At 36.1% G+C, this 72089-nt stretch overlaps 1 long non-coding RNA gene across 1 annotated transcript; it reads right to left on the minus strand.

Annotated features, from left to right (window-relative positions):
• Positions 1-29664: 29664 nt before the first annotated feature.
• LOC114646430 (uncharacterized) lies at positions 29665-34439 on the minus strand. The gene is made up of 3 exons (XR_003715338.2): positions 32724-34439; positions 32416-32602; positions 29665-30925 (listed from the first exon to the last, which is right to left on the minus strand). It is a non-coding gene; the product is annotated as an uncharacterized LOC114646430 (long non-coding RNA).
• Positions 34440-72089: the final 37650 nt, after the last annotated feature.

The following is a 72089-nucleotide window of genomic DNA, read 5'->3' on the forward strand; positions in this document are numbered from 1 at the left end:
ATAAAAAGAGAAATAAATTTGTGCCTAAAAAAGAGAATACTGAAATGTTGCATTTTATCGGTTCTATGCTATGGCAGTGAAACCTGAGTTTTGGACAGGGAAACAATATGCTAGATAAATGCTTTCAAGCAATGGTGTTGTTGACAGATACTGAAAAGAAGCTTGACACAGAAAGTAACTAATGAAGATGTCTTAAGGAGAACGAAAGCTATATAGTCTGCGGCAGATGACTGGGAACCTTGCCCCACCAGGACGCCTGGAGAAGGGAAGGACCGGGAGAGAGGCAATATCTTCCCCGGGATGCAAGAGGGCATCCCCTCTGGATTGTATCTTTTTTGAGGTTACAGCTAGGCCATTGCGTTTCAGAATTTCTTGAATGTTTCTACTGCATGTTTTAGAAATGGACTTGACTTTAATCAGTCATGCAGCCCATCAAGGTTTACATACTGGAGTGCATCTGATCTGTTGTTTTCCTTCTTCTATTATGTTGGATTTTCCATTATGAACAAAAAGTATAAAATTCATAGACATACTAGTGGGAGCTGTAAAAGGACATGGGCTTTCAAATAGACTTATTCTTCCAACTCTGTGTTGTAGTCTGCCTGGAGGAAACATTCTAAGAATGCCTTCTTGAACCTGACCCTGGTATATCCTTTTTTTTAACAACCTACTAGTTATACCACTCAGTGTACTATTGAGTGTCCCCATGAGTTGTTTGTGACACGAAGTGTTTAATGATAATCCTGCCTCACCCTTTTTACACAATGCCAAAAATTGTTCTCGTTTTTTGTAAACCTAACTGAGGATGTCTATAAAGAAAGCTACAGCAGTATGTTTGCATTTATTAACCTGTAAAAAATGTCAGATAGCCAAACCGTTAGCTCCTTTGACGGACCAGGCTCATTCTGAGAATCACAATTCACAGTCAGGTTCTGTTGGGAGACTCATACTAAAAGTTAGCAGTTGGTTGCAGAGGTGCTCATTCCATTATGTTCTCCGGATGCTCTAATGCTGTGCAGAAATTTAGAGTGTGAAGTGTTATGGACAGCTGCAAAGCAAAAGCCCACGGTTGAGCAGGTCGGCATCTGTCCAAAAGGTTTACATATTACCCAAGATGACAGTATATCTATAAAGAAATAGTAACCTGCTGTTGAGCACATTTCTTTTATTCCAGTGTTGTACTATGAGTACAGTTTTTGGGGGATGCTATAGCCTTTTCCATTACCCCTACCATTACAAATTACTGAAGAAGTTCTTTTCTCTTTCTCAATTATGGTATGTCTCTATTTCATGGCATCTCAAAGGTCCTTAACATGCTCACTGAGTAACTGGCAGCCAGCCATATATATTGCCAATATGTATACAGTAAGAGCCAAAGAGTAAACCAAGGAAGCATGTCCGCTTACTAGCTAGCACCTTATGCAGTTAAGCAGTAAAAAGAGAAACAGCTACAAAAAGTGATGGCAAAATATGTTTTCTTTGTTCTAACACATCCTTGGGGAGTACACAAAAACAAAATCTAAACTTATTCATATCCTTTTCCAGCATTGCTAATATCTGATCAAATTTCAGTAGATGTACTAATTGTTTTTTTGTACTATTCTACTATTGTATTCAGCCATCAGCTAGGAAGCCAGACAACAGTTGGCTACCCACTAACACTTTGTAGGGGATCACCGAGGGCCTGTGAAGCCTAGCCAGCCCCCACAAGCAACAAATTGTTGAACAGGTTCAGCGTTTGTTGACTTTTTACAAAATTAAAATGCCTGAATGGGTCTCTAAAGGTTCAGTCCCTGCTGGCAGGGTGGCTCACAACGGTGCCAAAGCTTAGTTTTAATCTGGACTGTACTAAATCTCTCGGGCAATAAGCAGGGTTTAATTCAAGAAACCAGTGGAGCTACACTTCATTCGTGTTTGGAATGTGCTTTTTATTAGAATTTATTTCTCAGCTCCTGAGTTTTATCTCAGGAAAATATAAAATGACTAGACACATTACATAATAAATAAACACGTAGTCAGTGGCAAGGTGAAATGCAAAGATGTGACAGAGATAAGCATAAGGAGTGTTATGTTTTACCATAACAGTTTTGATTTTTAGGACTCATTATTAACAGCAATTTAAAAATTACATAAATACCAAGAAAAAATATGATTGCTTAAATTACTTTATCCAAAAAAGATTTTTTTAATCCCATTTTTTTCACAATAGGTCAAGCAATGCTGAGGACAAGTCTGGTAGCTTCATGCACAAGGCCAAGTCCAACCCTGAAAGATTGCCCATTCAATGTATAACAACAATTATTTTCAAATTTATTTAAAGACATTAGTTTGCCTATGCCGCACATCAGTAAGATGTGGAAGATGACTGCTGTTACTTGAGAGACCCGCCATGAGCTCACTGCGAACTTTCACACAGAGCCGTGATGCAGCGTCGCTAACCCTGAGTGCTTATAATTAAAAAAATACAAAACCAGTCAGTGCCCAGCCCGCTTCCCAGAGCACAGAGCAGGTAGAGATTTTAAAGCAAGCCCATTATTTTGTACTAATATATCATTTTTGGGAAGCCTTTACATTTATTGGGGTCATTCTGTATTGTTCAACTTGCATTTTGCTCTTTGGTTCTTTTCCCAACTGCCATGCAAACTGGTACATTTTTTTTTGCAGAGTACATCGGCTACTACTGAATGCTAATAACTAGTTGGGAGTCTGAAAGAAAAATAATTTCATGCATAAAGTCAATGAAAAGATAAAGTAGGCTCAAAGACATGACATAAATAGTGACCAGATATGCAAATAACCTCAGAGATAAGTCAGGTGCAAAACAGAAGAAAGAGAAACGATAGCTCACAATATTTAATTAATGCAGAATGAAAGAAATTAGAAGTAAAACAGCTATTACTAAATTATAACCTGTTATACGTTAGGTTTTGATATATGTAAAAATACTTCTGTGATTATAGATACAGTACTTGCAAAGAGTTTATAATTACTGTGATAGCTGAAAACATTGCATTTGGGTGAATTTTATGTATTTAAATTTTGAAAATAGAATAATTCATTCAGTCCCTAATTGTATAGCATCTTTCAAACTGAGCAGTACCCCAACATCCCACCTAAAATAGTAAAGTTCAAGATAAGCTACGTTACATCCTTGTACTAAAACTACCAATTGTGTTCCCCAGTTGTGAAAATCATACTGACAGGTAGAGGTTTAAACAAAACAAAATATGTGGAGAAACGCCCATTTTGAGAGTGCTGTGTGTAAGTAAGAAAGACACAAACAAAGATGATGAGTTGGGGCAGCGATGGTGAACTCCAAATAATTGAAAAAGGTTTTTGGAAAAATACAGTAACAGCTGTCGTATTGAGAGGTAATTCCAAATGTATGTCTGTGCGAGGCTGGGTGCCATCTTGGTGGTTGCCCATTTAAGCTTATTAAGAAACATAACAAATTTGACAAACGAGAGGAGATCATTCAGTCAAACCATCCTGTTTCTTTAGCTAATAGCTAAGCTATCCCAACATCTCATTCAAGTTCTTCTTAAAAGCTGTCATGATTCTGCTGTAACTGCATGTTTCAGTAGTTTGTTTCAGTGTCCCACAAATCTTTGCATGAAGAAGTGCTTCCTGACTTCAGTTTTGAACACACTTCCCCTTAATTTCCACTATTGTCCTCAAGTATTTCATTCACCCTAAAGATGACAAAATGTTGCTGGATCTACTTTATCAATGGTGTTGTTGGCAGGAAGTGGTGGGTTCGGGTTGCCAGAACTGGAAGTGATATTAGTGATCTTCTCATCATAGTTCTTCTGGACTGGAGGCAAAAGGAAATGAGAAGCATTAGGTGACAAAGTCAACCCTAAGCTCAGGGTAGGCTTACCGCTAGACGAGCCCTGAAGTTGTCTCCCAGGTACACATGTGTGACATGTGAAATAACAACATATCCCCCTTAAACCCATTTAATCCAATTCTGGGTGCCATTGGGCCATTGCCAATCAGGCACCACCAACCCCATATATTAGCAGTCCATTGTATCTCAAGAAATAACAGTTGCTGTCATTCTCAAACCCACTTGATACAAGGTAGGCTCATAGGGGTTGCAGCCTATGTTGGCAACACTAGGCTCAAGGAGACAGCCCTGAACAGGGCACCAGATCAATGCAAGGTCAACTCACACACACACACAAACACCTGCATGATGCAGGGCACATACTGGAGAACTCTGAGGGAGGAAAACTCAGACAGACACAAGGAGAACTATCAGTCTCCACACAGACAAGTGTAGGATACCCAGAACACTAGATCCATGAAAGAACAGGGCTTCCATTCCACTTAATATTTAATAACATTTTAAGTAAATCTCCATCATGAAAGGAGACCCTGTGAAGTGGCCCAATCCTGTCTTGCCTGCAGCTAAAGGCTCAAATGTTTTTCCATTGCTGATAAGCTGCACTGTGCATCTGCCAGATGGAAACTTTCCATCTTAAAATTATTTAACATGTGTTACATGTGTCATAGAGTTTTAAGCCCACAGAGACTACCAGTTTGTGCAACTTTCTCTTGTCTGCCACTAAGTGCCCGGCCCACTCACACATGTAGCCAGCAATAGTTTATGACTAAATTATCAATGTGGCATGATGTGGAATTAACCAAAGTACATGAATTAATAGCAAGCAGCTATGGATTAAAAGAATGATAGATGGCAATTCATAATTTTGAATTTGTGCTGTTTAAAGGTCAGAGATGGTGGGAGATGAGTCTGGGTGGTGATCTGAAAAAAAAAAAAAAGATATGAATTACATACAATGGAAAAAAAATTATGACTGGCAAAACTATTCACTAGAGGAATGATGCCAACTGAGCTGCATTATAGAGACAATCAGGAGACAAATTTATATTGTGTCTGTGTTCAACATGGAAAGAAAGAAAATTATCAATATTTACTCCTTACAGTCATTAAAGACATCTCCGTAAACACATAACACGTGTATTGAAGGAATTCAGTAGCTGTTGAGTTGTATCCGATGCTGCTTAAAAGAAATAATGGGAAATACGGTCACATCACCATTATCAACTACCTTCTTCAACAAGGAGAAATTTACTATCAAAGTGAAGCCTCTGTTGTAGTTAAGCTGTAACTGGAATCTCAAGTAGCTTAGGGTCAATGGTCAATGACATCTGACCTTCAGAAGTTAATTCCAGAAGAACAATAAGCACTGACCTGCTGAGCTCTCATCCTATTAGATTTTGATACCAAATTAATTGTTTGTTTTCAGACAGGGTGCTTGCTTGACCTTCTTTACAAGTTACTTAATAACAAGAACAGTTAACCTCAAAATTTACAATTTAATCTCTGATGACAGTGAGATGTAAGCCTCCATACTTGTGTTCCTGTAGATGTGCCCGTAACCTTAACAAATAGCAGGCAGTTACAATGAAATCATTGGTCAATATTAGAGAAGTTCAATGGGCCATAAAAAGAACGTCCCTTTCTAAAAGGTTTTTCTGTTTTTTAATTTAGTGACAACCTGTATGGAAATTTAATAGCAGCACTGGTCTGGAATGCTGGAGGAGGATATCCTCATCCCATGGAGAGTGATGGTCATGTCATGAAGAAATAATTAAGAAGTGCATTTTTCTTTAAAACCGTGTTTCTTTTCTTGTTGGTTTCCCTGTGTAGTGAAGAGATATACCTGACCAAATCAGATATCTCTTTTATGTCTTGACACTGAATAATGTTCAGCTATTCTTAAAAGAGAAACTTTGACAAAGAAGAGAGTGAAGCTCTTCCATGCATTCTCCAAAAACTAGAATGATTGATTATCAAAAAGAGCTAAAAACATTGCTTTGTAAAGACAAAAGGTGCCGAGCAGTGTGCTGCTGCCTCACAGACCTAAAATCTTGAGTTCAGATTTGTGGCCATCCTCAGAGCGTGTCCTCCAAAGGTTCCCTCCGATTGCTTCACTTCCTTTCTAATCCCCAGGCATGTAGAAAAGTATGAAGAGTCAGGGATTATGGAAAAACGTGCTCTGCACCCTATCCAGAGTTGATTCCTGCCTTCATGTGAGTTTGGATTTATTATTGAGATCAAATTATTTTTAGAAATTTTAAGTCAAGAGACAGTAGTGAGAAGACCATTTCTGACTATACAGGTAACTAAAAATCATCTGTCGTTTTTATTTTGTGACCTCAAGCATATCATAAAGTGATTCTTACTTTTTTATAATAATTAAATCACTGCATTTTTGCTTTTTGTCAGCGTCCTTTCTTAAAAACTGACCATAAATAAAAAGTACAAAAATGGTTTAGGTTATAATGATACCTTGTTTTTCCACATCTAGAATTGTGTTAATGTTTGGAATTTTCTTGTTTTAATGGCGATGTCATTTTGGATGGCTTTTCTTCATTGTATCTCCTCCATGTTGTGGAGTCATCAGATGGCCATTGTCATGTTGTTTGTGATGCTATGCCTACTGCCTTCCACGTGACCCATGTCATCGTGATCTGTCAATGAAAAATGCCCAGCATCATGTATCCGGGCATTGGATTAATTTCAGAACAAACCTTAGTGACAGAGAAAAAGAAACAACCTAGTGTGGGGACCTTTGTGATGTTTATTTAAAGTTTTGTTTAGCATTTTGCATTTGACAGTCAGTTTTTGTTCTGTTCTGTTGGTGTCCCGACAACAAATTTGCCCACTCATTTCATGCTCTTATTTTCCTGGATTCTTTCTACAAATGTTAAATTTCCATTCTTGATCATGTGCCTTTTCCTAGTGGTCATAACAAAGAAAGTCTTATTATTTAGGTTCTCTGATAAAACAACTTTGGTTGCACACAATAATTTCCATTTCAAATAGCACTTATGCCAAATAAAGAGCAGTTGAAGGAGGCTTGGTCTTGCATCCTGTCGAAGGATACAAACAGGACATAAAGACATTCATTTAGGACATGCTAGGACATTCAAACAATTTCAAACCTTGCAACAATTGATAAATGCCTAAACATTAAGGTTCAACCTAGCTGCATGTTGTTAAATCATGATAAGTAATTTGGAGGTGTATGTGCTAGTGGTTGTAAGAGCAGTGCGTTGATTTTTTATTTGTAGCAGAGTTCTTTTTGTCAAATGTATCAGTGACGTGTTATTTTTTGTGATGCTGGTATACTGAAATGACAGTAATAGATTTTAAGACATCAGAATCATCATTTGTATCACAAATTGCATAATGACTCCTACTGGAATGATTATAAAGCACAAAGTTGCTGACTCAGTTCCCATTATTGGTTCATTCTACATTTTTAACATGTAAAATATATTTCTAAACTATTGTGCCATAAATGTGTGTAAATTACCTTAAAACAGTATTACCAATAGAATGGAGCTATATAAAATGTGTTGTTCTGTTTAACAAGTACCAGTTGGACACGTGACTTTAACAGAAGTTTCCTTGATATTTTTATTTATTACCTGCTATTTGAAAGCACCACAGCTCCAAATGAAGATGTTCAGAGTTTCTACACATCATCCACAGAAAAGAAATATAGCAGACCACAGGTGGTTGGAAATGTTGGGTAAAATCTAATACACTTAATTGCTTGACTATAGCAACAAACATTTGTGTATTCTCAGGAAATCCATGCTCTGCTGTTTGATTCATAAGTGGATTTCATTCTGTGTTTCTTCTAAAAACATAGTGCAACTCAAGGGCCACTTCAGGTTATGCCAGCCCATTGACCGAGTTCTACAATGTACTTTTCCCAAAGTGCTTGTTTTTTCCCCATCTTGCGTAAGTAGTTTTCCTGTGAAATTTTAAAATACATTTGGATTCTGTTTTCTCAGTGCCAGCTCAAACTTTAATAATGTGCACAATGATAATATTCTGCACTGGCTTGTTTCTTGGTATCTGAAATGCCATGGGATTGATATTACACAGAATATATTCAATGGTAATATATGAGTTTGTTTTATTAGTTATGGATAAAAAGGACACATAAAATGTTGTTTCCAATTGTGCAAAGGTTGGTTGGGAGCATGCACTGATATAGCACATTGCTGCACCCACCACATGACAAAGATATTCATTAAATTGACAATGTAAAAGTGACAATGACAATAAAGATCTATCTATCTATCTATCTAAATACAAGAATGTGTTTGGCAACATTGCAGCAGTTTAAAATCCAGTTACAATTGTATTAAGCTAATGGTTGTTACCCAGAACCTATTGTGATTACGCATGAATTAAACTAAACTGAATACGCTTAGCAATTAGTAAGCATGGATTTTCAAACCACATCCTCAAAGACATGAAATTTGTGTTGATTGGTGATTCCATATTGGCCCTTTATGTATGTCAGTGGGCCCAGCAATGCACTGGTGCTCTGTCCAGGCCTGTGTTTTGCTCAGTATTCCTTGGGTGCTCTTGGTCCCCTATAATTCTGAATTACATTGATTTGAGAATGCATATGTTATAAATTAGGACATTGATTGATTTACTTTTTCTGTAATTCATTGGAGCTTTTTTGTATATAAAACTAAGTCTACTAATCAAAGTGCTTCATAATGTAATAAACTTAAGGACTGCTGACCGATAACTGTATGGCTGTGTACAGCTCTAACACCACCATTAAGTTTGCTAATGACACAACAGTGGTGGGTCTCATCGGCAATCGGGATAAGTCAGCTTAGAGAATGGAGATATGATGATTGGCAGAGTGGTGCAAATGCAACAATTTGTCTCTTAACATGGGCAAGACCAAAGAAATGACTGTCGACTTCAGAAAGGCCCATGCTGTCCACACCCCACTGCATTTCAGACCACCAAATTCCTTGATATGCACCTGGCAGCTGACCTTACATGGTTAGTTATTACACCTCAATATCCAAAAAGGTGCAGCAGCATCTTCACTTTCTTCAGGGACTGAGGAAGGGAGGTTTCTTGTGCCCATTTTCAACATATTCTACCGGGATACCATCAACCATCATCATTCTGACCAGCTGCATCACTGTCTGGTTTACGAACTGCAGTGTCTTTGACCACAAGATCATAATGGATAGTAGACACAGCACAAAATATCATTGGGACCTCTCAGCCATATAAAGTGTTGCATCCACAAAGCCTATAGCATTATGAAGGACCACTCCCACCCCTCCCATTTCCATCTGGTAGAAGGTACCGTAGCATTCAAACTAGGTCTCTCAGGTTCTGAAACAGCTTCTAACCCTTGGCTGTCTGGACTCTGAACTCTGTGCTGCCCACCTACCCCCAGATCTGCTTCTATAAGTATACTTGTTACTGCTGTTGTTTTTAATTATTAGTTGTTATAATTAATTTCAGATAATTACTATCCATTCACTTACCTACTATTTATTTATTCATCTTCTTATAGTATAGTTTGTTACTTGTCTTGCACTTATGTATATACTGCACCGTGGTCCTGGCAAATATTATTATTTCACACCCACTGTATGCTGGATGGTATGACAATAAAGTCACTTGACTTGACTTGACTTGAACAAATGTTTTGTTAAACTCTGATAAGCATCAGCTAAAGGAAAAAAAAACTTTACAGTAACAGAGAATTTAAAAAAAATCACTCCATCAGCATTACACTGGGATGGAGGACCTATGGTTTTGGTCACATTTTAGACTCTCCTTCCACAGCATGTTTCCTCTTAGGCTTGACCACTTTTACTGGTTGTCTAGAAACACCAATTATGTGATGGGTGGGTAAAGCTATTAAAGGCTGATTAAATTCTTGTATGTCTTCTTGGCTCTAGCACTTTGTTTTAGTGCCATTGTGATAGCCATATGTGTTATTTTGAGGAGTTTTTTATTTAGTGTTTTTGTACTTTCCTATATAGTTTTTTTGATCTTTAGCTGTCATTTTGGATTTGCCTTTTTTGCATACATTTTCAAAGTTTTATTGCTTTGATTGATCCGGGTTAGTGACTCTGAACAAATACAATTTGTCTTTTTACCACCTTACTTTGCTGTTTTAATATTCACCTGATCACCATTCACAACCTCACAATTGCATACATTGCCAGCCATTCTTAAGGGCATGCTGTCTTATTGTTTATGCCTCACAAGCTGTGTGTGGCTGGAGGCTATCTATAAGGCCCAATTAGATAGAATTTTGCTGACACATTCTTCTACTATATTTAATTGTCAAAGAAGTGAAAATTGAAATTGAATTTATTTATATATTAATTGCAGCAGTTTTTTAAGTTTAACAATGATTATATATGTTTCTAAATAATTAATACCATATCAAAAATACCCCAAAACTGTCAGAGTGGGTTTAGTTTGCCACTTCATTGACTGTCTTGCATACACAATTTATTTTTATCTATTGAGTGCTCTGTAAAAATTGGTTTATTTTTAAGTGTTGTGTTTCTGACATGGTATGTTCCCTGGACTCAGTTTATGTTTCTTTTTAATAATTATTTATTTTGTCTTAATAGTCCATTGTGTATGGATTACTATATTTTCATGTCCACAATTATGTTCCCTTATGTCCCTTGTATTATGTGGGTGGTGCCCCAGGAGGCGGGGCCATCCTTATGTCATTACTCCTGAGTTGTTGTTTATTGTGGAGTCTTGTGAGTGCTGCCTTTTCTGTTTGTATTTATTGGATACATTTGACATTCTTGCCCTTTTTTCATACATTATTCTTCTGGAAGGCATATTGGGACTTACTTGCTGTGGAATGCATTATCAGTAAAATCATTTTGGCTTTTTTTTTTGGCCCTTTTGAGCATTTTGTTATATTTTCTAATTTTTGTGCATAGACCTTTTTTAATTAAAAAATTTCTATTGCCATTTTGTTCACAAACTGGGGTTATTGATGGTTATCCTTCTTCTTTTGGGGCTTTTTGGGGAATTGTTTGTTGTTTTGCCAGCTCCCCATTATTTAGGGGTGCTCTGGCTGAAGCCAGCAGATAGCCTATGGGGACTGGCTGAGTTTAGGTAAGCCTCTTCTGGGCAGCTTAGTTAAAGTGCTGACCTGTTTCTCAGCTTATTTTTGGAGGCCTCACACTCATTCTATCTTGTTAAAAACCCCATCTCGTGACATTAGGCTATTTCTGTCAACATTCTGTTTTTAAGTAAATGGAACAGTTAGTCAGAAGAATGAGATTTAGTTTCACTGGAGACTGCTAAAAATGAGTGATAAACACATTTACATGAATGTCAATGCCTTAGTACATCTGATTTAAAAGGTATTCATTCATGACATAGGCTTAACATTATACAATATAAGAGCTACAGTAAATCTACAAGTCAAATGTCTATGAAAAAATATCTGTGCTTATATACATTGTCATATTTTCAACAAATGAGGGAAACTGAAACTTTCTACTGATGGCCTTGGTGGCCACAAGGTGATCTTGACACATCTGGCTTCTTATCCTCAGGAACATTTTTCAGCAATTCCTCAAAAATTTTCTGATATTCCAGGGCCAGTCAAAAGACTTTCCTGTATGTGTTGGGTCTTCCTGTAGATCTCACATGGCTAGTAGTAGCAGTAATATTGTCTTATGTACATAGTATAGTGAAATTCTTACTTGGATGTCTAACCAGCATTCAATTCTCTGAGGTGCCATGATAAACAGGAATGTATTAAAATTTATAGCTACATGTTAAGTAATATAAAACCAAATCACTGCTGTCTCGCGAATGATTCTTGTTTTAAATCTTGTATTGTCCATGTAGAGTTTATATCGCTCAGATTTGCTTCAGTTTTCTTTAAGTATTTCATTTTTCTCCAAAATCATATACATTAGTGTCTTTATTGGTAATTACATTCATGGTGGCTCCAAAATCCGTACTAACCCCTACTTTCTCTTCTGTTCTTTTTCCAGTTTTCTGTGGTGGCGATCTGCGCCACCACCACCTAATCAAAGCACAGTGATGTCCCTACATTGATGGATTAAAGACCAGAAGTCCATGTGACCATCATCATCAAGTTCTTCCATGAGAACCCTGAATACAATGAGGACTGATTGATGTCATTTATGTTAGGTAGAATGCCTAGAGGGGGCTGTGCGGTCTCATGGCCTGGAACCCCTGCAGATTTTATTTTTTCTCCAGCCGTCTGGAGTTTTTTTTTGTTTTTTCTGTCCTCCCTGGCCACTGGACCTTACTTTTATTCTATGTTAATTAGTGTTCTCTTATTTTATTTCTTATTTTGTATTTTTGTTTCATTCTTCATCATGTAAAGCACTTTGATCTACATTATTTGTATGAAAATGTGCTATATAAATAAATGTTGTTGTTTAGGTAAATTGGCACTTTCATAGTGATTCACTGTGTCTATGTACTCATATTTAATTTTTTTCTTTGTCTAGTTGCCAATGCTGAAACATTTTTAAAACTTCTACAAAACCACAATGGGACATTCAAAAAATAGATGGATGAAATAAGAAGGTCATTCTGTTACCTTAGAATACTTATGTGTTGGTGAGGAAGTGGAGCTGAAAGCAGTGTTGACACTAGCAGTTTTCCTCTTTTATGGATTTAGCCCAAAAAAGATCATTCCTACCTGAACACATATTGAAATGACTACATCAGTATATGAATTGGGGTGCAAAGACTGTTGATTTAGAAATTAGTAAAATTGTGACAAATCAGCTGGAATGGGAAGGTGTCACAAAAATCAACAGTTGGCAAGTAATCTGTTCCATTACACACACCAGGGTGGGAAAAATGTTAATGTAGTTTAATAGAAAATATTAACATATGTTTCAAATTACTGCATTTGTAATTTTTCCCCTCCTGTTAAAAACTGCAATGACATACATGAAGAATTAAAAATACTATGTTGAAGGCAAGTAAATTCTACTTGACTATTTCTGATAGCTATATACTGTGTTTGTTGTGTTACATGGTTCTCTGCAGATGAGAACTCTACTGTTAGTTCTCCAAGCCTTACATCAAGTGACAATTAAAATTTAGTCAAATAAAAAATAAATAATATTTCCTTACTTTTAACATTTATTCAATTGCTAACCAGTAGCAAAGGAAAAAATGGTGGTAATGTTATGTTTTTATAGTTCAGATTAAGAAAATACCTCAGAAAGGCCTGGCTTTAAGCTCACTGTCCTAGTGTAGTACTTCCTAGCCTGTTCTTCATTATTGTTATGGACACTTGCACAAGAAAGTTGTCATAGGAATTAGGGACAATAGGAAAAAGACCAGGAGATGAAAGACTTTGGTAAATTGGATTAAGCAAAAAATTACAGTCTTACAGCTGGAAGGGATCCATTACCCAAGAACGCAGAAAGGAATAATTGTCAAAGACAGAAATGCTAAACAAGAATTGTTCATTAGAATATTAGAACATTACAAAACCTGTGATAAGAACAGACCATTCAGCCCAGCTACTCGTCCCTCAACCACGTCATTCACCTAGGTTGTCCAAAAAAATATCTAGATTTTAAGGCCCTTAAAGTCCCACTCTCCACCGCATTCCTTGGTAATTTATTCCATGTGTCTATGGTTCTTTGCATGAAGAAAATCTTAACTTCTGTGTAAACTCTATCCTTAACAAGTTTCCAACTGTATGCCTATTGTTCCTGTTGCAAAATTTACTTTCAATTAAATTGGTAACCACTGTACTAAATCCTTTGGTAACACTGAAGTTTAGGTGCTGCAAAAAATTAATCTGTTATTCATTTATCATTATGTAACCAGACCTTAATATACACTTTAATGGGTCTTCATAACACTTACAAAGCCATCAGTAAAGTGTTTATTGATCCCTGCAATGTGACTGATTAACAAAGCTTTCACTTTGGAGTGGTCTGAGGAGGCCTAACTAGGACAGATTTCTCTTGACATTCTATATTTAGTAGAAGACCTGTATATCCTTCATATTAAAATGTAATTTTATAATCATGTCAATATGGCACATTACACAGAGATGAATAACTGATCTACTAATGCTTAATAAGTGTTAAGGAGACCAAGAGAAGCATTTGTTAAAATCTTGTTACATAAAATTAAATGAGTAATAGATGCATTTTTTGCAGTATGTAAACTAAAGTGTTACCAATCCTTTCATAATTTTAAATCATGTCTCATCTTCACCTCCATTTGCTTAAACTGAAAAGGTTCAACTCCTTCAATCTCTCCTCATATTTCATAACTGCCAGTCCCAAAATCAGCCTAGCTGCTCTTCTCTGGGCTATCTCTAGTACTGCTATGTCTTTTTTTGTAAAATGGAAGCCAAACTGTACACAGTACTTGAGGTGAGGCCTCACTAGTGCATTATAAAGCTTAAGCATAACATCCCTTGACGTATACTCTACAAATTGTGCTATACAACCAAATACCAACCTATTAGCTTTTTTGATCACTTCTCAACACTGTCTGGATGTAGAAAATGGCTCCCAGATCCTTGTCTTAAGGGTCATTTCAAATTTTAGACCTCCAATTGTGTATTCAAATCTAACATTTTTACTTCCTACATGTAATATTTTACATTTACTTACATTAAATCTGATGTACCACAGATCTATCTTCTATCTATCTATCTATCTATCTGCCCATGCCTGTAAGCTATCAAAATCCATTTGTAACAATTTAACTAATTCAACATTATCTGCCCTTACACCAAGTTTGGTATCATTGGAATACTTAACAAGCTTGTTGTTTATTTTCTTATCCAGATCATTTATGTATGTTAAAAAGAACACCAACAAACCATGCCTTTAATTTCAACTGTTTATTCAGAAAACATTTCAAAGGTGCTAATACTAGCTTGTATGTATTTTCTTTAAATAACATTACACAATTTTTTATTTGCAAATGCAAAAGCTTGGATGGAAGAAGCTGTGTGCCACCATCTTATATAGGTGGGACATGGTGAAACAAATTGTCACATGACTAGAACTGCACCTAGCAACTATGACCAGCATGACTACAGCTATCCAAAGATAGTCACAAAAAAAAAAAACACAAAATGTCATTGCCAGAAAATGATAAACAATCACAAAAACAAATTTTAATGGTCCAAAATGAAAACATGTTAAGAGAAATATGGCGTGTCTAAAGATTATTATGAGTATCACAAGACCAGGAGATGCTGTTATGATTAAGTCAGGGTTCCTCCATCTTTATATATAATCTTCATTTGGATCTTGATCTTTGTTTGTCCGCGAATTCACTGCCTTGTGTGGTGTTCCTGCTGTGTTCAGTAGAGGGCAGTAGTGATGGAGGAGGAGAGGAAGTGAGGGGGAGGATCATTGGATGACGTTGGAGTGTGGTGATTAAAGAGGATTGAACTAAAGGAGACTATGTGCTGTTTGTACTGGCTGAATACACAACACCTTGGTTGTTACTTTTGTTTACAAACACTGTCGATACCGCTCTTTGTGTTTAGATCTGGCGTCGACACCACTCTTTGTGTTTAGATCTGGCGTCGACACCGTGCTTTGTGTTTAGATCTGGCGTCGACACCTGCTTCGTTGTCGAGACTGTGGTTTTTTTGTGTTTCTATTGACCGTCATTGGCAGCACTTCGTCCAAATTGAATGTTCACCCACTTCTTCGAGTCAGCAGTCAGAGTATATAAGTCGGACACACTTCTGTGATTTTCCATCAGTCGGCGTTTGGAGTTCAAGAAAGAAGCATTGGTTCTTCCTTACTCTTTGGATTGCCACAAAGCAACCTGTGAAATTGGAGAAACGTTGAGAAGAGATTGTGAGAGGAAATGACAGCGTCATGAAAACAAGACGGACTGTGAACAGACAGAAGCAGAAATGCTCCTCCACCACCACATAATTACTATACGGATAGTGATTCCGAGTAGGCTGTTCCTATCAAATCAATGTCCAAGGGTTTTGTTTTGTAATTTTGTTTCCCTTATAAAAAATCATAATGCTGTGCGACGAAGGGCCCAGTTCACGACTGGCAGCCGCGTTTAAACAGGGAGTCTTTCACAGACAACTTTAACACGCGCAACATAGTTGGGCGCACATGGCTAGTTGGCTTATAATTTATTATCCTTTTTCTGTCTTTCTCGTTCTTTTTCATTGCCATTCATTGTATTTCATTATTTTTATAATATTTTCTCTTCACATATTATTTGTTTTAATTATGCATTAGATGTTATTTTTATTCTGTTTTGTTGTTATGTAGAATCCGTGTGTGTTGCTGTTCTCATGTGCCCTGTGTATTTGGTGGGTGGTTCTGCAGGAGGCAAAGTGACCTGTCAGTCTCCATTGAGGAACTGCCCCAGCCCTTTAAAGGTTTATGGGAAATGCAGTCCACAAAAAGAAAAGGCTCTCTGGTCACATATCTGTATATAAAACAAACACAGTGGCCGTTATTTTAGGGTTGCAGTGGACTGAAGAAGTAAAGCCAGACATAGCAGTAAAATGTTCAGACGTACTATAACATTGATGAGTGTTATGTCTGGAAGCTATAAAAGCAGAAATGAATTAATTACCAGGATTAATCAACCATTATTCAGAATAAAATATTAAGCAATATATTTAAGTCTCATATGGGTTGTGGCACATAAGTGTGTGGAAATAAATGAGGTGGCAGATTTTTTTAATTAAAGTAGACTCTTAAAAACAGAAATCTGAAATAGAACTTCCATTCGGAATAAGAGAATCAAGAGGGTTAGTGAAATCCAGAATTAGGAAAATTTGACAAGAAGTGTGGGATAAAGAATATAAAGGGAGGAATCTTTCAAACTCAGAACATTGTTGGGTTAGCAAGGGTGAAGGGGAAAATAGGAGAGAACACATCATTTTCACAAGATTGAGAGTAGGGCAAACCATGTTTAACCATTCATTATAGATAATAGGTAAACATACAATACAATAGAACACAATACAATACAATTTATTTTTGTATAGCCCAAAATCACACAAGAAGTGCCGCAATGGGCTTTAACAGGCCCTGCCTCTTGTCAGACCCCCAGCCTTGACTCTCTAAGAAGACAGGGAAAAACTCCCAAAAAAAACCTTGTAGGGAAAAATGGGAGAAACCTTGGGAAAGGCAGTTCAAAGAGAGACCCCTTTCCAGGTAGGTTGGGCATGCAGTGGGTGTCAAAAAGAACGGGGTCAATACAATACAATACAATACACAGAACAGAACAAATCCTCAATACAGAATAAAAGTAAAAATTTTAGAAGTAGAATTTAACAGTAAATGATATCACATAAGAAGATTTGGATATATTTAGAGTCCTGGAGACTTCATCTATCAAGCTGCCTCCCCCATTTGGCCATTCCATGGCTGAAACAGCGCTGGGCCAGCCAATCCGATGAAAGGCCCCTCCTTCCCATGATTCATGCGATCCTCCATCAGGGATGACTTTACCTTAGGCAGGCAAAACTACTTGGCAGGTGGGCCGTGGCACCAAGTGCCACATTTGAGTACTGAGAAGAGAAACAGAATAGGTGAGGGTTAGTATCCAATTATAACTATCATGTTACTTATGTTTTACTGATAATGACTAACAACAGAGATGCAGTCTGTACAGTTAATCAGCAGCTCTAGTCAGGATATGCTAAACTGAAGTAGTGAGTCTTCAGCCGGGATTTAAAAGCTGAGACCGAAGGGGCATCTCTTATAGTAGCAGGCAGACCATTCCACAGTTTAGGGGCCCTGTAACTAAAAGCTCGACCTCCCATTGTTATTTTATTAATTCTTGGAATCATTAGCAGACCGGCATCTTGAGATCTTAATGTGCGCTCTGGTTTGTAAGTCATGATAAGTTCCGACAAGTAAGCCGGACCTCGGCCATTTAATGCTTTATATGTTAAAAGGAGGATTTTGAAATCTGCCCTAAACTTAACCAGGAGCTAGTGTAAGGATTTAAGAACTGGAGTTATGTGTTCATATTTTCTTGTTCTTGTAATAATTCTTGCAGCCGCATTTTGGATTAACTGGAGGCTGTATAAAGAACAGTTTGAACATCCAGTGAACACCGCATTGCAGTAGTCAATCCTACTAGAGATAAATGCATGAATTAGTTTCTCAGAATCCTGTTTATTTAGAAAGCGCCTTAATTTCCTAACATTTTTAAGATGTAAGAAACATGATTTGGACAACTTTGTGATATGCGCTTTAAATGACATGCTAGAGTTAAAGATAACTCCTAGATTGCGGGCTGATTCAGTATAATTAATGGGGATTCCCTGTTTGATGGTTTCCATTTTGTTACAATATCTAAACATAATTTAGGATTGTATAGATTTTGTAGCAAAATGGAAACCGTCAAACAGGCTTAAAAGGAACAGTGGAAACAAACATACAAGATACTTTGAATTCAAAGAGAATAACAAATTTCACACTGGGTAACTTATTAAGGTATTAACTTATGGATACCCAAATTCATAAATGTGTATTACAATATTTAGATTTGATGGGGCTGTTTAATCAAATAACATGGACAGAGAAGGTTTTTTTCCCACAAACATTTCACACACTCCTGTACAGGTGATGGCGATAATGCACCTTAAAGTGGTCTGCCAACTGTCATAATAATAAAAAAGAAGAAGAAGAAGTCCCTTGTGGTTCATTTGAATATGCTCTGGTGAAGGTGGTGGTTTGTGCTCTTGTTTTTGTTCTGTTTCTCTGTCTTTTACTTCTCTGCTTTGGATTTTTGTGTTCTTTTTATTGGATTTGTGTATTTGATGCTTTGTTTGTTATAACTACCTTTTAGGCAAATCGTTTTGGTTATTTTTATTATTTTTGAGTATTTTGTTGTTTTTCTTTCAAGTCAGGAAATTAATCTTTATTTTATAAAGATTCTTTCTTTGCCATTTTCGTACAAGCCAGGGGTGGATGGTTACCCCCTCCCGTGTGGGGCATTCTGATAATTTTTGAGCATTTTGAACTTAAGATGGTAAAGAACTGGAGTTGACTGAAGCAAATCTAGTTGGTTGGCACCACGCTGCCCTTGAGAGTACCTTTCCTGGGTAAGCTTGTCGCATTCAGGCCTAATATGTGGCACATTTTTTGTGGTCTCTCATTACTTTTTTCATTTTGTGCTGCAATATTATAATAGATGCTTCTTTAGAGAAAATTGTAGTTAGCAATAGCAAAGAGTTAAAACCAGGAGATTGAAATCAAACAGGAAACCATGAATTCACAGGGCAAAATGTAAATCAGAACTTGAAGTCAAAAAGAAGTCAGAAACCAGAAAACAAACCTTGTGCTAGGGCCTACTTGAAATAATACACTCTCACTAGCAAGAACCAAAATACAGGCAATCCACCAATAGATAATGTACTGTAAAGCCATTATATCTTTATAGGTATAAACAATGATGTCAACAGCGTGATAATCAGCATCATGTGATGAATCTTTGCCATGTTGTGTGAACAAGATGGTAATTGAAATCAATTTTGTCAAAACAAGTTAAAACAATAACGAAAAACTGAAATCCTTGAGCATTAAAGCCATGAAGTAGACAATACCACACATGTAAATAGTGTTTAGTTCTGCAGAAAAACTGCAATCTAAGATGTTAAAGTCTCAGGTTCATTACAGTGATGATCCTCCACTTATGGACAGATGGTAAGTACACATTGCAGGAAGGATTATATGGAGATCCATTTCTACTCTCTTCCATCCACTTGTGTGTCTGTGGGTCCATCCACTTGCTATGTTATATGCCATTTGGTATGGGATTTGTAAAAGCAGCACTAATATTTGTGATGTGCCTTATTTTGAAAAGTAAACTACAGTGCAATACAAAATACATTGCAATGGATGGTGTACTGCAAATGTTAACACTGAATACACTGAGGTCTATGTTGACTATTTAGATTTCAACACATCTTGGACAGGTAGCACAGCTAGTGGTACATAAACGAGCTATGTGGCAACGGGGAGTTTTATTTAATGGTGCACCTATGGCACCTACGCTATGGCAATGTCGGAGTTACAAAGGAAAGAAATGGCTTGCTTCCTCCTCTGATTTCTGGCTTCTCCTTTACGTATGCTTTCTTGCTTTTGGTCCACATAAGTTGTGACGATCAATGAATATAAACACTGAAGTTATAATATCTGTTTATGAATAAATTCAAACGCAACTTGTTGTTTGAAATTTGATTTATTATTAAGAAGCTTACCCTGGGGCGGCACGGTGGCGCAGTGGTAGCGCTGCTGCCTCGCAGTTAGGAGACCTGGGTTCGCTTCCCGGGTCCTCCCTGCGTGGAGTTTGCATGTTCTCCCCGTGTCTGCGTGGGTTTCTTCCGGGCGCTCCAGTTTCCTCCCACAGTCCAAAGACATGCAGGTTAGGTGGATTGGCGATTCTAAATTGGCCCTAGTGTGTGCTTGGTGTGTGGGTGTGTTTGTGTGTGTCCTGCGGTGGGTTGGCACCCTGCCTGGGATTGGTTCCTGCCTTGTGCCCTGTGTTGGCTGGGATTGGCTCCAGCAGACCCCCGAGACCCTGTGTTCGGATTCAGCAGGTTGGAAAATGGATGGATGGATGGATGTTGCAGTGCCAACCTATGACAAAAGCCCAATAACTGTATGGCACACCACCAATGAACCTATCTTGCATGTCTTTGGCTTGTGGGAGGAAATCAACATTCCTGCAGAATAAGCTATGTAGACATGGTGAGAACATTCACACTGCAGATAGACAGGAGGGCCACTGGACGTGTGAGGCAGTAGATATAACTACTGAGCCACTCACACAAAAATAAACAAACAAGTATGATTTTTCCACCTCCATCCTGTATGTTGTGTATTACACCACCACATTCTTTTCAAAGTCTGCTTTTCAAGTTTGGGTTCTTTCTTCAAAATGTCAAAGATACTCATCCATTTATCCACTCTTCTGACTTGCTTTTCCTGTTTAGTGTCAAAAATCCCATATACCAACAGAATACTTGTGGTGGGCATTAACCTAGCCCTCCCAACAACACGAAATTCCTCAAATCTGTGTGCATCATGAAAAGAGCATTGTGGTCAGTAGAAATCATGAGGTGATGACAAGGTTGTCAACACCTCACAAGTGAGAAGTCTGCAATGCAAACAACGTAAAGCTGACTTCACTAGTACCAAACAACTGCTTATCGCATTAAGGGGTATAAAACATGAATGCTTTTGAGAACGATTTGGAGGGGCAGTGCAGGTTTGAGAGTACTGTGAAAACCTGTTTGAAAAACTAAATCTGACAAAGACCCTCTTCTTTATGATAGTGAGAAGTATTTATGTAGAAGTGTATTGGATTACTTGTCAGCCTTCTCTGAACTTGTAAAGCCGATCTCACCAGTTTGTAATTGGGGCATTTTAAACTTTGTGAAATTTATGACAGCATGTATTTTGAATAGGTTCCTGTTTCCCATATATATTCCAATAGGGTCATAACATTTTTTTTTTCATTTGTTTTAAACATGATCTTAATATGCTTGATGTTGTTAAGAAAGACCGAAGCTCCCTGCAGCCCTAGACTGGAATACGTGGATGTTAGAGGAAAGATGAAGTCTGATGGCAGAAACTGATCATGGCTGGGATACCAGACTAAATTGTTTTAATATGAAACAATTTCAGAATTAACATGCATTTATCCACTCAAATAATTGCCAAACCTGCCCAAGAAATTGGGTGGGTACTGCATTGTGCTTTATGGCTGGCTGATTCCCCACATTATTTCAAAAGCTGTACGACTTTTTGGAAGGAAGATAAATAAATATGTATAGGGACAGAACCTTATGTTCTCATAGCATAACATTCTCAGACCTGCTTAATCTAATTCAGTGTCACAATAACTGGAGAATATCCCAGCAGCACTGAGTGCAAGTCAGGAAACAGCCCAGGACAAGGCCAAGTTACACCCATGCAGGGTCCAGTTTGCCATTGCCAATTAAGCTGACGTGCACATCTTTGAGGATGTGGTTGGAAAACCCAAATATACGACAAAAACCCATGAAGATGCAAGGAGAACGTGCCAACTCCACACACAAGGCCACGATGTTCCCCTAAGCACCACCCTTCTGCTCATATGCTATTCTCATTTTATGTTTATTTTATAAGGAATGAAAAACACTAATTTATCATTTTAAAATTATACTGGAAATTAAGAAAAGTTACACCTTACCCTTTGTGTCTGTTCCCAAACTGTAACACATTTGGACGCAGTTCTAATATGTGGTATATCACGGACTAGGCCATGCGTAAAGATGTGGGTCATGGAGAAGAGGAAAGAATTCAGAGAAGAGAGAAGCTATAACTGCCCAATATTTTTCATAATCACAAGTAGACATGTCTATTTTTATTTTTCTTTCATATCCCAAATCTGTGCGGAGTAGACTGATTTGCGATTTTAAATTGGTTATGTTAAGTGAATGTGTATCTGTGTGTGAGTCTGCTCTCTGATGAACTGGTGTCCCAGTTAGGGTGGGATTCTGCCCTTTACTCGATACTACCAGCACAGACTTTGGCCCCCCATGACTGTAAAACTGGATTGAGTAACTGGATGGACAGATAATATTTGAATCTAAATTACTACCTGAACTGAGTACAAGTCACATGTGAACTCTTTGTGTGTCCGACTTTGTCTTTTGACCTTTTCTGTTATAACCGACCAAGGACCTCCACAGATTTATTCTGTCCAGGGAGGCTGCTAAGTGGAAGTTAAGTTTTCTTCTCCTGTGATGTTAACTGGACATACTGTAATTCAACAATTAATTAAGGAACTGATGCTGTTAGCTTCGATTTCTGTTATTGAGTTTCATATTACATGATGTTCCTGCCTGTTTAAACAAATATGTGTCTTCATGTATGAGCACTCTGTAATTTAGTTATTTGTAAGGTTTGTACCTGTCAATTTGTTACAGCTCTCTGCGCCTTCACTCAGAGAAGAGCGCTATACAAAAATAAAGTGAATAGAATTGAATTGGATTGAATTAATTGAACACTTCTACCAAATGTGACTGTTAAAGAACTGTCCCAAAGAACATAAGTCCCAATAAATTCCAAAAGCATAATAATGTCCACTAGAGCAAGGGTTCTTAACCTGAGGTCTGTGGACCCCTAGGGGGGTCCATGGATGGGTTTCAGGGGATCCTTGAGGGTCTGATAAAAATGAACATTTATATTCACCATACAGCCTGGTACTGTTGATTTTTCTCAAATGGACTTTATCGCATGATTTTTCTCACGCATTATGTCTCTCACTGTCATTTTTCTAAATTGAAACAGATCTTGAAATAGATCAGATGTCAAAGATGATATGCGTATCATCTTGTTGAAGACCACTCCACAATTTCATATCCTTATTTAAGGCAAACAAGAACAACCTTCTCATTGAAATAAAATAGATAACGAGAGAGTAGATGTAGTAGTAGTAATGGTAATAGAAAACGTAGTACTAGCAGTACAGTAGATCTGTTTTAAGTTGCACAAGAGGATTGTATTTCATAATTATAAAGAGTGGCCATTGCTTTTTGCATAAAAAAGGAGTGTTCTTTTTACGGGTTGGATAATGGATGGACTTTAAAGTTTAATAATATTTTGTGTATGTCATATATGAATTAGACATTCAAATCTCGATAAATAAAGTACATTATATTCATTACATGCAAAGTTGTGTTTATGTGAATATTTCTGGGGGGGATCCATAGCTTTCATCAGATTCTTAAAGGGGTCTTTGACTCAAAAAAGGTTAAGAATCACTGTACTAGAGGATGATATTACCATTAAGCATCAACTAGTAATAAAGGTAAGCACCGGATCTTTATGAAATAAAAGATTTATTTCACAAAAAGCTCTGTAAATACGTCCAGCTCTAAAAAGCACACAAAGCAAAACGATGTTGTCAGCAAGGGCAACCCAAGGCGTGCAAGTCTTAATATGAAATCCCAAGAACAGTCAAAACACAGTGCAGTTCAGTAAATCACGAATATCCGAAAGTCACAAAAAATTATAAGGACTCACCACTCCAGACACATTCAATATGAACCGCCAGGAACTGTAGGAGATCCTCTAGATTTATAAGGTGGAGAGCAGTTCCTGGTGATGACTGGCAGGTGGTCTTGCCTCTTGGGGGACCACTCACAAAACACATTGACTATAACACGGGCAGTTTACATCCATAAACAAAATCAAAAATGAAGAATATTGCACATAATTTAAAACACAACATAGCCAAAAGATACATAAAACACAAATGTGAACCCCAGCCAGGTGTTGCACATCCAACAAAAATGTATTTGTTTGGTTAGAAGTAAAGACTCCATTATTGTAAAGTCAGCTTAAGGACACATTAAGTGTCGGGAATATGCTGAATGATGAAATAATATAACCGCTTTTAAAAAATGCTTGCTGAGTCATTTTCTGAATTGACCTTTTCTATTACAAAGTTACATAGCTCATTCATCTATTCATTTGCTGTATCTACATGGGAATACATAAAAGGCAACAGCAGTGTGAGCTACCTTCATTTAGGAATAGCCTTATCTATAACACTAGAAATATTTACCAGCATTGAAAAGACATTTAAAAAGTAGATTATCAAAACAAAATATTCAGTTATTAAGAAAAATCTGCACCCCTTTCCTTGAATTCGGTCATCCCACTGTGATTACCCTGTTCCTGTTACCCACATGCCCACTTATTTTCATATTAACAAATAAGACACTAAATATTTTTAAATAAGTTATAGCAAGTCTTTAATATTATTCAAGTCTCTTTAATACGCAGAATGTGGCTGCAGTCTCCACTGCTATCTATCTATCTATCTATCTATCTATCTATCTATCTATCTATCTATCTATCTATCTATCTATCTATCTATCTATCTATCTATCTATCTATCTATCTATCTATACATACAGTACATACATATCCTGTAGCCTCCCCTACCTTGCATGTATTTGCGTATAATCTGAGTATAGATATAATAAAAACTTTCTTGCAGTAATAAATTCATAAAAGATACCATTTATTATTTTTTGCATATATTGGAAATTGTATGAAAATAAATTAATATTTGATAACACAGGCCACCTGCTAGACACCAAGCTCCAGGTTATATTTACTCTGCTCGTACAGAAGGTGTAGTTTATACCGTATCCAAGCCCAAGGAAGCCAAGCCCATCCTCACAGCAACAGGCACAAGGAAGAAATTCAACACACACACGTGTTATATAGTGCCTTTCTTTATTGATCTATCTACCATGGTATTTAAATGGTTTACAAACCTCTGGATGTGTGCACTGGAATAAATACTATAGTGAGAAAATTACATGCTGTGAGCAGATGTACCCTTCTGTACAAATACTATAAAAAGAGGCAAAACAGCTGCATTTCAAGACAAAGAAGAAAATTTATGTGGAAGCACTGCAATCTTTATAAGAGTGATCACAAGGTTTTTTAAGGGTTACGCTAAAATAAGTTAGGCAAACCTTGCCCATCGGACACCTTACAACTTACTTATCAGTAGCCTATGGTTTTCAGCAAGAGCCAAAAATGAACGTGTTGCCCGTATTTAGAAAAGAAAACAATGAACATCAGGAGAAAAAAAAAACTATTGTTTTTTTTTTTTTTTGCTTATAGGACTAATTTTTGACAGAAAGCCCTCTTCAGGTAACCAGCATTGCATAGTGGTGAAAAGTATGTGTGAAATATTGACCCTTAACCTTTACATAAACAACTGCTGTAATGGACCCTCAGGACCCGGTTCATGTTCTGATGGTGTCAAAAATAAAGCAATGAAAGATTTCTGAAACATTAACACATGTAAGAATTTTTAACCTCTTACCACAATGGTAATTCCAGGTCTAACCTATATTCATCAATAGTATTTTCTTCTTTACACAGAAGTCAGAAGTGTTATCAATACATAAGAGCTTAAGTAACCTGTATTAATAACCAAAAAAAGCATTAGAAATATCCGTAAAACACTAACGATCTAAAAATATGACTTACTATCTATGGAATTTAAAAAAAAACATGCATGCATACAACCCCTTCAGTGCTGATGGGAAATAAATACCAACCTAAATAAGTATTATATGAGAAAAACATCCACTATGAGAAAAATGGCAAAAACTGAAAGTAATGTATTCATAACAATAAATAAGGAAGATGTATGATAGGTTAACAAAATTTAATTTCTTAAACATTAATATTAAATATATTATTTATGTTAAAGTACTTGAACATACATAGTGTAACAAAATACAAATAAAGAAGGGAAGAGGGTTGGGGGTACCACAAAGGTATACCCTCATGTAATGTGCAAAAAGAAAAAACTTACAAATAACAAAACAACCACACAGGTCATGAAAACAACAGAAAGTCTTCTTTCAAGAGTAAAGATCGCCCTGGTGTGTCCTTCCTCACACTCAGATGTGGGTCCCACAAATGAGCGCTGACTTTTTAGTTTGGATGTTCTTTATATTTAGTGTGAGGCAGAAGGGGTGGGATTTCCAGTTTGGGAGTAGAGGAAGTGATGTCATTCTGGCGATAGATTTTTCCTGGAGGTAAAGGAGGAGATGGTGTTACCCCCCACACCCTCTCATGCTCGGGGGTGGCATTGCCCATGTTGCAGCCATGTAGTTGTCCCTTTCTCGCACATGTCCGCCAATAGTAAATAGATAATGGAAGGCTTTAACCTTATCCCCTACAAGCTAGCAGTTCATGGGATGTTCTAACCTATTTTCTTGTTATCAGGACTCAGTTTTTTAACCGTGTAGTTAGCAAAGCACATGGTACAAAACATTTTTAAACAATAACCTGCACTCATAACTGTAACACTGCTTACAACAGAAAGGTAATCTTAAGCACAGAACACAACTGAAGATGGAATCCTGCTCCAAGTCACTCTGTGAGAAACTTCTCTCTGTGTCTACATGTCTTTTTCTCCAGGTAATCTAGTTTACCTCATCACAAAGATGTGTGTGATAGATTAATGGACCGTATTTCCTGCCTTGCACCCAATGCTGCCAGGATAGGCTGCAGCCTCCCATGACTCTAATCTGTGCTAAGTGAATTTAAAAGTGCTACATTATGCACATATAGTAAAGGGAGTTATCAAAAACCCACTAGAGGCCAAACAAACAAATAACAGATTATTCTAATTCAAGTATTAACATATATGACTGAAAGCAGAAAATAATGCCTTTTCCTTCATTTGTTTTGTACAAGAGTTGCTAATGTCCAATAGCTACTGAGATACAATAGTTTTCTCAGTGAATCTGAACACATATCTTTTTTTTTACCTGCATCTCTATTATAGCTTTATCCTATCGACCCAAGGTGTTGTGGTGCCCATGTAGATTGCCTCGACTATTTGTACAAAGTTGTTCTATTAAACTATTAGACTGTGCAGACACCCATAGTCAGAACTAATAAGACTTCTGCTCCTTCTGCACAAGCCTGTACAGGCACTCTGAAGCAGAGGAAGGGCTGCTAGGTCTGAAATGTGTACCAAGACAAGGCCCACAGGTGTGTGTAATCATCATTTCCCAAGACAAACATTTTGATTGGGAATTTAAGCAGCTTTAGCAGTGATGAGGAGCCCTATCTGAGGCTGCCAGGCCATTTATCTTGCTATTTAAAGGAAGTCACACTAGGGATTGCAAACAAGTGCGCAGGCGCTATCATTAGAGCAAAGACAGAAAAGTTAAAGATTTACAGAGTCCTTTTTTGTGGAGGGACGTATAATTGCCATTAATAATTTCTTTTATTGCACCTTAGAAATTACCATGTAGAGCTAAACTGAAAGGCAGAAGGCAAAATTAGATGGAGCTCATTCAGACTTTTGATGGTTGCCCACAGCATATCTTTAAGGCATCACAGGCAATGGTTGTAAATGGTTCTTATTTTTATTTGGCACAGAATAGTAAGCAATTAAAAGAATATACTAATTAAAATGTATCAGATTTATAAAAATGTTCACATTTTTGGATAATACTCTGTAATAATAATAACATATTATGCATTACCTTATAATTTAGATTTTTGTCTCACTATTGTTTTTGCTCTTCTTTCGAGAATTTTTAACTTTTTGAACCCTGTTTATAGTCATTCTGTGTGTCTTCAAACTTTATGCTGATTTCCCTGATATGTTCTTTCAGCCCACAACTGCATTGTCTCTTCTGCCTTCTTCTTGGTCTTGTTCTATTTGGTAGATTCTCAGATTCTTTTTTTGGGTGTTTGGCACATCTGCTAGCTCAGTCCTATACTAATTCATTCGAGATCTTATCCAGGTATGCTATTTCCATGGATGGAGCATTTTTGGGATGCTTTGTCACCAGACAGCACTCAGAACTGTATAATAAAACAAGCAGAACTACAGTTTTATTGGATTTTAGATTAATCTGCATCCTTTTGTCACAGAGTATGCTGATCAGTTGCTTCCATCTCTTCCATGTAGCGGATATTCAGCTCGCTAAATGTCTAACAAACGATGTTTTCTTCCATTCCAGTTGAAAGCCTTGGTACTTTTACTCTTAATTGTTTTACATTTTTCTACCATTAGCAGCTTTACATTAAAAGGGAATTTTCTCTATCACAACAGTACTGGATTTATTTGTATTATATTCATTTCACCCCGTGACCCTGTAGTTAGGATATAGCAGGATGGATAATGAATGGATGGATGGATACTCATTTCATATGTATATGCATTTTATCATTTCTTTATACAGTTTTTAAAATTTCAGCATTTTTAATAGTGGTAATTCCATTGTCATACCATTGCAGAGGTCTCCATTTGAACGTGCTGCTATCTTGGTAGAGTTTGCACCCTTTACTCTTGCTTATACAACAATTAACGGTGGTATTTAACAGGTAAATTCCCCTCCCATTCAATGCTGACAATAATGGTGCCACGTGGAAAAGAAATGTCACAAGACTTGAGAAAGTCATTTCCTTCCACAAAAAGGGTAAGGGCTACAAGAAAAGTAGCAAAGCATTTCTAATCTATCGGAATACAGTAGCAAAAGTGATTCAGAAATTAAAAAAGGATGGACTTGGGGCAAGCTCTCTGAGATGTCCAGGCCGTCCACAGAAGCAAACACCTCAACATGAGTGTATTGTGAAAAGAAGAGTTGAGGAAAATTGCCTTGCAAGTTCATCACATTTAGCAGTAGAAAGCCATAGTGGGTGGTGACTGTTTCCCATGACACAATACGACATATACACACTGTAGAGGAGTGGCATGCAAGGTATCGTTCACAAAGGAGGCCACTGCTAAAGACTATGCAAAAAAATAGCCCATTTAGCATTTGCCAGGAATCATGTTGAGAAAGGTGAAGACTATTGGGACTCTATTGGATGGATGAGACAAAGGTCAACCTTTTAGGAACATTAATGAGGAGATCAAAATTCAATAGTTGTGAGGGAACCCTGGAACAGACTGATGTCACATCTAGGACTGCTTCCTACTTGGAGGCCAATGTGGCCAAAATAAGCAACAGGAAAGTCAGAACATGGTTGGAGGTGTTTATAATCATTAAAACTTTATCTCAGATTATTTTTTTGGTATTGGGTGTCACATATACCATAAAGGACGGCAATATATATTTGCACATAAGCAGTTCTTAAAGCTTTATGCTAAACGGTTAACAGGAGGACTATGATTAATTTAATTTCTATTTTACCTTTACATTTACATTTATATTTTACCTTTTTCAGTGTTCACTAAAACAAGTCTAAAAGAATGACACAGAGAACAGAAAAGCCAAAAACAACATCAAATTTAAATGAGAACAATGCATCGAATAAATGTAACATAATAAGAAAAAGAATATTGTTCTTTACAGCTCTGGAAAGCTTTGTTGTAATAACATTGCACATAGTGACTCAGGCAAATCAGCATATGGCCTTGGGAACAAATTAAAACGGTTCCTGAAAACATAGAATAAATAGAAAATAAGTTTGGAAATGACTTTTGACTGTGAGTATAATTCAAAATAACACACAACAAAATGGAGAAGACAGATTAATTTTTGTTCTTCAGTTTTTAAGACCCAAACTTAAAAGTACTTTCTAGTAAATTTTTATTTTTTTATTATCACAAAAATGCTTTACAGTACAATTCATTTTTATAACAAATGTTGATATATTGCAGGTAGTTTGTAACAGATGCATTATTTTGTCTTAGTGCTTGCTTAAAGGAACTGGGAAAGGTACTATATTAGATAGACAGATTATGATGTTGCAATATGATGCATAAGTGATATTAAATAATATTTTTCTCCTGTTTCGCAAGTACTGCATGATAACCACTTTACACATATTGTAAATTTTATGAATAATGTTTAATTTTAGCAAAGAGATAAAGGAAAATCAGCCACCACAAAAGATCTGGAACTCAATTTAGATTCACAAACTAATTAAAATAAAATCCTAGTTGATTACTATGTAATATTTTTCTCTACACCTCATTTAAAAAGTTGTAGAATAGTTACACTATTTACTTAATATAGCTTAGAAGCAATGCTTGGCTTCTTAGTGCTGTTACTTGAGTCAACCATATAAAAACCTTAGCTTTATTAATTCTATCAGCTGTTCCTTCTCGGAATATAAAGAGCAGCAAAGAAGGCTAAAACTAACATTCCTCATGGGAACCCTAATGCCCTTTTATTACCGAGCATTAACGGCTGGTTGCAAAGGGACCTGTGTCCCAAGTGAGACTCTGTCCTTCACACTAATAAAAGACAAACTCCCTTCTGTATAATAGTTTAATACTGCTTCAGCTAACTGAACTTAGCGCATTCACAGAAACTGGACACGTCCCACGTCTTCCATCAAAGGCTTGAAATTGTAAGGGGATTCTGTGCAGTATATACAGTACATATTATCTTCTTAGTGGTTTGTGAATGTAAATCATCTTCATATTAAAAATTTCATCTCCAAGTAGAAATATATTCTGAGGCATTCATTCAGTCTTGGTAAATCTTAAAGGTTTCATTCTTGAAATCAGGAAGACTTGACAACCCTAGGCAACAAATACAAAAGTAAGGATTCAAGTCAAAGTGCTTACCGGTTTAGGATGCTTCTCCTTAAGCTATCAAATGCACTTTTGTTGTAAAATCAGGAATAAGTGTGCATTTTTAGTTTTCATAGTAGAATGTGAAAAGAGCCCTAAAGACAATCAGGAATTTTTAAAAGGGATTAAATTTTAATCTTTATAGTTTAATCATATGCAAACTAAAAGACAACATGTTGAATATCTTTAAATACTGAATCAAGGACACAGGAATCTGATGAACACTACACTTCATGTTCATATTAGAAAACATCTTTTTGCAAACTAAACTGCATGCTAAACTAGTTTAATAATCTGTCTGGAAATTGTAAACTTTCAAAATGTGACTTTCAGAAACATCAGTTGAATAAAATTGCCAAATTACTATATGCTGGAGTGAATTAACCAATCTATTAATTGTTCATCGGGAATATGAGGGCATGGAAGCATGTTAAGGGAAATATTTCACAAATGTTAGAAAGCTTTTCTTTACACAAAGAATATTACCAAGTAGTGTAGTAGAGAGTGGGGTTTTATAGACTTTCAGATCTCGACTCAATGTTATTTTGGACAATCTAATTGAATAAAATGAATGAGGGTCAATTTATAGGGCTGAATGGCCTTTTCCCGTCACAATTTTTCTAATGATTTAATGTTCCAATGACTACAATTCTTGTTTAGCTATTCTTGATTTGACAATATGTTCTTTCTGTCATTTTTATCTTGGATCCCTATTTTATTTCTAAGACTATATTTTCCTTGCTTTAAGTCTTTAATCTCCTGGTCATTTACCTTTTCTCCCTAACTCTTAGGACACCTTTCTTGTACAAGTGTCCATAACAATAATGAGGAACAGGCTAGGAAGAACTAAACTAGGACTGTGGACTTATAGCCAGGCCCTTTTGAGATATTGCCTTAATCTGTACTGTAATAACATAACATTGCCACCATGTTTTGGATTCTGTCAAATACGAGGAACCTCATTTAGGATCCTTCAGATCTCAATTCGAAGTTATTTTGGAGAATCTAAAAGAACAGGACTGGTGGGTTTGTTGGACTAAATCACCTGTTCTAATCACATTTTTTTCTAATGTTCTAAAATGTTTTCATACGTTCTTATGAAATATGTGATCTGTATATAAAAACTAATTATTGTTTATATATAAAAAACTTCTGCGGTTGGCTGGCGCCCTGCCCAGGGTTTGTTTCCTGCCTTGCGCCCTGTGTTAGCTGGGATTGGTTCCAGCAGACCCCCATGACCCTGTAGTTAGGATATAGCGGGTTGGATAATGGATGGATGGATATAAAAAACTTATTGTTCCAATCTGCAAAAAAATGCCTTTATTTAAATGTGCTTTTGATTGCCGTACATTTTAGGTGAGCAACACAAACAGAGAAGAAAGTTTAATTTCATAATCTTAATTTCATATAGTGCCTTATCATCAAACAATTTACTGTACCTGATATCAAAATTCTTTGCAGAAGTTCAATAAATTTAAGAGATGTGCTCAAAATGAACTACAAGTGCAATCAGAACCTGCATGTCTTGGTCTCATATTTAAACACTACAGTCTCACTGCTTCTTCGATATGAGGTCTCAGGTTTTTTCCAATAAAATGTCACCAGCCTGATCTTGTAGCTGCAACTCTTTAGAGAGAAAATGAAAAAGAGCACACATGTCAATATTCTATACATTTTCACAAAGAAACTAAAAAAAAATCAAACACTAACATTAGAAAGCAAGTCTTTTCACTTATGCAATACTGACCTTACAGGCTCATTCTTTTAGAAGAAAGCAGTGTTTTGGTATTAACAACATGATCCGGTAGACCTTGAATAGATTAGTGACCTTTTGTATAAAGAAATGCTTCCTACTTTCTCTTCTAAGTCTGCCCTTCTTTTGTTTTCCAATGTGACCTCTAATCCCTTGTTTGCAGCTACAAAAGAAAAACGGGATTTGCCTTCATTCATCCAGAGTTTAATTAACATTGTTCTGTACCTTTTTCCATTATGTATAGTGTTATAATAAACACTGTGAGGTGTTCTGCCAGACGCTATTACATATTACCTACTAAATGGCTGTTCCCAACAGCTTATAAAATCATGTGTGGGCACAGCAGCTGTTGAATGGATGTTCCTGCAGTTTAGCCCCATATACTATAAGGTGGCATAAAAATAAGCAAATATAAAAAATAAGGTAGAGCACTTGGAATGGCAATGCAAAATGAATAGTCAGTTGAGTAAACCTTCTTTAATAGAGTATGGAAAGCATTATATTGTGGGTAGCAAATAATTGCAAAGGAGTAAACTGTAAGCAATAACTTGATAGTTATAGGGCAGACAGAGTAGAAAAAAGTTATTAGAAACCCACAGTACAGCTGAACGATACAAAGCTTAAGCAACCCCAAAGTGCCGCCTATAGAGGAGGGTTGTAAAGGGATGCTTGAATGTCATAGATTGGGAACAGCTTGTGGAACATGCGAACAAGTAGTCCTTTTTCAGTTTGTAGGGAATATTACAGAAAAGGCTATCTGAGTCAGAATTGTGGCGTCAAAGAGAGACATATAGAAAGTTAAGTGCAGCACTCAGCCATATAAGGAACTGTAGAGTAGAGTGAATTTTTAGCCTGGTTCTTGCTGGTGGTGAGTGTAAAACAGTGAAGTAATATGAATGTAGAAAACAGCAGAGCACAACAGGCAATGGTAACATTCTGAATGACTTGGACTCATTGGGTAGCGGTTATAGAGGGCCTTGACCTCAGGGAGTTGCAGTAATCCAGGCTCAACTGAACCAAGATCTAGACAAGTGGTTGAGAAGAATAATTGAAGAGAATGGAACTGGACTTATCTTTGCTATATAAAATTACTACATAAATAATGACCTGTCGTTTTTGATTATGTTGAAAGGTTATAGCATGACAAAAATTTTACATTGGAATTCAACATATTAACTTATCCATTATCAAAACCGCTTTATCTCATCCTGGGTTGGACACAAAGCAAGAAACAAGTCTGAGTAGAATGTAACAAGTTAATGTTAATTAACTTGTAACATTACATCCTACTTAACAGGATAAAAATATATTGAAAATGTGTAGTTTAGGTAGTTTGCTAAAGTTAGATTTCAGCTTGAAAGAAATGTTTTTTAAACTAACGATTATCATTATTTTTTTTACATCTTTCTCTTGTCATTGATAGCTATTCCATTTGTCAAACTACTAGAAATCAGGAGACTTCTCACAGTTGGTCTCAGAAGAACAAAATGGAAAAATAATTTAATTTGATCAAGAGAACTTTCAGTCATTGCCATTTATAATTGGTAAATGGACTTTAATGATTACGCCCATAAAATATCATTTAAAGCCCTTACTCACTTCAGATCAGGAGAAAAGAGAACTTCCATAACATGTGGGAAGTTAAATCTGAGGATTGCTTGTTCCAACTTGTGTGTAACAATAAGCAGTAGTTTATGAAATGCTAGTATTCTTCGAGGGGCGGCACGGTGGTGCAGTGGGTAGTGCTGCTGCCTCGCAGTTGGGAGACCTGGGGACCTGGGTTCGCTTCCCGGGTCCTCCCTGCGTGGAGTTTGCATGTTCTCCCCGTGTCTGCGTGGGTTTCCTCCAGGCGCTCCGGTTTTCTCCCACAGTCCAAAGACATGCAGGTTAGGTGGATTGGCGATTCTAAATTGGCCCTAGTGTGTGCTTGGTGTGTTTGTGTGTGTCCTACGGTGGGTTGGCACCCTGCCCGGGATTGGTTCCTGCCTTGTGCCCTGTGTTGGCTGGGATTGGCTCCAGCAGACCCCCGTGACCCTGTGTTCGGATTCAGCAGGTTGGAAAATGAATGGATGGATGGATAGTATTCTTTGAATATGGTTATGTGAGGTACAATTTGTTAAACAGTTCTGTGCTTTATGACCTGTGAGGAAAATAAGGGATGCTCTCCAGACATTCTTGAACCCAGAGTAAACATTAATAAGGCCAAAGTTATTAAAAAGCAGTGCATTTTAAAAAACAAAATAAAGGAAGGGAAGGACTAGCCAAGTAGAAAATAAACAGAAAGAAAACCTTGCTGTGTCCCTGGAGCTACTATGACAGTTGGTGATCCTCCTTCTGTCTGATAGGGTGTTTTTCTTACTTGGCCATCTTGAAGTACCACAAATAAGCACTTCTGTTTCCTCACATGTTCTATGCCTTCCACACATCTCTCTCTGTCTTTCTCTCTATTCTTCCACCAGTTAAACATTTTTGATACTCACTTTCAAACTTCAAGTGTGTTAGAGGTCTGTTAAGCTCCTGACACTATTGTCCTAGAAATCCCCCTATACTCGCTTAGCTACCATAATAGTAGTGGCCACATATACCATAAGGGGTTTTCCTCCTTCAGCTGTTGATCTGGAGCACTCCTATTAAATTATTCAATTTCTCCCATTACTCTGCTCCTATTTCTGTACTCCTGGAGGTAGCACTCTCTGTAAACATATGCTTTATTATCCCTTGGCATTATTTCATGTGCTCTCTTTTGCCTTCACTGGCAGTCCCTACCTGGCATCCATTTACACCTGAAAATTATTTTTGTTCACAAAATGAACATAGCAAGTAGAATTCTTAAAATGTTTATATAGTGCTTTCCTTATTGTGTAATGAACAGATAATGCCCTATGCTACCGTTTAGCTTATAAACAATCATAAAGTTTACACTGAAACTGACATTTAGATCAAAATTACATTGCTACTGACCTGCACATGGTGAATAAAAGTAAATCAATTACATTATGTTAGCTTTAAATAACATGATTTCTCTTTCATTTACACAGTTAACTATTTATAGATTATGATACCCTGACTAAAAGGCATAATGGCACCATGCAGAAAATAAGTCTGTGACATGATACCACTGTCCTATTCTGATCTCTGAATAAATCAGAAGAGGCCAAAGAATAAAATAAAAGAGATTGTGTGATTAAAATAGAATAGCCACTTTCATTGATGGAAATAAGAACATAACATTTATTTATATAGCACATTTTCATATATGAAAGTGGCTCAAAATTCTTAATAAAGATAAAACACTGATTTTACTCATTTTTACAGTTGTCATATATAATATCTGACTACAGTATTACTAAAATATTTTAAGGCCTATAATCACAACAATGATTGTGTTCTTCTTATTCAAGTTGTCATTGTATTTTAATTGCATTTGAATTCCAAATTAAAGTTACTTTTGAAAATACGTTTTTTTTTCTTTCAAAATGACATTTATTTCAAGAAATTTCTACTACTTCTTAACGACTTTAGTGATTGCTTTTTTTAATGTCCTTTTAAAAACAAGCAAATGCTTTTCTAATTGAACTATAACACTGAACCCTATTTTTAGGCTTTACAGATTACTATTAATCTATCATTTATTTATGTCTGATGGATAACTAGAAATAGAGATGCATTAGCTAGAGTTTTAGCTTCCTTTTTTTCACCGGCAACAGGAGAAGGAAAGACGAGGGCATTTCTGGTAACCATTGTGAATGTTGGACTTCGTAATGTTTGGTCTCATTGTTCTGAGTCAGTCACCCCTGGAATATCATGCCCTTCTGTTCATTACATATCCTCACTTTGAGGAGACCAGTGGAAAAAATCCTGCAGCCTGGTTCTGGCCACTAATTACCTGCTTAAACACCTTGTAAATACCTCTATAAACCTCCCAGAATCTAAATTCACCTTTCCTCAGCCACAGGCAGTAAAATCTGTCACTCCAGTTCAATGGACCAAAACTGCTTGTTTTGTTTTTGTTTCTTTCAGAACTTTTTAAGGTCTGTTTGAAACAAACACATTTTTTAAACATATGGAATATGCTCATCTGTAAAGCAAAAGCACCTTTATCTTTATGCATACAGTGTCTCATACAAAGTTGTATGTTATACTCATTATAGAAAATGACAGACCTCTGAACAATAGTACTCTGGCCACATGTGTAATGTACAGAAAATACAATCAATAATTATTATATCACAGTGATTTATGCTTTAAATGGGCTTGCAAACATAATATTTGATTTTCTTTCCTATATTTACATTTTATCAGATAACACTGACACGTTAGTGAAAGGCAGTGCTCGAGGGCCACTTATATTTCAGATATATATTGAAGTTGCACCTTAAGTAATGAATAAGTTGACAAAACTGATTTTTCAGTGAATGAAAAGCTCATATGAGTAAGATGACTTCAGGCTGAACACAACCCAGCAAGCTCATCCTCCACGTACCTCATCAGTGAGGTTAGGCACTTCTGTGGGCAGCCATGGTCATCCAGAAAACTTCTCTTTGAAGAGCATGGTGCAAACATCCTCAGCTCCCAGGTTATGTGTGCTGATCCACTGGCAACTACCCATTTCAATCTTAATTTAATCTATCCTGGATATACTTTAACTTGCTCACCTTTAATTTCCCTTAAGCTAGTCTGAAGACAGTCATCTTTAACCTACTGCCACTGCCATGAATGGCATTATCCACATTGACACTACATAGCAACAGTCATATGGCGGTGCTGTTTGTAAACCACTGCTACAGCAGTTTTCCTCATTAAGGCTCTGTGAAGCTCTTCTTCAGGGGTATAACCTGATGAAGTTTCTAGGCAGTACTTCAGGCTGGCACCTTTACATAAAGTTCTGCCGCCATGACATTTGAACCCATCTGTGCCCTCTGGTGGACACAAGTGAATCTATAGAATTACAAATAGTCATACCTGGACTTGCATATTATACATTAAATGTGCAGACTTCATATCTCTTTGGGCAACTCCATTTAAAACATTTGTGTACCCCTTTCAAACACCAGGCAGCAGTGAATTGTAGCAAGCCCATTGATGATGCAGTCAGTTAAACATCAACACAATAAAAGAAACTATGTTTTTATATTATCTTTCACAGGCCTGAAGCTTAAGCCACACTAATACATTCACTGAGAGAGAAATCTTCACTGGCGTGTGAACTGAGTGTTGAAAGAGTCTTACTGCTATACCCTAGATTTTTCAAGTCTGAAAGGTGTCTTCATTTGTTTTCTTGAATCTCCGAATGTCTAAAGATGTTGAATTCTTTTGATTTGTGAACACAGTGGAATAAAAATGTGTTTCGCTCTTTGTTATGTTTTGTTGTTTGACACCAAGGTATTCAAGTTTAGCCATAACTCATACATAATACATATGACAGCAAAATTTGTTGCTTTGATGGAAACAAATCAAATAATTCAGGACTGTAAAGAATGTAGTAAACATACTGAGTATAGATAAGCTATGAAAATAAGTGAACAAGAACAAAATCAAGTGGGAATAGCATCAAACACCATTGCCTTATGTAATGAGACAAGTGAAATAAGAATGTAAATGGAAAAAGCCCCAAATCTGGTAGCCTTCTTCATATTTATAACATAGGTATACCATACAGAGTTAAGTAACCAATATATATGCAAAATGTAATATTAATTAAGTTTATTTTTAAGATTTTGATCCACTTTAGAGACATTGCTATTTTAATAAAGGTGTTAAAAGTCATCAGTGTTTCTTTGAAATAAGGGTTTAGCTGCTGTGACAACATTTAAAAATGTTGAACTGTAAAATCTCAAAGCTTAAGTTTTGGATTGAACTCGAAATTCACAAAAGTCTTCCTTTCTAAGTCCTAAGTGTGATGCCAAATTTTATGAAACTCTAATCAGTGGTTGGCTGTTGCTGATAATGACTTGCAAGCATTCATCTTTCAGAGATGAATGTAATCCCAAGTTAATTGGCTCTTAAGACTAACGAGTGCAAGTTTTCTACATAGGTTCATAAGAATTAGTCCATTTGTTTCCATTTGTATCCATGCAGTTTTTGTCACAGACACACATACAGATGGACACGCATCTTTCTAAAAATGCTCAAAACATGCTCTAGGGGTATCAAAACACTGAAAGAAATACTTGATCTATATACAAAATATTGAAAAAGTAAAAATCAAAATTAAAGAATGATAAAGATATCTTTGAGGTGTGTGATGCATTCAATCATGAATTTCTGAACATTTTTGATTATTCCACTTTAATTCCCAAAAAGGTGATTTCCCAGTGTATTTTTTGCCTTGTTCTAAATTGAATGAATAGAAACATTTTAAAAGCAGGTTAATCAAAAAGTCAAATGAATAAACACATATGATATTTCCATTTATTCAACAATTTAATGCATCTGTTTTTTTCAGTTCAAGGTCCGTTGCATAGCTCACTCTCTCATAGTTGTTCACACTAGGCCAATTTAGAAACATGTATTTAGAAATAGGAAGAAAGCGGTAACACTAAAATAATCCACCTGTGCAGATTCCACATAGACAGTGACTGGGCAAGAAATGAAACGCAGGTCCCTGCATCTGTTTGGCAGAAGCTGTAAAATGTAACTTCTGTTTCTCTTTTTCTGTCTTATCATCATTGACTCCTTACAATTATTTTTACTTATCTTTGATGTTTTATTTCATATGAACAGTTCTATAAACTTTTCTAGATATTATGAGCAAAGACATCAAGTGAGAAAATTTTTATATTTACCTGAAGCTTACTTTTGGAGAATTTGACCTAAAATATGACTATTGGTTACACTTAGTAAAATATATTGACTTCAGTCTAGCAATTGAGGTATCTGTATTATTGTACTCGTATATTGCAATATACAGAGCAATATAGTATTTAAGAAAAGTTTCATGTAATCTTAACACCTCTCACTCAGTTCAAATTGAAAACTAGAATTGGTTTTATCAATGGAGACACATGAAGAATGAATAGTTGGAAACTGTGGAAAGTGAAGATGTATTAGTCTTTGCTCTAGTGCTATTCGGGCATCAAAGTAAATGTGTCTAAAAAATGAAGACCCTTCTTTGGTACCAAGAATAAGTCGGCATGGGGTACTGAAGCGAATGACCGCTGCAGCTGAGCATAAGGACCTGGGTAGCTTCAAATATTTCACAAATAGGAAATAATCTTCCTGCAGGGTGTAGAAAATAAAATAACAGCAGTGGGGTGATTTGCAACCATGTAATGGGCTTTTGTCTGGTTGGCTGGAAGAGGAGGGGGTAGCTGTGCTTCCTTCCCGGCAGGGTTCCAACGCACACCGCCTCCCTACATGCTTACAAAGGGCCGGTGCAAGGACCACTCCTCCGGTGGTTCATGCTGAGCCTTGCACAGCGAATCACAGACAGTTTTTTCTCTCTCTCTCTCTTTTTTTTGGAGGGGGCAAGTTGTGAGAGCAAAGCACTCTTTCTGACACTTGTTTTGTAAATTAAGAGAAACCACAGCACAGCTGGAGAAAACTTTCACCAAGTAGGATTCCCTTTCTTGTTCTTCTTCTCTTTTGACACATTACTTACAAACTATCCTAAATAAGCACCTGTTCCCGGAGCCACATGAAAAGACTATGGATTATTACTTAATATTTGACATAACTAATCCACTTTAGAACACAATAAATACATTTAAAAAGTTACATATATGAAAATGACTACTCTGATCATATTTTGTACAAAGGAATGCAGGTGGTTGTCTTTACAACATGGATATTGAACATGATCAGGAAAACTGAAATTATTATTTATTTGGACCAAAAAACATTACTTTGATGTTTACTTTTCAGGTTAAACCCAGCAGTGAAATTAATTTTGTTTTCATTTACTAACCAGAGAACAGCAAGAAGGACTTTAACACAACTTCAAAAGATTCCTTTGCCATCCTTTACAAATGCATGAGTCCTATGAACTTCAGTTTAATGCAACACTGACCTGTAAACAAAATAAAATAAATACATAATAGAATATAATATACATTTTCTTATGTAAGATTAAAACTCATTAAAATTATTATATGTATATAACAGACATTTTGTTATGTAAGATTAATACTCATTAAAATTATTATATGTAATTGAACATATCTGTAATAATTTGAAGTTGAACTGAATTTATGTTTTTACATATTCATCTATCAATCTAGTTGCCGTATTCACTCTAAAAGAATGATGACTGGAATTTAGTCAAAGATGTCTTGTGTGAACCATATGATCTTTCATTGTCTGCTTACCTTTTTTCTCATAAACACAGCATTTACATCTCTATGCCTCATGACCTTTGTGACCTGGTGCTTCAATTGTAATTTTACAAGAATTAATAGCATGCTTTTTAAGCCACCCTTTTTGCTGCTACATCACTAATAACCAGTTGGCATCCATTTTAAAATCTGTATTAATAAGTCACCCTGTGACTCTTTAATAGTTTTCTTTTCCTTGTTTAAATAATTAATTTGTTCATTTCTTAGGCTCCTTTTTCAATTACAGAGTTGTGAGGAGTGTGGGACTGACCCAGCGGCACTGGGAACAAGGCAGTAATCAATGCTATACAGGAGGCCACTCCATCTCCAGGTATATTCTTACATCCACATCCACAATTATTTACTCCAGAGCAATTTACAGGCACTAATGAATGAAACATACACCTTTCAAGAATGTGCAAAGACAATGGTGTACACAAAAAATAATGAAGTACACAAGGGAAAAATGTAAAATCTCCACAGAGACATGGTCAAAACTGGGACTGAGCTTGTTCCCTGAAGCTGTGAGGCAGCAGTACCGACCACTATGCCACCATGGTGCACCATAAATACATTAAATGAAAATATTTAATAACTTTCTATAAAAAAAAAAAACTTTTCAGTACTCAATGTCAAAGAAACAAAGTCTTTTTGAAAGCAAAGGGCACAAAAATGATACTGGATGGTATGAGACTCTAGGTTTTTTCAAAATGGAAAGTGATTTGTCAAGACATTTTTGGGCAGAACTTTTAAACTGAATCTGTGTGAACAAGATGAGAGCAAGCAAACTCCACACAAAATGCACTCCACTCAGGAATTAATCCAGTCCCTAATACGCCATTAAAAAACAATTGTAACCATTGTATGGACTGTGCCACTGTGACCTACCAAAGAAACTAATACAATTCATCATTGATTAAAAAAAATCAGATGTTACTTTCATTATACTTAACTGCTCCCCTTCTGGTAGACCAACACTTATCCTGAAACTTACACAAAAGATGAGATGTTACAGAATTTTCACTAACATTAACTCTAGCTTCTAAACCTCATCTTTTTTCACAATAATTTTTTAAATAAAACACTCTGTGGCAGCTTGCCACAGTGCCCTCACCATTATTCCCCTTTGCCCTCTTTTAACTCAGCTATCATTTTTACCTATTTTGTTTAAATAATTTAGTGTGTTTTTTATTTAGTTATTTTTTTATAATGTACTGTACATTGTAACACCTTTCCTAAAAGTGGAACCTTGGACACTTTCTTCAAGAAAGAATGAAAGGCTTGAACATTTTCAGTTTTGGCATATCATCAAAGGTATGAGTAAAACTGATCGTCGCTGTTACTTTAAGATTGGCTCTTCATTTCAGGTGGGTTGGGGGGGGGGGTTCAATTGGAAACTTAATGCAATTATATAGAGTGGTCCATATCTAACTATGCAACTTTTTATGCAATGCAATTCAATAATTGCATAATTAGACCTGGACCCCCCTGTATATATAGTTATCCATCCATCCATCTATCCATTGTCAAACCTGCTTTAACTGAACATAGACATAAGGAAGCCAAGGCCTATTCTAGCAAGCAGCAGACACAAGACAGGAACAATATCTGGACAGGACACCAGTCCATCACAGAGAAGTGCAAATATATGCAACCAGACTACCTAGTTGAATGCAGCACTTTGAATGCCCTCAAATCTCAACTGAATATTCGCATGCACCCTGTGTGAGTTACAACTGATAAGCCACTTTGATGTTAAAGACCAGTTCTCTTCAAAAGTTTTAGTTACAGTCTTAGATCAGAGAGACAGTTTCATCTGTTTGCAAATGAATGAACAGCAAGCTATGAATCCTCACAGTTAAGACAAATCAAGCAACTGAGTGACACTTTTAAAGTGTTTTACTGGCCTAATACAGTGCATCCGGAAAGTAGTCACAGCGCATCACTTTTCCACATTTTGTTATGTTACAGCCTTATTCCAAAATGGATTAAATTCATTTTTTTCCTCAGAATTCTACACACAACACCCCATAATGACAACGTGAAAAAAGTTTACTTGAGATTTTTGCAAATTTATTAAAAATAAAAAAACTGAAAAATCCCATGTACATAAGTATTCACAGCCTTTGCTCAATACTTTGTCGATGCACCTTTGGCAGCAATTACAGCCTCAAGTCTTTTTGAATATGATGTCACAAGCTTGTCACACCTATCCTTGGCCAGTTTCGCCCATTCCTCTTTGCAGCACCTCTCAAGCTCCATCAGGTTGGATGGGAAGCGTCGATGCACAGCCATTTTAAGATCTCTCCAGAGATGTTCGATCGGATTCAAGTCTGGGCTCTGGCTGGGCCACTCAAGGACATTCACAGAGTTGTCCTGAAGCCAATCCTTTGATATCTTGGCTGTGTGCTTTGGGTTGTTGTCCTGCTGAAAGATGAACCGTCGCCCCAGTCTGAGGTCAAGAGCGCTTTGGAGCAGGTTTTCATCCAAGATGTCTCTGTACATTGCTGCAGTCATCTTTCCCTTTATCCTGACTAGTCTCCCAGTCCCTGCTGCTGAAAAACATCCCCACAGCATGATGCTGCCACCACCATGCTTCACTATAGGGATGGTATTGGCCTGGTGATGAGTGGTGCCTGGTATCCTCCCAGCGTGACGCCTGACATTCACACCAAAGAGTTCAATCTTTGTCTCATCAGACCAGAGAATTTTCTTTCTCATGGTCTGAGAGTCCTTCAGGTGCCTTTTGGCAAACTCCAGGCGGGCTGCCATGTGCCTTTTACTAAGGAGTGGCTTCCGTCTGGCCACTCTACCATACAGGCCTGATTGGTGGATTGCTGCAGAGATGGTTGTCCTTCTGAAAGGTTCTCCTCTCTCCACAGAGGACCTCTGGAGCTCTGACAGAGAGACCATCGGGTTCTTGGTCACCTCCCTGACTAAGGCCCTTCTCCCCCGATCGCTCAGTTTAGATGGCCGGCCAGCTCTAGGGAGAGTCCTGGTGGTTTTGAACTTCTTCCACTTACGGATGATGGAGGCCACTGTGCTCATTGGGACCTTCATAGCAGCAGAAATTTTTCTGTAACCTTCCCCAGATTTGTTCCTCGAGACAATCCTGTCTCGGAGGTCTACATACAATTCCTTTGACTTCATGCTTGGTTTGTGCTCTGACATGAACTGTCAACTGTGGGACCTTAGATATGACAGGTGTGTGCCTTTCCAAATCATGTCCAATCGACTGAATTTACCACAGGTGGACTCCAATTAAGCTGCAGAAACATCTCAAGGATGATCAGGGGAAACAGAATGGACCTGAGCTCAATTTTGAGCTTCATGGCAAAGGCTGTGAATACTTATGTACATGTGCTTTCTCAATTTTTTTATTTTTAATAAATTTGCAAAAATCTCAAGTAAACGTTTTTCACATTGTCATTATGGGATATTGTGTGTTGAATTCTGAGGAAAAAAATGAATTTAATCCATTTTGGAATAAGGCTGTAACATAACAAAATGTGGAAAAAGTGATGCACTGTGAATACTTTCTGGATGCACTGTAGGTGGATAATGTGATGAGTCAACCATGGCCTAATTGTAATCATATTTAAGACTTGTGCTAACAACTTTCAAGTGCTTTGTAACAAAGTTAATGACAAAACACTCTCTGCAATGCAAATGTATTTAAAACAATATTACACTGCTAGGGATTCAAAGACAATTATTAGTCTTGTCTGTTCCTCTATCATGTGAGACATAGCATCCAAGGTTTTGGGCCCATTTATTGACGAATCAGTCATATAGCAATTTGACAAGACAATGTCATTTCATTTTAGAAAAGATTTTCTGTGAAAAGTGAATAATGGAGTTAACAGTTTGACATAAAATGACTGGACAATACATGGCTGCTACATTATGCACATTTTGGATTTTTTACCAGCATTTCTATAGATTTTCTATAAAGACTCAAAGTTTTATAATCCATCCTGGATTAGATCCTGACTATAGTCCATGGCTACTGGAGTATGAGTAAAGGTAGGCAGTGTGGTGTAGTGGTTAAAACTTTGGATTTCAAAATCCTGAGGTTGTCGGTTCAAATCCTGCTGTGTGACCCTGAGCAAGTCACTTGATTTGCCTGTGCTCCGATTGAAAAACCAGAAGAAGAGTAACCAATTGTATCATAAATGTTTAGTTGCCTTGGATAAAAGCATCAGCCAAATAAGTAAGTAAGACTGTAAGTGCCAAATAGTTCACCACTCCCTTCCTTTCTTTAATTTAACTGATGAGTGATGCCACCCAAGTGACATGGTGAAATATCTGTTCACTTTACTTTTCAAAGAGAAAAAGAAGATGAATAAACTGTATGTGTCCTTTGTAAAATAAAAAGTAAGTGTTTTTAGTATTCAAAGTAAAACTCAGATCTGGTTTCCAAGCATTCCTGATCTGAAATTAATGTTATTATAACCATGCGTTTAACATATGGCAAATGTTTTTGTATTTATTCATCCATTTCTAAATCTGCATAGTCCAATTCAGGGTTGTCAGATCTTAGGAGCAAGCAAGAACCAAATTCAGATGGGGTGCCAGTTTGCCACATGACACATTCACTGCTACACCAAATTTAGAGTCATCAATTCAACTGGCACTCTGAGATGTGGCATTAAAAGGAGGACACTTAGGCTTCTAGGCAGACAATGATCAGGCATGGAGTTTGAGCACAAGGTACTGGACTAATGGGACAGCAAAACTAACCACTGTGACACCAATCTATTCTATAGGTATACAGCTTAGTTTGATGTTGGTCCATCTTCTTCCTTGTAAATATATGATAGTCTGTAAATTTAATGTTGGTTCAGCCTAACTTTCAGTGCTACCAGAATAGGACTAAATATGTAGCAGTAAATGTAGTTTCAGGAAATGGATGAATCTGTAAATGTCCACTATAGGTTATACTGAAACATCACAATATGATGAATATAAGTGACAATCCAGACTGAAACTGAAAATAAGACACACTCTCATTCATAACAGGCCAATTTACAGTCATTTATAAAAACATTAGTGAATTATGTGTAAAGAAATCAGAGACTCCTAAGAAAACCTTTGTAGGCACAGGGAGAACATGCAAATTCTACAATGACGTCGAGGCAGCCGGAGCTGAAGGCAACAGTGTCACCCACTATATATAATGTTTTAGCTCTGTAACCAATAAATGGTTAAATTTTGATTATTGTAAAAATAACTGATTCAACTGAAGGGAAAGAGGATTCTTTAAAAGAGTTAATTCTGTAATATTATTACACAAACAATGCCAGTGTTCTTGTAGTGCAGAAATGGTTCAATTTAAAAGAACATACAGTAATACAAATCTGACAAGATATTTCTGTGGGTATAATGTTACTTTTGTGTACGTAACGTTTAAGTTTATGTACCTTAAGTATGAGATCATCCTGGCAAGCACTAACTGAACTAATGCATTGGTTGCAACTGAACTTGTAATGCACGTCTTAACGATTTTAAAATGTTATCAGTCAAACAATTATTACTTTCAGTTTTTAAGGCTAATAAGAAAAGTGGGGGAATTATACAATAATATCACTTGATACTGTCAAAATCCCACTTATCTGTTGGGTAATGATTATCAAACAAACTTTTAAAATGGTCTTCTTTGGCTCCGGGGCCGTCAAAGTCAATTCGAGTTCTGACCGTTTTATGCAGCTTTAACACAGAAGAGTTAGTCAGTCCGACAAACAAGTAAACCAAACTGCGCTCCTCCCGCCGCACAATGGCACGTGACATCTGCAGATGTGCCGCTCTGAAAGGTCTCTGTGAAGCGTTAGCACCTGCAAGAACTCCAGAACTGTCGGATTTTCTTCCACTCCGCTGCATGCAAAACCTCGTGACACTTGCGTCCGCAGTGAAAGGGACTCTGGAATTTACAGTATTCTGCCTCTGTTTAGAGAAAACAATGAGGGTACAGCATGGGGTGTGTGCGTGAGTGTGTGTCAATGTGACAGCCCGTGAACCCGTGCGTGTTTTTTGAGGCTTGGAGGCTCAGGCTTGTTTGGGCAGACTTGTTCTTTGTTAATGAAATGTGCGCATGAATTTCAGAAAATGTCACAATGCAACACCCGTTCAGTCTCCTCTACTAATTTACATAGATAGATAGATAGATAGATAGATAGATAGATAGATAGATAGATAGATAGATAGATAGATAGATAGATAGATAGATAGCGAGTTGTAAACTTATCTAAAACAAACATTGCACGTGTCGTTGTGGGTCGATTTCCAGCTAATTTCTGTAGAAATCACTGAAAACAAAAATTGAAATTTTGATATAAAAGAAAACAAAAGCTTTTTGAAAACCAGTGTGAAGTAATATCCGCATTAAAAAGCATCAAATAGTCAGTGCTTAACCGGGAAAGATGTGAAACGTTTTGTGTAACCTTCTCAAAATAGCCAATAAAATAATTTAATGATCTCCTTTATACAGATATACCCTGTAAAATCGGGGTCTAAAAAGGAATTATTATTATTACTATTATTATTATTATTAGTAGTAGTAGTAGTAGTAGTAATATAGTAATATGGGCAAATCCATCCATTTTGAAACCCTTTTATCCAACTCAGACAGAATTAGACAGGAATAAAGTGTAGGACGCCAGGGCACACTGACAAGCAAACTTATACACACGTTTTTCGGATGCTTGAGCACTGCCAGAGTACCTTGAAAGAAAAGCCTGGTATATATACATGGAGAGCACGTCAACGATATTGCAATTGTTATTAAGAATTGCTAAAAGTCTAACAAAAGATCGCAGCTGTTAGTGTAGTTACCTCCAAGCGATTGGACTTGGTGTCTTCTGCATGGTGTTTTCCAAAGTAGTGGGTGGCTGGCCCGTTACGTATGCCTTTCATGTCTGAAAGGGCATCGCAGCCAGGGCGTTTTCCATCTTTTTATTGTTTATTAATGGATGTGTATCCAAAGGTTATGCGTACCTGTATTAGAAAAAGCAAGTTCAGAAAATGGATTAATACATCACGCTTGCCTATGCTTAAAGAAAAACTGGACGGTGTATTTTTCTGAGTGCAAAGTATTAAGTATCGACACTTAACTTGGCTTGAATACAGTTCTTTCTTTCTTTCTTTCTTTCTTTCTTTCTTTCTTTCTTTCTTTCTTTCTTTCTTTCTTTCTTTCTTTCTTTCTTTGTATGACAGGAATATAGTATCTGAGTAACTGTCGCTTTGCAGGTATAAGTTTGTGTTTGTGCATTGTAGAGTTATAGCGTCTGATTTGAGAATAATAGTGCAATCAGAATGTGCATGAGGCACTACGGCATCGAAAACAAGCGTATATTTATATAAAACTTTAAAAATATATTTAAAAAAAATTTAAAACAGGGTTGCTTATCGATGATATTACTGTACGGATTCTGAGTGTTGTCTATTCTGTTGACGGGGCTTTACCGGTTATTCTAGTTTCAGCTCACAGCCTTTAGTTAACAGATGCGTTTAATTTGGCATGAGATATGAGGGCCAGTGTGACCTGTAACGGACTGGCCTCCCATCCAGAGCTGGTCCCCATTTTGTGTCCGATGATGCATGAGTAACATTCTTTTGATGCAAGTTAGAAAGGAGTAATTTTCAAATGCAATTGTTTTAGATATAACTTATTTTAAAACGATTCTGAAACAGATCGTAAACGAATAACAACGATAATACCACTGAATTAATTTGATAGGCAAGACCAAAAACGCCCAGAATGTCTTTAATTTAAAGCTGACATCTTTTCAATGGAGAAGTATTCAACAATGAGGTTTAATATAGCATATTTGTAATAAGAAATGTCATAAGGCAGGCTGACTCAAAAACAACCTGATTTTTAACTTTTGCTAAATCAGCAGAAATGGAAGCTTTCTTACTAAGAATTTCATGACATTTTATCTGACATCAAATACAGTATGTGCCTTAAGATATAATATTAAAATTAATGGTTTGCTATTTTTTAACCAAAAATAGCCATCATATATTCTTTCTTTCTTGCTCTATATAATAACGAAAAATTCATACAAATGGGTGGAAAAATGTTTCAGTGATTGAAGTCTCAGCAGTTGCAATTTCCAGAAGTCCTTACTGACACTTCTAGAAGACAATTAGGATCACATACGTTTTTCTTTTAGATATGCACAACAGTTTAAATCTTTGATTGTTTTCTTAGAGTTACATGCAGATCTAATATACCCAAAAACAACCGTATCAAGTGTAAAAGGATCACACTCTCAGCTGAAAGCAATGAAGATAATAAATTCAAAGTATTTATGTTATGAATGTTTCTGGCCTTTAAAAATATTAGTGAAAACATATCTTCTCTTAAATTTGCCATGTTTTATTAAGCTTTTTACTTTTCTGCAAAGTAGGTTGATGTTTAGTGATAAATAGTATACTTGAAATGATTGATTATTTTGATATGTAGTACTGATTCAGAAGAACCTGCTACACAGTGTTGGGAGGGGTAATTATTTGCCATCCTCTGTCTAATTACCTACACTTTTTTTTATTCCAAATGTAAATCCATCTCTCCATTAACTTCTCAAAACCCAAGATTTTCCTATTAGGTGTCATAGTGTGATAGATTATACCCTGCAGCAGTGGGTGTAAAATACAACTTCAAGACATATTGTACACCTATAGTGTAAATTAAGTGTTGTTAAAATAACTTACCTTTAAAGCAGTGAAAAATTCTTCTGTACACTTACAACATGAGCTGAACATGTTTAATTTCCAAAAGGCATCTCAGAACCTAAACACAATAAAGGAACAAAGCAAAATACTATATCATGGGCTGAACAAAGGATAAACCAAACATGAATTGGAAAGAAAGGGATCTATTACCAACACAGTCCATCATAAAAAAATATTTTTGACAAAAAATGATCTGAAGCATCTACATATGGTTGTACAGTTCTCAGCATTAAGACAATATGGAAGAGGATACTTCATAAGGAAGCAGGTAACAGTTAATAGAACCAACAGCTTGGGGTTTCACCTCAGTCTTTCTCTTTTCAAAAAAGACTTTTTTATACAATATCCATTCAAAGCGAAACTGTTTTGGCCCCCAGAAAACCTCAAAAACAAACCCCTGTTGGAATTTGGGGCATGACTGTATAATCACAAAGAATTTCAGAGAGACTGTCTGCCCAGCAGCAAATTAGAAAGTTTGGGCCTCAAAGAAAGAGTGGCCTTGTTTGGCTCTGCACACTGCAGCTGCCTCTTTTTTTGGTGGTTTATTACACACGGGCACCTAATGAATGGGAGCTGCTGTTTTACAGTACGTCACAATTACAGGACTTATCTCCTAACCCACCACAGATCTGACTGATCAACTGCAAGGCACTGCCATCATAATTCTTCCTAGAAATGGGAGCATAAAGAGGTTTTGTTGGTGACTGGCGAGACCTACAAAGTCCTGCCTTTAGGGCCTGTTGATGCCATCCCGAGTTGTGTTCTTTGGCATAGTAAGGTACAGAAATGTGGATTGTCACTTGTTCGGGAAACTCCCAAAAAAGTATAGGAATGCTCATCGGGAGAGGCACTGTGCAGGTTCAAGCTGCCTTAAATCTTCACAGCAAGCTAGGAGAAAGCCCAAAGTATCCAGTTGTACTGTTATGCTAGTTTTGGTTGAATCTCTTGTATGTAAAAATATATAGTGGAAGAATGGTGACTTTATTTTAGTATTAAGAAAATATTTGCCACTGGTGGAATTTCTTTTTAAATACAACTGCCATTTGGATATTTATTACAACTGTTATTTAAATCATAATTTCCATTTTCAGGATCCAAAAATAAATGTGCAGTACTACACCATTGTCACAGTAAGTTTTCTATCTATCATCCCCACTAAGTAATGGGATTTTGGAAGGCGTTACTGCATAGGCTTATTAAATGAATCGTGGAGATGTATGCATGATTACTGTTATTGCTATGGGACACCACTATGACCTAGCCTTGATAACAGCAAATGTTCAATATGTTGACCCATAATTCACTGCAATTCATGAGGCAACCAGCATTAAGGAATATTAATCATCTCATCAGGTTATAATGGCCACCTCCTGGTGACCATCACATCATGAATCCACTTGTGGCTTCATTTTTGAACTGCAGTTTTTTATGTCCTTTTATGTTCACTCAACAAATAAATGCAATTTCCTTCTCATAGGGAGACTTACGTCAGTTTCATTTTCAGTTGTATTTGCTGTATTTCACAAATACAACAGAATCCTTGTTCAAGTGCCACTCATTAAATTGATTAAAATAAAAATGTTGCAATAGTAGGTATGGGAAAGGGGAAGCACAGACTCATGGTACATACAATGGCTACTACAATACAGAGCAAAGAACAACAATACAATGTGAAAGAGTGAGAAGAATCCTGGTGTGAAAATTGTTCTCTGCCTCTCCCAGTGTGCTTTCCATATTATGAGTGAGAGTCACTCAAGATCTGTAACCCAAGGAATCTGAAAGAGCCATCCATCTCTATTAATCACTTATGAACGGTTTGGGTATGAGACTCACAAAACGCACCACCAGCCCATCAATCTTATCAAAAAGAGTGCTCGTAGGTACTGTATGTTTGTGTATTTCCTAGACTGAAATAATGCTCCATCCTGGAAAGGTTTTTTCATGAACTCTGAGAAGATTATGGTTTTATAAACATTTCTTGTAATCATTTTAGATATATTATACATGCTTCATCCTTTTATCTACTCCATCTATTTAAAGCCAACTAAGAACTTAAGAAAAAACTGTGATTAAACTCAAGGGGATGGGGAGCAATTTGTGCCAGAGAACACACTTTTGAACGTTAATAGAGTGTGCAGCCAAGCTCAGTAGAGATGTTACCTAAATCCAGGCCGGAGGGCCAGAAAAAATAAGCCAGGTCAAGATAAATTAGTGCTACTGACAATTCAGGTGAGCTTTGATTTTATTTGACTCTGAACATTTTAATAAAATTTACCTTTTACCTATATTCATACCACTACCTGTGAGTTACAATGGGACCAACCCAGGATGAGACACCCATTCCTACAATGGACAATTCATGCACACACCCACAAGAAGCCATTTTAGAATTTGCAATTAACCTATGATACACACTCTTTAAGAAAACCAGGGAAACCTGGAAAATCAACAGAGACACGGGGAGAACATGCAAACCCCTTTCAGTAGACAACCATGGCAAAAAATAAACCCAGGACACTGGCTCCATTAATGCAGCTACTATAATGAATAAACCACCAAGCTACTCTGTGTTATGAATATAATCAGTAAACTAGAATTTCAAAACTGACTCCACAGATGTCAGCAAAAAATGAAGAGCAGTAGATGTACATTCGGTCTAGTTGGGGCAAATAAATTTAAATACTGTGACAGCTTTCCTCTTTCCCACAGCTGGACTTACATTTGAAAATTCCTAATTCTTTATAGCAACTGATGATTTATAGGCTTCATTTCTCTGAAATTCAAATGCATCCCAAAATGCCAGAGATGATGAGGAAAGAGCACATTTTAGAATGCTTTAAACATTGCCCTAAACCCTGCAAGTGAAAAGCTGGGTTTTTTTAAAAAGATGTTAACAACGCGTAAGAGCCCAATCTCCTGGAATTCAGAAATGCACATTATTTATGACTGTTTTCCCTGATATAATTTTGAAAGTAAAGTGAGAATCATTAACATATTTGCAGGTGCCTCATCTCTGCTGCTGAGGTTTACTCTATTTACCTGCTATTTTGCAAAGTCTCTTTTCCGTAATTGTCAATGAATGTGAATGCCAATATAGCTTTAAGTAATTATAACTCTTTAAATGCTCACTGACATTGGAACTCTTCATCTTTACCTTAAAGAACAAGTAAGGTGAGCAGAATTTGTAACATGGATAAAATGTACAAATTGTTTTCCATTTGCCATTTTATTACTATAACCTGATCTGCAAGTCAAAAATAAAAAAAAAAACTCCCCTACTTACCTGATTTACATAATAATAAAATAAATTGATTGAAAAGGAAACCCACAGACCACTGCAAAATTTATATGGACAAGCATAATTACCAAAAGCTTTTTACATAAGAGTTGTAGATTTATCTTTGATCGAGTTTCAGATAGATATTATCTTGCAAATTTGTATTGTCAGACAGTGCTGATTTATTACAGTTTAGCTCCTAAAAGGCTTTAAAGACTTGCATTTAATTAACTGGGATCTGCAATCATTAGATCAAGATCTTTAAACCCTATGCTAAATTATAAGTAAAATATTTGCTTCTGTGTCTGACAGCATTAACTGAATTTCATTGAATCTTATTGTAGCATAGCACAGGGAAAAGGAAATTATACCGGTATAAAGAGAATTAGACCATATACTCGCCCCATACATAAAAGAAGTGAAAATTAATATTAATGAGGCGATTTATATGTAACCAGAGTGTGCATCTGTAAATGTATAAAAAATGAAGACATACCCAAACTTTAAACAGGCAATGCATGAGTATTCAAACAATTTCAGTTGGTGGAGCCATACATTAGAAAAATTCAATATAGTGAAATAAAGGTCCGCTACCCAGGCAGATGATCGTGTATGCACTAAAAGCGCATACCTGCAGTGGACTAGCAATCCTCTCCTGGGTTAGTTCTTGAATTTCATTTATTGGGATTGACTGTCACTCAAAGTGACACTGTAATGGTAAAAGTAGATTCAAAAAATGGAAGGATGAACAGACACTAATGTACTGTGATGTTAAATGCTTTCATTTTTTTAATTTCATGTCACTAACAAGAAGTATATTATCAACAGAGCAGTGCAGTTCTTACTGAATCCTTTTTGCTTCAGGAGTCTGAACTTGTTTCTCAGTTTGGTCACTTAACATGCAGGTTTTGATAATTCTGGTAATGTTCTCATGGCTTTCCTCCAGGCAGCCCAATTTCATCCCACATCCCAGGGATATGCAGGTTTGTCCGTTTGCGAATACTGAATGGGAGCATGTGAGTGAGATTTGGAAATGGCAGGACTGTGCCCTGTGAAGGACAGATACCCCTTCCATTATTCAATCCTTCCTTAGGCCTGATAGTGCTGAGATAGGTTCAAGCTTGTATTAGGGTGAACAAGTTCAAAAAAAGGATTGATTAAAGTTAAATACATAAAACAAAATGTTCAGAAATAATGTAGAAATATAGTAGTGATTTCTGTTTTCTCCCTTCATACTGCACTGTTGGGATAGGCTTTTGGTCCTGAGTTGGATTAAGTGAGTTTGAGAACTTTGATATATTATATTATATTATGCTTTCAGTTTCATTGTTTAGAATCAAACCATTTAACAGAATACTACCACGGAGATAGAATAAACCATCAGGCATACAACCATCTACTCATCCTTTATTTTAGCATTTCTTAATCCAGTGCCAGTGAAGTAGGTAGTAGAACATGAATATAGGAGGCTAAGGCAAACTCTACAAAGATGGCATCAGATTTTCAGATTTTGCTGTAATGCATAATGCTGAATGAGGTTAGTGCACCATTGATTTATTACCAACAGATTCTTGGTAACAAATTAAAATGACATACTCCTTTTAAATAATAGATGCAGTGTGTTGTTGAATTTCTTCCTTGTGCCTGTTGCTGTGAGGATGGGCTTGCATTCTTGGGCTTGGATACGGTATAAAACTATACCTTCTGTACGAGCAGAGTAAATATGACCTGGAGCTTGGTGTCTAGCAGGTGGCCTGTGTTATCAAATATTAATTTACTTTCATACAATTTCCAATATATGCAAAAACATTAAATATTATCTTTTATGAATTTATTATTGCAAAGAAAGTTTTTATTATATATATACTCAGATTTACGCAAATACATGTAAAGTAGGGGAGGCTACAGGGATATGTATAGATAGATAGATGCTGTTTACATATGAAAAAAATGAAGAAAATCACATCAGTTATGTTGTGTCCTTATTTTATCCAAACGATCATCTTAGCCATGTTTTGAAGCTTTCAAGTGCATATAAATATCTATTTAATTCAATTCACATAATACTAAATTACAGCTCCTTACTTCTAATATTTTACTGGTAATATATATTTTTATTTGAAATGGCTGTTCCTGTATTTCCTCTTCATCAAGTTGTTTTTTGCTAGTTTTCAGTAAACTAAGTCCTTTAATCACAAATGTACAAATATATATATATATATATATATATATATATATGTTTTCCAACATGTTTTTTTTTTTTTCAAATGCTCTCTGTTTCCCTCATGCTAGGCTTCAAACAGGTGCTTGGCCTCTAAGCTATTGTCTTGTGTTTGACTTCTGTCATGTGGCTAATCATGGCTTTCATCAACAGGAACTTGTTGCTCAGTGCTTCCTTTCACAGCTGATGACTTCAGGAAGCCAAATACCTTACAAAACTAATACCAGCAATAATAAACAAATAAAACACTTTATGACAATAAACACAAACGAGAAGCCACCTGATTCTTCTACTTTGGCTTCAAAACTTCATTAGATAAAGTTAGATGGCTTTAAAAGACCAGAATGGACCTAGATATTTGCACTTTCCAATGACCTGCTCTGCATATATCTATAGGATGAATAGATAAACTTAAATCTAATTCTTTCATTTCTTACCACATTGCTCACCCCATTAAAAACATCATCATATTTCTAGTGTATGTATTCCACGATTTGAACCGAATATTAATTACCTTTACAGTGGATTATCACTAAACAATTACATTTCCTGTACAGTATGATGTTAGTATTCTAAAAAGAAAAAAAAACGGAAGATTCCCAAAAATATGCAGTGTTTGAGAATGGCTTTGTGCCCAGTACGCAAATTACACTAGAAGCTGAGAGAGTTGATTAGTTGGACCATATTGTCTCCATGTTTGTGGTTCAAAGCTGATGTAAATACATATTAAATAATGCATATGTTTATGTAGGAGTGGGCTATTTCAATCTTGTGTCCATTAGTCCTCAACTACTTTTCAAACTGATTGTGTATCTTTTCAATCCAGCTGGTTAACTGAAATCACATAGGGAAATTGCCAGTGATTTATTTTTTTTTAATTACTTAGTAATCAAACAGAAACTTCACTTTTGCATCAATTCTTGATCAAGCTCTTACAGGGTAGTTTGCAACCACTGAATCCTGCCTTGAATAACAGCAACACCTTCCTTTTTACCACCAGTCCCATATATTGTTTAGAGGCACCTCATCCCATAATCCTTGAGTGAAAAGACACTGTTAACACTTGGAAAAGGTTGGTTATAATATTTACTAAATCAATACGTATGCATAAGGATGAAGTGTAAAACTTACAATACACACACTTCACATCTGATTTTTCTGAGCTTTGGTTTGTCTTTTAGTCAAAACAGTGGTTTATCCAAGCCAAACAGGGCCCCCTGTAATGCTGCAAACACCAGTGAAATTCGCAGTCATCCTTTGTTATTCTGTCCGCTGACATCACACATGGCTGAGCTTATATTATCCTCTTTTCTCCAACTGCAGCAGTTTTGAAACAAAAACTGCTATGGCACTGATGAGTAATGCCAATGTGCCGAAAAAACACTCTGCTAAAAAAGCAAGCTCTTCGTCATTGCTCACATCTGAGTCCCACTGATGCTTTCAAAAAGTTACATGAGCAATCACAAGTATTCTGCATCCACCAAAAGTGCAGGTTGGATATTTAGAAAAAAAAAATGTTTTTAAGCAAAAACAACAATGAAAGAGTCATCGTTAGTGTCATTCTTTACATTTGGAAAACAGTATGGTGTACATATAAAGAGGAGCTTTCTTTTAGCTGTGAATGAGGGAACAAACCAAAAAGAGTCAAGACATACATAGGCACACTATTTAAATTTATAGTTATAGTGTGTATTTTATGTACATAAAACAAGTTCTATATTAGAAACAAAACAGTCACATTTTATACATTCCAAAACTGCTCCATTAAAAGAAATGCATGTTTTATTAATTCTCCAGTTAATTCTTTCAATTAATAATTAATCCCTTTCAGTTTTTTTCCACCTGTTTCTTCCTGGGCTTGATCAAAAGAAGCCAAATCCTAAATCAGTAGTAGAAAGCTGCCATAAAGAAGACACCACTCCATTGATTTTTTAATATTCTGTTGATTAAACTGAACCAATATCACTTGTGCTATGGTAGCAGTCAACAAATAAAACAGCCATTTTATTGTGAGCATTTGTACTTCCACTACTACTACAAAAAAGTTCCCATTTAATTGGCTTACTGCCTTAGTTTAGCTTGTATTGTAGTATGAAGAGTATTATTATTATTATTATTATTATTATCATTATTATTTAAATAAATTAATTAATAAATAAACATCAGAAAGCTTAAAGACCATATCATCAAAGAAACCAAGTATAATCCAGAAGTTATTATTTTCCTTGTCATCATGTTGATAAAGGGACAATTTTTTAAATGATGAATCTCTAACAATACAGAAAGTGCTTATAAAAAAGGCACCTACTTTTGTAATTTAAAACGCAGTCTGATCATGAAAATTATTTTAGCATAAGAAGCCATACCATTGTATTCTGCTATTCCGGTTCCTCTTGAGATATCTTTCTGATGGCTGTGATGTAAACTGTAAATGCTTGATTTTTAAACTCCATGATGCCTTGTAAGAAAAAGAAAAACCTCTAACAGAAAAGTATAAGCACAATATAGAGAAAAAAAAAATAGCAAACATTTTCATATAGGTAATTATTCAATGCTTTAAAAAGAATTGCAACTATTACATTTAACTGTAAGGTGTAATAACAATAAATACAATTGAATTGAAAAGTGAATTGAACTTGAAGCAACAAGTAGCCAAATGCTTCTTATTTGTTCTAGAAGAATCTAGAGAACCTGTCTCATTTATAAAGGTTGACAATTCATCATCTTACTCTGAAGGTTAGTGACAGAAATGAATATATTGTTGGCTGAAAATAATGGTGAACATTGTACATGTATTGAATCAAACTACCAATTAGATAGTTCACATTGCTCCTGGTCAATACAATATTATTGTAGAACAACCTCAGCAACCAGGTATAGTCATGTTTCATTTCACTTTCATTTATGTCTGGAATGTCAGCACATTCTATATATTTACTTAATTCTGTTGCAACCGACAGCATCTGTGAGGAAATAATAATCTATAAATCAGGTATTAGTAAACAGGATCAGATACCAAAAGACTAACTTCAAAGCTGTAAATATTTGGCAGGATTTGACATCATGTTTGTTGAATCAGGGGCTGTCCAAATATACACCTCAGGAGGGCTTCTGAGTCTTCTGCATTTTATTACTTTCAAACTCTGTTATATAGCATAATTGGTATAATTATCTTATTAACTGACAATGTTAAAGCAATTCTGCCACCACCAGGAACATTTTACATGCCATTACTGTACGTTGTTCTTTTTTTTTTCCCCAATTATCAAATGTGTAGTAAAGAGAAACACAATTATGCATTCTGTACGTAATATTTAAGAATATAGTTTCAAACAGAATTAAAAACAAGCCCTGTTTAGCTTGTGTTATGATTCTGAATTAGAAATAATTACTATGGTGTTAAAGTACAGTATAAATTACATCTACATAAGAAAAGGGACAAAAAGCATTAAAATATAATGATATGATTTGGTTTCATAAATCATACTTCTCTTTTAAATTGAAACCCTTTAATGGGATATATGAGCTCACAAAATTGAGGAAAAAATTAATCCATGTGTTTAAAAAAAACAAAAGTGCCGTGACAACTTGTTTGTTCTCTCTAAAACTCAACTGCATGTAGGTCACTGAAAATCTGATTATCAACACACGCTCGTGGATAATTTTCACTCATGAAATTTAATGTTGATTTAAACATATGAAATATCTGGATATGGGCAGCTTAGTAGTACAGTGACAAGTACTTGAGCATCCGAGGTTCTGAGACCTGAGTTCTTATCCTAGCCTGGATACTGAGGAATCAGCATGTTGTGTCCATGTCTGTGTGGATTTTCATCTGTGTACTTAAGTTTTTCACCTACATCTGAAAGATGTGTGTATTAGAGTTGCTTGGCAATTCTAGAATGGCCTAGGTAAGTAAGTAAGGGTGGGTGTGTAATAAATGTATCCTATGGTGCCCCTCCATGTTTGTTTCCAGGCTTACATTAGATTGTGCAAAGGTGGAGACCTAAATTATGGACAAACAAACAAAAACAGTTGAAAATCATTTTTGTTATTGTGGTTATTTTGGTAAACAGAGTTTTTAAACTTTGAGCATTTGTATGTATGAATATGTCTTTAAGTGCCTTGAACTTTATGGGTTAGAAAATGGGATATATGGACGGCATTCTATAATATACCTAACATTATACTGTTCTGGATGAGTGCTGCTGGATTTCCTTCTCAGTTGATCAATTTTATTTTGCATAGTGCCTTGTACAATAAATACTGTCACAAAATCACTTTTTCAATCCAGCTGATATTACAGTACTGGTTGAAACCATGCATTCGGTTCTGTGAACAAAGTTCTACATCATGATTGCTGACTGGTGACCTTTAATCAAATATAAATTCCACTTCAAAATCCAGTGGGAAGGGTTGAATGTTTCTTTCCTAATAACTCTTATTGTTCTTTGTTTTCACTCTAAAGTGTGCAGCTACCCAAAATGCTTTGGCTTGCCTATAGCCTTTGGAGTCCCATGTGTAGCATGAAAGCCAAAGAAAAGCCATATTTGCATGTTTTAAAACACTTGATTTTAATTTAGCCACCAGAAGAGGAAGATGTGCAAAATGCATGAAAGATAACAAATAATCATAACTTATAAGAAGCTGCCTACTAAACACTTTTTCCTGAATATCAAAATGTTCTCTATCTCCACTCTGCAATTATTTTCCCACTTTTGCCACACTCTTAATCATTGCTAACAATCATACTAATGGAGTTATCTGGCACCTCCTGGCAATACTATAACTACTGAAGAGGGGCAAGCATTCATTCTTCCTAATGTAGCCTGTACCAAACAGAAACATAGAACTTTCCAATAAAAAGGTGATGGTCTGTTTCTGGTCCCAAATAAAGTTCATGGACACCCCAAGCTAGAGAGTCTCACCTAGGATTCTCTATGGACCCACATCATAGACCCCAAACACACACACTGGAGAGACATTCTTCAAGTGGCTTCCATTAAAAAAACAAAATGATTTTAATCTTTCCTTGAGTTGAGCTCTGTTCTTCTTAAGACCAACATTGTCTCTTTTGGGAACTAATCATTCTGAACCACTTGCACGAGTCAGTGAATCTTTGGTTGTGTTGTTGGCATAAAATATAGAAAATATCATTGATAATTTCAATAACCCTGAACTGGGTAAGAGGGTTAGCTGTTTTAGCAGGGTATCCTGTGTTAGAAGACTTTCAAAATACATTTGTAATATTTTAGAGAAAAGTATTTTGCCATATTGCATGCAGTTTGCGAGACAAAAGGGGTAAACATGAAGATGTAAAACCAACATACTGTATCACCCACAGTCCTAAAAGAACCATGTTCTCGCTGCATCTCTTTCACATAACACTCACATTCTCTCTCATTCTGTTTATCTTTCACATTTTGCCTTTCACTCTTATACTTTTTCAACAGCCAAATTCTGACCAAAACTCAATACACACCTTCAAATTCTATTGTTTAGATTAAAATGGTGGGCTCATGATATGGCATCTGTGTGACAAAAAGGAGGTGGGCTTCAAGAACTATCTATAAACACCAGATAACAAGGAATCCACTTTAAATTACACATCTGTATAAACTTGTACGGGTTTCATGATCCCACAGGTGACTCTTGCACAGCCAGAAAATGAAATAGTTGTGTAAATAGTTGTCACCTTGCCATATTAGCAAAAGTGAATCTTTATTCAAAAACCTGTCTTCCAGATGGAGTGTTGCTACGTGAGAATGTGTATGGAAAATGCAATTTGAATTTTCAATGCTGATGGATGACAATAGACTTTGCCTGTCTGTTATTGACTTTTTTATTGCTAATTTCTTTCCTGATATCTACAACTAACCCATAAGAAGAGCTTGGTCCTAATTAAATGTACATATTCCATGCCAGATCTCACACAACAAAGTAAACACCATTTTAGAACTTGAAGAGACCGAAAACGAAGAAAAAAATGAAAGAAAGTTACATTCACAATCTGTTTAATAATCCATCCATCCATTATCCAACCCGCTGAATCCGAAGACAGGGTCACGGGGGTCTGCTGGAGCCAATCCCAGCCAACACAGGGCACAAGGCAGGAACCAATCCCGGGCAGGGTGCCAACCCACCGCAGGACACACACAAACACACCCACACACCAAGTACATACTAGGGCCAATTTAGAATCGCCAATCCACCTAACCTGCATGTCTTTGGACTGTGGGAGGAAACCGGAGCACCCGGAGGAAACCCACGCAGACATGGGGAGAACATGCAAACTCCACGCAGGGAGGACCCGGGAACCGAACACAGGTCTCCTTACTGCGAGGCAGCAGCGCTACCACTGCAAGGATGGTTCAAAAACATGGAGTCTTGCCAGCTGCACTGAAAGATGTAAATTCATTGAAGCAGGTATGAAAATACAGCATTACATATAAGTTATTATTTTTTTTATCATTTTAGGTTCATTGTCATGTAAACCGTTATTTGTAAATTGCTACTTGGCATGATCTTGAGTATATCTGTGTTTATTTCAACACCTGTAACTGATTGGCATACCATTTTTCTGATTTGCTTATTGTTTAAAATGAAATAATAAACTAACTGTAGAAGAGGGCTCAAAATTCTGACTCTTTGAATGTCATTTTAAGTAAATTATTGTTGAGTTAAAACATCGATAGGCTTGAAATTGTCAAATTTATTTGAAACAACAATGTCCTCTCCAAGCAACAATGGCCCTTAGAAATCTAATCACTCTTTCAGTTCTATTTATTATTTTGTAGGAATTCTAATAAAAAAAAAATTAAAAAGGAAAGTTAGTATTGTGTATGCATGTGTATATCAGTACCCTTGTTAACTTTTCATGTTGTCTCAGGTTTGAATAATATCTTAAGAGCCGAAGGTGTGCTAGTCCAGTTTATTTAGTGATTCTCTTCTCAGCTTTGGAAAACTTTAATAATCCTTTAATGGCCACTTCTGACTTGCATATGCACACACCTTTGAGAACTATTTACACTAGCCTTCTCCCAGCACTAAGTGGAAATCTGTCATTGCTAGCTAAATCCTCTCCTAGGTTGTCAACCTTGCTTCTACTAGACAGGGTCATGGGGTCAAAATCGATTTCACAGGCCACCTGGAGAGCCTAGACTGCAAACTGACTCAAAAAATTTATATCAGAGTTGGAATGACCTACCACCCAGGGCTAGGCCTAGGCTTACACTTCAACTGGAGTCTCAGGCCCAACAGAAGCTGGCGCAGGGAGAGGCCGGAGTTGTTGACCCCGCTAGCTGACCCCTTCAAACTTCATCTGAATTTTTCTGGCAGTTTCCACGGTGACTAGGCACCCCAAGCTTATCCTACTTAGAGAAAAAAATAAAAAGGGGGAGCAACATTTACAAATCTGCTAAGCAGTTATCCCAATATTTCCAGTATAATTTTTAGGGGCTGAACTGGTGTTAGAAAAATAAGGACATTTCATTTTCTTCTCAAGTCAATTAATTATTTGATTTAGAAGCAGACAGCAAATGAAAAATATGTGTGTTTGTGTGTGTATTCTTATTACATCTGCTGCTCTATATCATTCCACATTCAGTCAAACTAGAATGATCAGGTTGACCCTATTCCTCCTGTCTTAAACCTTGTAAATGATGAATGGTGATGCATGTGACATTTAGGAAACAGTTAGAGACACTTAATATCCATAGCTCATTTAGCAGAAAAACGTTTTAAAGGAAGGCAACTTTTTTGTCATTTAATGGATTATGTAGCGAATACATGAATAGCATATGCCCTTCTTCAAATTGGAAATCGAAGTATTTGGCATCCCAGAATATGTGTCCTAGCCACTGTAGTAGATTCCAATGTGTCTCTTACTAACACGCTTCATTACGCTTTCAAGGTTATTGAGATAGCATTAGGATTACTTATTTGACTTAAAATGACCCTTATTCTATAAACTAAGTGAGAGAAAAAGCCTAAAATACATGTTTTCAAAAAAAGTTATCTGGTTTGTCATAATCATAAAAAAGTGGGTGTAGATGTTGGACGGATGGACAGACGAACATAATTTATAGTAACATTATAGTAAACTTTTTCATTTTTTATTCATTCATTTAAAAGGTTAAATAAATAGCACATAATGGTAGTGATGACTGAGTAACCTGAAGTATAAAATACAGTATGTTTCGATTGAGACAGAATTTTTAACACCTGTTATGATTAAGGCATTTTTAGCATGTCTTATTGTAATAAATAGCATACATTTATCACCTTCAAATAGAAATCTGTTATTTAGTATTATAAATATTGTTTTCTTTTAGAATAATATTCTAAAAAATAAATTAAATAACATAATGTGCATAAACAAAGAAAAAGAACTGAAATCCAAACAGATTTTTTAAAGTAACTGGAAAGTTTTTCATTGCATGGTAAAATGGTGTTCAAGTTTCATAAAAATACGAACATAACTTTTACATATATATATAAAGCAGACTGCATACTCAAATGTTGAAAAAAAAAGTAGACAAGATAAAAGTGGAAAAAGAAAGTCCAAAGACTGCTGCTAAGCAGTGCCAACAACAAAAGAAAGCATGAATTACTGATCCATGTGTTTTAAGAAAGGTGTGCGAGCCAGCAATGAAGTGAGTGCTGTAATACTGAGAATGTTCGTATCGATTGACACAAAAAATGGCTTTCGGCAATTTAAAGGAAAAAAGAGAGTTATGGCCCTTAACATTAATGTTCTTTGCTATTAGTATTTTATCACTCAACTTTGTGACATTGTGAAGTAGGGCAGTGGATAATTGTACTATTTTGAAATGCTCCAAGCTCATCTAATCCCAAAGCTCAAGTGGCCGTGAGTAAAACTTCAGAGAAAGTTATTGAATGTGACAAATGCAAGGTGACAAATAATCAATAGTCGTATGTTTCAGCATTTTCTTTTGTGTTTGTGTGCTGTTGTGTAGTCTGCTGGTGAAATCTTTGAACAAAACTGAAACAGCTGCTGTGAACATCATCCATTGAGGATTTCAGGAAATCAATTAATATGTTCTTCCACTATTTAAAATTCTGCCACAAACTGTAACACTTTGGTCATAACATTTTAAAAAAAATTGATTGGGCAACATGCTTAACTCTGTAAACATGCCTGTATGCCAAATCAGTCTGTACTGTGGAAAAGTACATAGTGAGGGACAATTCAAACTTTTAGCTGCAGACAATTTTGAAATGTGATCCTATAGTGATGATGAGAATGCTTCTGAATGCTGCCTTTAGATGTTCGTGTAGAGTACCGTAAATGAGTGACACTGTCATATAATCGATGTCCAGAGCTCAGCTGTCAAAGGTCTGCAGCCACCTTTGCCACTACAACCTTAACATGACTTGGCATGCTGTAAAGTTTTCTGCTATTTCAACTTAAAGAAATCAAGGGTTGAACAAGAAATGTCACATACATTAGATGCATTTCTTTCTAATGGATTAAGACACCACACTTTCCATCTGTTTAAGACTCATCAAACACAAGCTTCATAGGCCTATATTCTTATTAATTTTCCAACGTACATTTTGCTGAGATAGATAGATAGATAGATAGATAGATAGATAGATAGATAGATAGATAGATAGATAGATAGATAGATAGATAGATAGATAGATAGATAGATAGATAGATAGGAATTAAACCAATCATTTAATTATTTAATAAAATGTACAGTAGTTGTTTGATCATCACTGAAGCTCAAGTTTGCTAGGTATAATAGAGCTAGTCAAAAAGTAAATAAAAAAATTAGTGCATAACTTTGTATTGATTGAGCAACAAGTTTCAAAAGAATCCCAACATTTATATGTAGGCATTAAGAACCTAACACAACAAAAATATCTGAATAACACAAAATATAAAATTCACATTGTCTTCTTTAAAAAAGTAGGATAAATAACAAGCCATTATAGTCATTAAGCTGTGGGGCTACTAATGAGGACTATAACTTTAATCATTAGCCAAGGGCACAGGGTTGATATGCTTTCTGTGAATTATACTAATAATATTCGATTTTTAAAAACAATAATGGTTTTACTTACTCTTATACATTTTGGCTAAGCAAGTAGCCACTCAGGACAACTAATAATAAGCAAACAATGACATGCAATATGCAGTTGTAAAACTAAACATTACCTGTTTAGTTTATCCCAACAGTGACTTTTACTCTGCAAATGAGATGAAGACCTATTTAAGTGATTTTACTGTTTTTTGGTATACTTTTTACTTGTTTTGCTCTTTCCAATGATGAATTAAATAACCCCTAAACTACACCACAAGTATTACATATTCAGAGAGGTGAGGAAATGCTAATATTAACAAATAAATGGAAATGGACCTTTAAACTATTAAGTGGAAGGACAATGGTAGAAAGTGATGGACTTGGTGGGAAATCATTTCAAACATCTGCCGAAAGCATCATGTTTGCACTATAAGTGTTTGTAATCGAGTACATCTGCTAAAATGAAGAGCTAGTTTGTTTTATCAAAGGGTGAATGAACCTTTCAAAACATATTGATATGGGTAGGAATACATTTTAGATAGAAGTTAGAATGGCTTTGGAATTACATGTGAAGTGGGAAAAATGGGTAATTCGAAAGCCATATTTACAGCATAGTACAGGTAAAAGTAAACTGGAGATGTGGCTATGCAAGACATGGTACATTGAGAATTTGGAAAAAGTGGAAACTAAGTTGAAAGTCTTGGTAATAAAACCTAAATTGTATTTCATTTAAAGACAGACAGACAGACAGACAGACAGACAGACAGACAGACAGATAGATAGATAGATAGATAGATAGATAGATAGATAGATAGATAGATAGATAGATAGATAGATAGATAGATAGATAGATAGATTCTACAGTAGTACTAGATGGGACGTTTGGAGCAAAAAGACAGTGAAATCTCATCCTAGCTCCAGATTCACGTTTCCGAGGAAGCTGTCATTTCCAGGACAGCTACAATGAAGAACGCGGGAGTGACAGAGCTCTGATCTCCACGATGGGGAGATAACCACCTGATTAAAATGGCTCGCTTGTTCTTTTCAGTCACTCGATCAGCGTGTGAACCCACCTTATTTACAACAAAATGCAGTGGCCGATGCCCGGGCACTGATTGCCACACACTTGCTCGCTTGTTGCACTTCGCTGCCCCATAGTTTGCTAGAAGCAATAGGAACTTCAATGAAGGAGAGCTTGCATCTGTTTTATTTCAGGATATTCAATTTTTTAAAGAAGTACAGAAGGATAAAACGCTTAATTATACACTTATGCTAGAAGTGTAATAAACGGTGCATTGTAGTGTTTATTATTTCGAAGGAATAAATCTTTATATGTATACATCGTTTAAAAGCTGCAATCAAAAATACACTTGTTCATATTTCAGACTCTTTCCCCAGCATGCGCTATTTTCTTATATATAAATCCATTGAAAACTAATACAAACTAAAGATAAATCAAAGTTCAGTCTACATATTATCACAGATCGATTAGAACGAATCTAAAAAATTACTCTTAATAATTATAACAACAACAATAAAACAATAACAATATTGAGGCTTCAGTTTGATAAATTACATCCGCAAACAACGATCAGTAAGATATATGATATGTTTGTGATATTCCATAACCTGTTAAAAAATTCGACTAAGTTAGTTTCTCATTTGTATTTGATACGATCCCCAGTCACTCTTACTACAGAAAAAAAACTGGAAGCCCCTATGATTAATTCTCATATAGCCTTCAATTTAAAGACTAAAGAGTTAATGTTGTTCCAGAACTGAATTTGCAGAACTAATCATTTCATTGTATAGCTGATGTGTGTGAGTCTGGCTGGAGGAGTTGAGCTTTGCGGCTCTCCTGACATCTCAGCATCGCCATGTGGAAGACAGGATCCATCTCTGAACGGGGCGTCAGTCCATCATAGGGCACTACACTCGCGTCCACGTGAACATTAAGACCAACTTTGAGAAGCCTACTAAAGATGTAGACTTTGCGCAGTGACTTAGCCGTGATTTGAACGCAGGTCTCTGACTACTGAGCTGTGAGGTGGCACTGCTATTGTGATGACATATAAAGAGGCATTCTTGACTGAATAATGTGACATAATTGCAACCACTGGCTCACATTAGAGACGATACAGCACTTCTAGAATACTTCTGTGTGGAGATTCTATGATTTCGAGTGGACTGGACGATTTTGGTTTCCGCCCTTCAGTGCTAAAGCTGGCAAATTAAGATTGAATCATTGTTAGTGTATGAATGGATTGGCATCCAGTCCAGGATTCATTAATGCCTTGCTGCCGGGTATATTTAGCATTCTAGATTCTGGAAAATAAAGAATGTTCAGAATATAATTCATCCTGTCACATTAATTTTAGATCTATCTATCTATCTATCTATCTATCTATCTATCTATCTATCTATCTATCTATCTATCTATCTATCTATCTATCTATCTATCTATCTATCTAAACTGAACAGCTTGGTGTAATTAAAACTTGTTGCTCAATCATTAAACAATTACGCATTCATAATTTTCCTTCTATGATTTCTGTTTTGACTGCAGTTCTATTATTCATTAATTTAATTGGTAAACTTGAATTTCAGTGATGATCAGACCACTACATATTGTTAAATAATTATATAATTGGATAAATAATTGGATAAATCTGAAAAGAATTCAGCTATAGGGAATATGTGTACGATATGTTTACTTTTCTTTGCAAAACATTCAAGTTTCAGATGTTTTTAGTTTAAGAATCTCGAGTTTCGTCTTTCAAAAATTAAATGCAGCCTGGAACCTGATATCATTTTTCGAACGAATGTGTTAAACTTAATAAGCGAAACCTATATTCTTTGTGTGCTTCAGAGCAACAAGTGCTTTAGGAAGTTAGTACAAAATTAATTGTTTTTTTTTTTTGTGTTCTCAGTCAAGCTTTCCAAAAGAAAGAATTTGTGGAAAAATAAATGAGCACGTTTATTGATGTTTTCTTTTTGAAACTGTAAATATGATACAGCATTTTGAAACATATTTACCGTTAGAAGAGTTCATTGTTTTATTTCAGGAAAGCTAAAGGATCGTTCGGTTCAATAAGGTCCATTCCATGTTTACTTCATGTGTTGTTTTACGAGAACAGAATTAAAGAATCTGAACGCGGGCGGCTTGGAAACTGACAAAGAGCATCTGAATGCATTGAAGGGACAGTTTACTAACGCTGTTGCATGCTTTCTCTTTGCGGATATCTGTTCAGCTGATTGATGTTCAGTTATTTCTATTATTGTATCAGTTTTACCTATAAAAGAAACAATCCAAATTTCACCCTCTATAAAAAGACACTCCTTGACATTCCATCACTCTCTACGATATGCTGACAGAAAGGGGGCCATTCAAAATTTTAGATCCATGGACCACACTGGAGCATTAATTAGGCTGATGAAATCCATAGAAATGTATGGATTCGACATAATCGAGTTTCCAGTGCTGGCTGTACTGAAAGAATAGGCGAGCAGCTGGAGAATAGAAATTACTGTTGGAATGAAGTCATGCATGTAATTGAGTATATTTAACACAACCATTCTAAATGATCAATGATTAAGAGTGCATCCATTTAAATTTTATACTCTTCTTGATTTTTTTTTCTTTGCCGTGTGCGGGCCTGTGTTCTATTAGGAATAAAAAAAAGATGCGGGAGGTCGAAAAGAAAGCTAAAAAAAGCTTATCTGTTTAGAGGCGCTCCGACATTTTTGCAGAAGGTTTAATTCTGTTCTGGATGTTGAAAAAAGCAGGTGTATATTTCGACCTAAGTATATTACTATTCATTTTATTTTATTCACATTATGAATCATTTGTTAAAAACAATTCAATTAAGACCGCATGCACAATTATATTGCTGGCGATACAGAATATATATAAAAAAAACGCCAATGAAATGCTCTTCTGTCTTGTTCATTATTTTGTTTTTGAAGAATAACAAGTTAATCTGGGCTGAATGTTCGAAGCATATCGATTTCTATCACTGAAAAAAATATATACGCACGGAATATTACTATCAAATCTTAATATTTTGCTTTGGAGTTGGGCATTTCTTGCGAGGCCAAACTGATGCATTCATCATGTTTACTCATTACCATAAACGAAAATCTGCGGCTCTTATATAATCAGCACACCTTAATGGACACAGAGTGGATTATATTCCGTTAATACGAGACTACATAATCTGCCAAAATCCACAATGAATTGACAGTTTTATTCAAGGAGAGGGGTTGTAAACAAGCCCACGCGTTTGGGGCTGAGTTCTCCTCTTATTCCTATTCACAACGCTCAGGCTGCGCCAAGGAAATAAAAGGGGCCATTGTGGGTCCCATTGACAAACCAGACCAACTTTTGTAAACCTTTTATTCTAAAAGCATACAAAACGACAATCGCTTTTTTAACTGAAAAGGGGCTACGAACTGTTGAGTTTTTGCAAAGGAACGAGACACAAACACACAAGTACAAGAGATTAAGGCGAATTTTATGAACAGTTGGAGTGTAAATAACTGCAGGTAGCTAGTACCGAAAAAAGAGGAGGGATTTGCAGTAATGTTGATTGGCCGGACAATATGCTGATCTAAACTGTGCTTTTATTTATTTATTTCGAAAACGAATCATTTTCTTGGATTCACTAGGTGTTTAATAAAATGTCATTTCATACACGTGCCTTTAGCTAAAAGTTCAAAAGAAGATCGTCAACAGTAAAATACTGATAAACAAACACCTTTAAACTGACTCGGAATGTTGGATTTTAAAACTGGAAGAACTTTAACATTTAACTGGACATCGAAACTTACAGATTTATACCTCTTAGAAAGTAGGGCAAGCCAGATGGTAATAGCGTCATTAACAAACAAAATTGGGACATACAAGTGAAGCCTGAAATTGGGAGGGATCAGGGGAACAATAGAATCTCCTGTTGGCAAGAAGAAGAAGAAAAAGAAGAGGAGGAAGAAGAAGAAGAAGTAGATTCTGACTCTGTCATTACATCTAAAGCATATAGACAGGAATAAATAAAAAATAAATAAACAAATACTGTTAGAAACATTAAAAATTATAATCTAAGTGAACACCCTGCTCATATTTTTAAAAGAATGCTTAAAGTAATACATGGTAGGCTTGGTATATATTGTAAGTTGTATTTAAAAAGTTAACACTGCATGTGGAGTCGATTACTATTCAGGCTAAAGTAACATTTTTTATAGTAAACAAACTCAAAATCTTGACAATTCTATCTATCAATAATGTATTGCTTTTCTTTCTTTCTTTCTTTCTTTCTTTCTTTCTTTCTTTCTTTCTTTCTTTCTTTCTTTCTTTCTTTCTTTCTTTCTTTCTTTCTTTCTTTCTTTCTTTCTCGCATGTATTTAGCATTAGACGTTAACCTCAAGATCAAATCAGCATATGTGCACATATACCAAACGCTTAAAGTGCTGGAGTATATCACATCTTTACTATACGTGCCCTGGTGACAGGCCCTCGGGGAATAATATAGCCACTAAATCGAGCAGTTCGTCACAGGCTGTTTTAAACGATTTTAGAGGTTCCGATCAAACGTTTTGCTGTAATCGACGTTAAATTTCCGGACGGCAGTCTTGAAGAGCGCACCTGCAGAGAAGCGGAATCCATCTCTGATCTACGCGCCATAAACTACAGCTAAAGGTTATTGCTCAGATGAAGTGTGTACTCCTGTTCATCTGTACTAAAGTATAGTTGCAGAAATATCCAACACAAATATAAAAGTGGTTTATAGGCTGTGTTTAAGTTGCAAGCTTACTCCATGCCAAAGACAAGCAAGACATATAACTTTATTACATGTTCTTGACAGTTTATGGGAGTATACGTAAAGATGAATCACATGCATAAAAAGAAATTCTACAACATGAATCGAGATCGAAGGACAAGACGAAAGACCCATCCCATCGTTTTAATGCCTCTCAAAATGACAGTGATTTCTAATGAATGCAAAAATATACTGTCATTAGCTTTTATTGAGGACTCTTGAGCGTGGGAAAGGCGCTATATAAATAAAATGTATTATTATTATTATAAACTATATATCAATTATAACTTGTCGATGAGACTCTTACCAGCTGTATAGAAATAAAAAGATGCTCTTTTATGTTTTGCATACCCTGTGATGGCATAAACAGAAAAAATAATAATAATTTGAGCTCTGGAACTGTCAGTTTTTGTCACCACTTATTTCGGATATTACACTTTTTACATTGGTTACGTATTTAAAGGGCCCATTTTGCATAATTTAGTATCAGGAGAGATACAGCTATATATGCCGAAGATAAAACTTTAATGTACTAGGCCCTAAAGCAACAACGTAACTGAATAGGTGAGAAGAATTGCAAAAGCCAAATATTAGATACAGTTAATAATAACTGAAATAAATGTATATGAAAGCATAATAATATTCTGAGATGCTAACACATGTATTTATCTAAATTTCGTTGAATATTCTTTTAAACAATTCATATTGATGTTTTGTATTAGCTTCTTTTGGGGTGGATAATTTATTGCATTATACTAAAATGTGTTTTATATATAAATGATCTTTTCGTAAGACATTCTGAATTTCTTTTATTTAATTTATCATTTTTAAGCCAACTTTATATCCATCCTATGTTTCTGTTCACTGTAGAGCCTATACTGGTTGCGCCGACCATAAGAAAGAATCACTGGACGGGACGTCAATTCGTACAGAGCAAACTCTGTGGGTT

The sequence above is a fragment of the Erpetoichthys calabaricus genome, chromosome 2, assembly GCF_900747795.2.
Source record: "Erpetoichthys calabaricus chromosome 2, fErpCal1.3, whole genome shotgun sequence".
NCBI lineage: Eukaryota > Metazoa > Chordata > Cladistia > Polypteriformes > Polypteridae > Erpetoichthys > Erpetoichthys calabaricus.